Source organism: Trichosurus vulpecula, chromosome 8, assembly GCF_011100635.1.
Source record: "Trichosurus vulpecula isolate mTriVul1 chromosome 8, mTriVul1.pri, whole genome shotgun sequence".
NCBI lineage: Eukaryota > Metazoa > Chordata > Mammalia > Diprotodontia > Phalangeridae > Trichosurus > Trichosurus vulpecula.
The window spans coordinates 176,857,898-176,926,523 of record NC_050580.1 but is presented as its reverse complement, the minus strand read 5'-3'; the positions used below and the strand labels follow the sequence as shown (position 1 = coordinate 176,926,523).

At 49.5% G+C, this 68,626-nt stretch overlaps 4 protein-coding genes across 5 annotated transcripts; 1 reads left to right on the top strand and 3 right to left on the bottom strand.

Annotated features, from left to right (window-relative positions):
* Positions 1-4,110: 4,110 nt before the first annotated feature.
* ZFHX2 (zinc finger homeobox 2) lies at positions 4,111-18,901 on the bottom strand. Its single transcript, XM_036737145.1, has 9 exons — positions 16,858-18,901; positions 16,132-16,646; positions 15,419-15,659; positions 13,695-13,769; positions 12,873-12,931; positions 10,539-10,739; positions 9,962-10,088; positions 6,342-9,821; positions 4,111-6,013 (listed from the first exon to the last, which is right to left on the bottom strand). The coding sequence occupies exons 1-9, from the start codon at positions 18,899-18,901 to the stop codon at positions 5,064-5,066; spliced, it is 7,692 nt and encodes a 2,563-aa protein (XP_036593040.1). The 3' UTR covers positions 4,111-5,063.
* Positions 18,902-34,591: 15,690 nt separating this feature from the next.
* THTPA (thiamine triphosphatase) lies at positions 34,592-38,316 on the top strand. Of its 2 annotated transcripts, none has more exons than XM_036735791.1 (3): positions 34,592-34,933; positions 35,751-36,302; positions 38,162-38,316. In XM_036735791.1, the coding sequence occupies exons 2-3, from the start codon at positions 35,756-35,758 to the stop codon at positions 38,299-38,301; spliced, it is 687 nt and encodes a 228-aa protein (XP_036591686.1). In that variant the 5' UTR covers positions 34,592-34,933; positions 35,751-35,755; the 3' UTR covers positions 38,302-38,316. The 2 variants fall into 2 exon arrangements, with proteins under 2 accessions (XP_036591686.1, XP_036591687.1); XM_036735792.1 differs by having other exon boundaries at positions 34,750-34,933; positions 35,704-36,302.
* Positions 38,317-39,021: 705 nt separating this feature from the next.
* AP1G2 (adaptor related protein complex 1 subunit gamma 2) lies at positions 39,022-47,359 on the bottom strand. Its single transcript, XM_036735790.1, has 22 exons — positions 47,323-47,359; positions 46,566-46,789; positions 45,369-45,493; positions 45,055-45,196; positions 44,802-44,898; positions 44,442-44,518; positions 44,221-44,316; positions 43,745-43,825; positions 43,572-43,670; positions 43,289-43,344; positions 42,984-43,097; positions 42,662-42,802; positions 42,499-42,553; positions 42,253-42,375; positions 41,275-41,364; positions 41,051-41,178; positions 40,713-40,817; positions 40,238-40,361; positions 40,017-40,152; positions 39,675-39,838; positions 39,420-39,518; positions 39,022-39,326 (listed from the first exon to the last, which is right to left on the bottom strand). Exons 2-22 carry the CDS (start codon positions 46,767-46,769, stop codon positions 39,225-39,227), a joined length of 2,358 nt encoding a protein of 785 aa, XP_036591685.1. The 5' UTR covers positions 46,770-46,789; positions 47,323-47,359; the 3' UTR covers positions 39,022-39,224.
* Positions 47,360-48,094: 735 nt separating this feature from the next.
* Positions 48,095-58,016, bottom strand: JPH4 (junctophilin 4). Its single transcript, XM_036734264.1, has 6 exons — positions 57,727-58,016; positions 56,577-57,142; positions 55,369-56,140; positions 52,345-52,463; positions 51,262-51,794; positions 48,095-49,982 (listed from the first exon to the last, which is right to left on the bottom strand). The coding sequence occupies exons 2-6, from the start codon at positions 56,953-56,955 to the stop codon at positions 49,899-49,901; spliced, it is 1,887 nt and encodes a 628-aa protein (XP_036590159.1). The 5' UTR covers positions 56,956-57,142; positions 57,727-58,016; the 3' UTR covers positions 48,095-49,898.
* Positions 58,017-68,626: the final 10,610 nt, after the last annotated feature.

Here is a 68,626-nt window from a genome sequence, read left to right as displayed (position 1 = left end):
GGTTGTGGAAGTCTTTAGGAATGTAAGAGAGGATTTAATTATATTTGATCTCAGTAATAGGAAGCTACTGGAGTTCACTAAGTAGGAGTGACACATCTCAGACCTGCTTTAGGAGGCGCCTTGGCAGCTGAGTAGAGAAAGGACTGGGATGGGGGGACATTTGAGGTAGGTCAGCCACCCAGAAGGCTATCACAGTAGTCCAGGCAAGTCAAGATGAAGACCTGAAGTGTCTATCATGGTGGCTGTGTGATTAGAGATAAGGGGACATAAGACATGTGAAAATGTGAAGGGCAAAAGGACATGACTGGACAACAGACTGGATATGAGGGGTGTGAGTGAATGAGGAGGTAAGGATGATACCAAGGTTTTAAGCCTGAGAAATAGGGATGATGGTGGTGCTCTGGACAGGAATAGGGAGGTTGGCAAGGAAGTGAGGTTTGGGGGGAAGATAATGAGCTCTATTTGGAAATATTGATTTTGAGATGCTTATATGACACAGTATTCCAGATTTCCGAAAGACTGGGATTCAGGAGAAAGATTAGGACTGGATATGTAGATCTGGGAGTCATTTGTTTAGATGTGATAGTTGAACCCATGAGAGCTGATAAGATCACCAAGAGAGAGTATAGAGGGAGAAAAGAAAAGGGTAAAGGAGAGCTTTGGGAGATAGCCCTGGTGACTACGGTGACCTGGAAGATCTAACACAGGAGACTGAGGAACAACCAGACAGGAGGAAAAACCAGGGGAAAGCAGTGTCATGAAAACAGAGAAAGTATCTGAAAGAGATTGATTGATGGTGTCAGAGGCTGCTGAGAGGTCAAGAAGAATGAGGATTGAGAAAAGCTATTAGATTTGGCAATTGAGAGATCACCACTAACTCTAGAGAGAGTAGATTCTATTGAATGAAGTTGGAAGTAGTTTCCGTTGATTTCAGAGGGTTTAGAATTGAATGAGAAGAGAGATAGTTAAGGTACCTCTCAGACCCCTATTTGGTCTTTAACAAGTTCTCTCTCAATTCCGAGGTCTCCTCCAGATAACTCAGTCACACTCAAAGAACAAGACCCAAATTCTCCTTACCCACTAGAGTTCCTTACTCCACCCTTGCTGGCTAGGTTGATATCTCAAATTCAGTCACCCCTTTCCTGGCTTTTAATACATTATTTCTATGATTGAGTCACTCCCATCATCGTTTGTTGGGAGTGAATGTGTCTCTGAGTGTTTGCATCAGAATACGAAGTGTAGGTCTATGTCTCTGGGGTTGTCTGTGTGGTAATGAAAGTGTGTGTGTGTGTGTGTGTGTGTGTAGTTCTTGCTTCTGAGCTCATAGAGTCCTTTGTACGTACATGGTTCTTTCATTCTCCATTTGAGTTTCTTGAATGCTACCAGTGCACACAAACTGCTTCCCTAACTTCAGGCATAATTTATATACCTCTAGGTGAACCTCTAGCTAGAGACAAATAAGAATGTCCATGATTATAGGAAAGAATCTTGGTATGTGAATTGGGAGAAATAGAAATCAGACTGGATTACCAGAGACATACAAGACTTGAAATTGAGAGCAACCAAGGACTAAGAGGAGGTGGTTAAGGCACATAGAAAAGGGGTTGGGGTGGGCTGTTGGTTTCCTGGAGAGCAGCATTGTGTGTCTGAGTGGTTCTCTTTATTCAAGTGGGCACATCTCTAGATTTTGGATGGGTGTAGCTCTCAAGTGTTGTGAGGAGCAGAGAACATACTTCTTAGTTCCTTTTATCCTCAACCTCGAATACTGTAGCTCACTTTGCCCTTAAAATACCTCCTGCCATTTCCTTGTCTAGTTTGATGCACAGTTGGCCTGGTGGAGGGAAATTAGTCGAGATCACTGCCACTCTCTCAGGCACCATTCCTAGCTACAACATCTAAAGCAGAACTGAAGTCTGGGTGCCCTTCCAGGACCCTGGCCCCTTTGTGGTCAGATGTTTGAATCTACTAAATGGCAGTCAGGTAGAGAAGCAAACTCCAGATTGGTTTCTAGGTAGATCTTCGTACAAAGCACAAAGATTCCAAGGTGGATGAGTCTGGAAACCAGATGAGGGCTGAGTCTGAATGGGAAAGTCACGCTGGCATCACTACAGGGGCCGTGGACCTCAAACAGACTACCTCTGCCTTCCAGCATCTTAGGAAAGGGGCCCGACGCTGTCGTCTGCACAACAGGCCAGCCTGCTGGAGCTGGATCAGAGGACGTCTGGTTTGAAAAGGGGATTGGTTGGAAGTGGTACCAGTTTGAAAGTGGATAGAACAACAGTCCCTTTGATTTACTCAGTTCAGTGGGGTTAGGCTTTTTTTTGGCACCAGGGGTCTAGATGAGTGTGATTGGCCAGCCCATACCAACTGGTGACTATACTTGTATCCCCTGTGTTTTCCAGGTCAGTGTATCTGTGTTTGCATGCACGTACACACGAGTCTTATGTGATGGGTAAAGATTTTTGTCCCAACTCCAGCCAGCCTGCCTCTCCAGTTGGAAGGCTCTAAGATATGTGAGGGACCCACAAGCGGTTTCAAATAACTCCACACCTCATCACTCCATACCAGGCAATTGCCAGGTTTGGTTTTGTTTTGAAAATGTTTCCTCTTATTTTTTTTTCCTGTGTTTTTGTTTTCAACCTTTATACACAAGTCACATTCCCATAAAGCACAGAGTTAAAAAGCCTCTTTCCTCATACACATGCTGCTAAGAAAATAGTTTTATACATGGAATTTCAGTGGGGGAGAGAGGGGGTTGGGAGGGGAGCAAGAGGGAGGCAGAGAAAGATGTTAGCAAGAGCAGCGTGGACCAGTTGGAGGTGGGTCACTTCTCTTGCTACCTAAATTGGTAGCTGGTATTTTTTGGCATCATCAGAGTAATTCTGCCCCTCCAATTCCATTTGGGTTCTGGTGACTGACTCTGGGGCAGGAAGTGAAACTCAAGAAATATCACTGGGTTATTGAGAGGATAGCACTTTGTAAATTATAGAGCACTCTACAAACAGATTGTGTGGTGATTCTAGGGCTAAGCTAGGTTTTCTGTCCTCTCTCTTCCCACCCTTTCAGTCTATCTTCTACATAGCCACAACCCTGATGTTTAGCATGGGAAATTTAATTGACTGGAAAACGTAAACTCCAGGATGGATTTAACTGGGGGGAAGAGTTGAATGGTTAAGTGGGAGGTAGAGAAGAAAGGGAAGGTGTTAAAACAGAGGACAAGAAAAGGGGCAGGGATTGAGGAGGGATAGAAGAAAATCAGGAGGCCCAAAAAGTTTGTAGGTGAGAGCTTTTCCTTTACCAAGACCTACCACCTGCTTCTTTGTCTCTCACCACCATGTTAGCTTATAAAAATGATCAATTTTAAGGAGAGGAGCTCCTGTTTTGTGCTTAAGCCATCATTTATTCTCCTAAGAGGCCCCTCCATGGGCGAACAGGTCCCTGTGGTCTCATGGGCATAGTCTAACACCTCTAAGTTCCCCTCAACAGCGGAACAGCTGCTGAGCGATGGAAGATACAGGCTGTGGTGTGAAGTGAGGAGTGCAAAGACCTGGAGACATTGTGTGAAAGAGAAAGGAAGATGATGGAGAATGAGGGACTTTAGGGAGTGGGGATTATGAGGGAGGTATCAAAAGTAGGAATAGGAGTTGAGGTTTAGGAGGAAGTAAAATGGTTGGAGGAAAGGACAGCTAGGATTCACAAACCAATTTGTCACATCCATCCACATTTTTCTGGACAGGGTTTCCAAGAGTCCCTCTTCTATCTCTGAGAAAGAGCTTTTTTTACGCATGTCAGGATTTTACCTTTCCTCTTACAGTGTCTCTAACAGGGGAGGGGAAAAGATAGGGTGACATTATTCTCAGTCCCATGAGGCGCTTAACAACCATTTCTGGGGCCAAAAACCATTTGTTCTTCCAAGGAAATGGGGATATTTGAAAAACAACCCTTAACACAAGAGAATTTTTAAAATCTAAAGAACCAAAACATTGACACAAATAGGAAAAAACCAATTTGTTTGGTGGAAGGGTTTTCTGTTGGGTTTTTTCTGTGTTTTTCAAGTTTATTATTTTTCTTTAGTTCATTCCTCTGGTCTCTCCATCTCTCTCTCTCGTGCGTACGCTCTCTCTTGCTCTCTCTTTTTTGGTTGTGTGTGTGTCTCAGTTTTTTAAAAGAACTTTGGATTTGCCGTTGGTGGGCGGCACCGGGTCCCAGGGGCTGAGCCCAATGGTGGCAGGCCTGGGACCAGGGGCTGGCCCAAGGCTGCTGAGAGGATCTCTGTGTTTAAAGCCTTTGAGAATAAGTTACTGCAGTTCTGGGGTATAGGAAGGAGAGGGGCACAGGGGTTCCTGGCAGCGGCTTCCTCAAGAGTCCGGGCTACCTAGGTTCCCCTGATGGAGAGGGAGGGGAGATGGGGGAGTAGGGGACCCCTCTCCCTGCCCCACCTCTTGTTTGGTTAGAGTTCCAAGGCTCCCGACCCATCCTGGGCCCCAACAACGGGGGCTGGCCAGTTGGGAACTTGGAAAGAGTTTGTGACCGGTGTTGCACTCTGGACGAAGGAGGCGGGAGAGGGGAAAGGAGAGTGGTATTTTTTTTCCTTCCCCCTTCGTCCTCTTGGGTTTTCTTTTTTCTCTCTTCTTTTTGGCGTTTCTCAGTCAGTAGCACAGTACGGGAGGACTTGAGTTGGACAGGTGCATGTGGCTGGGGACATAGAGGGGAAGAGGCAGGAGGCCTTTGGAGACCATGAGAATGTTGGGGAAGGAAGGTATGTGTGTGTATACATGTGGGGAGGCAGGCTGTGTAAGTGTACATGTAATAATGCGGTTGGATAAGGGTATGTTTGTAGGGAGTCTAGGAGCCAGGTTATGTGTCTGTGTTGGGGGAGGAGGCAGGACACTGCTGGAGGTGGGGTGTGTGAAGCCCACTGAAGGTTGAAGTCTGGAGACTCCCCCAGGATGGGCAGAGCCGTGGGGTATGGGTGGGGGGTTTGAGCTCCCACCGGGAACCCCGTGGGGTACGCAGGAAGAGCTGAAGAGCCCTTCTCTCTTCCCCTGTCTTGGTTTCTCTGTTTATAAAGCTAGAAGTGTAGAGGTAGAAGTAGTTTTTGGGTTGGAGTCCGTGTGAGGTAATCTTGCTTCCTCTTTGGCAAAAGCCGTGGCGTTGGTGACCGGCTGGCCTCCTGGGGGTGGAGGAGGGGCCGCCTTGCGCCGGTGCGCTGAGGAGCGCAGATGTGCTGCCAGGGCCTCCCGCCCACTCAGCAGCACCTCACACGCCAGGCAGTGGTAGGTACAGATGGGTACTCGGAGAGGGGGGGGCACACCAGCCCCGGGACCCCTTCCAAAGAAGCAGAAGGACCTCTGGTGGGCAGCAGCAGGTGCCTCTCCCTCAAATGCCATCTTGCACTGGCGGCACAGGTAGCGGTGGGTCACATCCACGGTGGAAATGCCAGTGGTACCTGCTAGCAATTCATCGGCTTCCCCAGGCTCACCCTCACTGGGGAGGTGCAGCTCTGGTGGCTTCAGGGGAGCTGTGGCCGCAGGCTCAGGGGGCTGGGGTGGTGGCTGGAGGAGGGCATTGGGGAGCAGCCCAATAAGGGTCTGAGGTATCACGGGGTTCATGGGGAATAGCCCCTTTTTCATACCATAGAGCTGCTGGAAGTAAGCCCCTTGGAGCTGTGGACCGAAGACAGCTGGGGGGGCAGCCCCCCCTGCTGTCGGCAGGGGGAAGGGCAGAAACTGGCCCCCTAGCAGGGTGGGTACTGTGGCCTTCAGTGCCTTGAGGTTCTTGAGGGCGTCAGTAGAGGAAGTGGTGACCCCAGTGGCAGCACACTTACGCTCATCAGGGATGTCGTCCCCTGCAGGTTCAGCGAGAGGCCCTGGAGCAGGGTCCACTGCAGTGGAGTTGGTTTGATCTGTTCTCTGAGGTAAGGGGCGAGCTGGACTGGGCTGGACAACTGTAGTAGCCGGCAAAACAGAGGCGGCAGCAGCAAGGCTGATGAGGCCCGAAGAAGCCGCGGGGCCTGGGAAGAAGAGAAGGGGTTAAGCAGGGAGGCAGGCAGGCCAGCAATGAAGGACCCCCCTACTGGGGGTGTCTCTTCCCCACCAGAACCCCAGTCCTCCATTGGCCCCTATAGGGGCCTCTGTGCCCTACCACCCCCGCCATGGAACCAGTGAGTTACAGTTCCCTTCTGCCCCAGAAATGGGATCAAGGGCAGAGTACAAAACAGGGTAGAGGTAGGAAGGAAAGCCCAAAGGGAAAGGGAGAAGACAGACTGAGGAGGAGGAGGACACCTAGGTAGGGGACCGAGGTTTCTGAAAAAGGGAGTCATCCCCTTCCTCCCCACTTACCTGAACTGAAGGGGGCTAAGCTGCTCAGTGGGGGTTGAGCCAGAGCAGGACCAGACAGGAGCACAGGGGCCAGTCGAGGCAGGGTGCTGGCAGCCCCTAGGGGGAGTGTGGCAGTCGTGGTGGGTGGAGTGGTCTTAGGGACCAGGGGAGCCTCAGGGGCTGGAGCCAAGTCATAGCACTTGCTTTCACTCTTGAGCTGGGCTCGGACAGCCTCCTTAAGCTTGGCCAGATGCTGCCGGGAGAACAGATGGCCCCGGCAGGAGACATAGAAATCATACTTGACATCACAGTAGGGACAGTCAGTTCGGGGAGCTCCCATGGGGCCTTCGCCGCTGCTGCCTCCCCCATTGCCACCCACTCCTTGTAATTTGGCCTTCTTTTCCTTGGCACGGGCATTCTGGAACCACACCTGGATGACTCTCTTTGGAAGCCCAATCTCTTCTCCAAGCACTTCACACTCCTGCATGGTTGGAGTGCGGTAGGCCTCATAGCAGGCCTTCATGATCTTCAGCTGCAGGCTGCTCATCTGGGTCCGGTAGCGCCGCTGTCCTAGCCCATCAGGGGTCCCAGCCCCACCTCCGGCCCCACCACCACCCCCTCCCCCGGCACCAGGTGACTCTGGCTCAGCCAGGCTAGATGCGGATGAGTCACTCAAATCGCCGCCTGATGGGCTGCAGACCTCACTTTCTGGAGATGCCTTGAGTGGTTCCTCTGGAGCCTCTTCCTCAGGAGGTGGGGGAGGCGGTGGGGTTGTTGGGGTAGCATCTGATGGGGTGGCACTAGCCTCCTTAGCTTCTTTGCCAGGTGGTATAAAAGATGCCGGGCCAGCAGTGGGAGAGGCTGTTGCATAGGGGATGGTGGGTGCTTCTCGTTTGGAGACTTCTCTTCCTACTCCATCTTCCACTTTGCCCATTAAGAGGCCAAATTTTGTGAAGGGGACAGGGGTGGGTGGAGCAGGGGTCTTGATGGCTGGGCTGGATACACTTCCAGGAGTGCTTCGAAACTGACCCTTCCGCTCCCTGGCTCTGGTATTCTGGAACCAAACTTGCACCACACGCTTCTTGAGCCCCACCTCCTCAGAGATACAGTCCAGCATCTTGCGGGTCGGGTTGGAGTCCTGCATATACCAGCGGTACAAAATCTCCAGCTGTTCTGGCAGGATGGTGGTGCGGAGACGTTTGTCTCGAGGGGGCTCACCCTCCCCAGGCCCCCCAGCCTCACTGCCTGTTGGTGACAGGCTCCCTTCTTCATGTTTGCGTTTAAGAGGAGGCCCTGAGGCTGGTGGGGGCCCCGGCACTAGGGGGCCACGCTCACCAAACACTAACAGGGGCAGGTCCACGAGGTGTGGAGGGGCACCAGGTGCCACTGGTGACACAAAGTGGAGTCTTTGGTGGCTGCTCAAGAGGTCCTGGCTGGCAAAAGAAGCAGCACACTGGTCACAGGTGTGGGCTGGGCAGGGGGAGGCTGGGGCCGTCCCTTCTGTCTCTCTTTCTGCTGGCTTGGTGGTCTCTGCCTGGCATAGGTCTTCCTCTGGAGATCCTGGTGCTGGAGCCTCCAGGCCAGCTGGGGGTTCTGGTGCCTGCTCTTCCTCTGGCTCTTCTTCCTCAGCTGCTTCCTCTTCCTCTTCTTCCCCCTCTTCCTCCTCTTCTGGTGGCCGGTCATCATAGCATTTCTTGAGGTGCCGAACCAGCTCAAAGATACAAGAGAAGGTGGCGTGGCAGCGCTTGCAGGCTGAGGATCCTGCCCCTGCTCCCATGGCTGTCACTGGACCCCCATCCCCTGCATGCTTTCGGGCTTTCTGCCGAGCATTCTGGAACCACACCACCACCACACGACTGGCCAGGCCCAAGAGCCCTGCCAGCCGCTCTACCTCCCCATCTTTGGGATAGGCACTGGTCTCAAAGAAGGACTGCAGAGCCTGGGACTGGAATTCAGTGAATTTTGTGCGGGAGAAGCGGCGGCCTGCAGTAGCAGGTGGGGGAAGGGGACTCTTCCCACAGTCTTCCTCCTCTTGGGGCCAGCGTCCTCCTGGACGGAGGTGCTCCTCAGTGGGCTGGCTGCCCCCAGCCTCAGGTTCGGGCACCAGAAAGGGTGGGCAGAGCGGAGGAGCAGATGGGTCCACAGGACCATCCGAAAGCTTGGGAGGCTCTGCTGGAGGTGGATACAGGCTGTCATAGCTCTTTCGGAACTGAGCAGCATAGCGGCTAAGGGCTTCGAAGGGCAGGAAGCGACGATGGACATGTTCCTCATGGGTCTTAAGGATAAGCATGTTGGAGAAGAGCTTCCCGCAGGCTCCACAAGCCAGCTTGTCCCCACTCCCCAGGGCCTCAGGAGGAGGTGGGGTTGGGGGTGGTGGTGCTGGCTGCTTCCCCTCGTTGTACTGGATCACAAGCTCAAAGCCGAAGTTTTCCAGCAGGGCTTTGGCTGCCGTCCGGGCTGCCTCATTGGGAGGCTGACAGGGTGGGGAGGAAGGCCCTGCCTCGCTTCTCTCCTCAGCCACCGGGGGCCGCTCTCGTTCCCGCTCAGCTGGCTCAGCCTTGGGGGGAGGTGGTGGGGGTGGTGGGGTGGTGGGTGGCAGTGATAGCACAGGGGTGGGCCCTGCCAGAGCCAACTTGGGCCCCACCTTGAGGTCATGCAGGTAGAAGGGCAGGAGCAGCTGCTGTTGCTGGAGCTTGAGCAAAGACTCGGGTACAAGGGGGAACGGTGGCAGCACTGGGGGAGTGAAAAGAGGGGCTGGGAAACGGTGTAGGTCTAAGGGTGGTGGTGGTGGGGACAGAAAGGGCAGCCCAGAAACCAAGCTGCTGGGCTCAGATGCCTTCTTCTCTGTGCCCCCCACCCCATCAGACTCAGCCTCCTTGGACTCTTCCTGACTCCTCTCTGGTCCCTCAGCCTTGGCATCAGCCTTGGCTCCCCGGGACCGAGTCTGGTGCAGCACGGACCGCATGTGAATCTCCAGGGTAGAGCTCTGGTTGTAGGAAACTCGGCAGACTGTGCACTTGAAGGGTTTGTCTGTGGCAGTGGCAGCCGTTGGGGGTGCACCACCCTCCCCTCTGGCTGGGGCCAAGGGGTCAATGGCAGCTTTCTTCATCTTATGCAGATGGGAGACGGAGTTGTAATGTACCAAGAGGATGTTCTTCTGCGTGAAGGATTCCTTACATACTGTGCACTTGTAGGGCCGGGCAGGATCCAAGAACTTATCTAGAGCAAAGTTGGTGGTCTTACGGTAGGACAGGGGATGTCGGGCATCAGCAGGGGCTGGCTCTGCTGGGCGAGACTCCCCTGTGGGTCCATCTTCCTCTTCAATTGTGGGCATTGTGGGGGATCCTTCTTCAGTCTGGGGGTCAGGCTGAGGGAGTGGGGAAGGGGCTGGGGAAGGGGGCTTTTCAGGGCTTGTCAGAGGTTTGTCAGGGGCCTCAGCTGGAGGTGGAGGAGGCTCTGGTAGAGGGTCTGGATTGACTTCTGCGATCAGGTTGGGACCTTCTCCTAAGGAAGGAGAGGAGGAGATTAGAGGGAGGAAACTACACTAGTCCCCAGTTCTAGTCCCCTTAATCTTATCTCCTCAGTTCATATAGCCTTGACCTCCTCCCCCTACCAACTATCCCCTGAACTTTTTCCCTTACCCACTGCTGAATCTCCACCGGACACTGGTTCAGTTCCAGGAGCTGGGGGTTCAGGGCTATCCCCTATGGGACTGAGACTGGTCCCAGGCAGCACTTTGGTCAAAAAGGTCATTCCCACAGTTGTGGCCTAAAAAGGAAAAAGTCCGGACAGTTCCAGCCCTTCCACCCCAGTTACAGTGAGCTGATGCTTCCTTCCCACTACCCGAGGGCCAGGCTCCCATTTAGTGCTTGCCCGGCTCCTGCCTTGGCCTGGGCCCTTCATCTGGTTTGTCCTCTACCCCCAATGTAGAACTGGCCTCAAAATCTGTGGTCAGTCACGGCACATGGTGATTTTTCATTTCAGTGGTAGGGCGAAGTACTATACAAGCAGAGGAGGGGGAAAATGTGGCCCTGAGGCCGGGAAAAGGGAAGGATGAGCCTGCTAATCAACTACTTACTACAGAGGGAAAGGTGAGGCATGCTATTACCCTCCCCACCCCAGCACCTCAGAATGCATCTCTTTTCCCTTTCTGCATGGCAGTGTTAGTGGTGGAAAAGAAAGCACTGGATTCCCGGGGGGTTCTTGCCTGGCACTCACCACCAGAAGTAGTTTTTCAACACATTCAGGTACTACATTGTGCAGGTGGCTAAGGTGGAAGTGAAGACCAGAACGTCCCACCAGCTGCTCCTGGCACAGTGGGCACCGGTACTTGGGCTGCACAGCGTGCTGGGATATGGTGTGGGCCTGTACCTGCTCGTTGGCGGGGCTGATGAAGCTGCAGTATGGACAGCAGTACACCTGGGTGGAGGGATAGGTGAGTGGAAAGGGCATAAGGAAGGAGAGAATACACTGCTGGGCTCCTTGCTCTGTGAAAAAGCTAACCTGAAGGCCGGAGTTTTCATGCTTTGAGAATACCTAGGCTAACGAACCTAGAACCTCAGAGCCTTTTGGGGTTCTTGGACTTTTTTTAAATCACTGAGAGAGCTTTATGAGCTTATGAGAAAACTTTACGGGAAGGCATCACAGAAGAACTTCACCCCCCAGCTCTCCTGGGGCTCAGGGAGCTGGCACCTCCCTGTTCCTTCCCTGGGGGCAGGGACTGAGGCCTGCTTTAAGCTGCACACTCTCCTTCCCTCTTTGTTTGCCCTCTCTTCCTGTTACTCCTCCGTACTCCACTTTCCTGTTGCTCTCACTCCTCTGCTTTCCACCTCCCTCTGCCCCCCAGCAAGGCCCCTTCCCCCTGGCCTGACAGTCCCACTTCATTTGGATTTCTCCCCCTCTCCCAGCCCACGCCTACACCTTCCTCTCCTCTTCCCTTCCTGGGTCTGGCCTCCCTCCTTGTAGGCCCTAGGGGCACTTTCCCAACCCAGAAGCATGGCCTGCCCCTGCCCACTGTCCTATCGGCACTTGCTGCAGCCAGAGCTGTACTAGGAAGGAGGCCGTACCTGCCTGTTTCGGAGCCCACTCATCCTCCCTCTGTATCGGCTCAGCTCCCACTCTTTCTTTTCCTTCTTCCTTTTTTTTTTTTCTTTGTAAACAAACACCACAGCTCCCCCAGTGGCCAGTGGGCCAGGCCTGGCCTCCTCCCTCTGGCTCCAGTCCCCCCTTCCATCCACTCCTCCCCCTCTGAAGGGGCGGGGAAAGGGGAGTGGAGATGGAAGTACAGTTTATATGATGAAGCTGGAGACTCCTCTCTCATTTTCTGTCATCAGAGTGCCTAGCACTGTACTAGGCAGTGTGTCTCTAGTCTGAATTGGGCCTGTGCTCCCAAAGCCTGGGCCTGCTTCTACTCAAGCAGCTCGGAACTCCTCACTTGGGTTATTTACTTTTTGGTGACTGGGAAGTAGGAAAGGCACAAGTGGGTGGAGAGGCCTTGAGTCGACCCCTCACTCTCCCTGCACCCAACCCCAGCACAGATTAAGAAGACCAGGGACTGGATCTGCTAGACATAGCAGAAGTGACCAAAATGTTGCATCGGCTGTTGCCACCTTTGCTGTAGGATAGAGCAGTCACCACTGTAGGGGGCCTGCCTGTTCTGGGGGACTAGAGAGCTCTTTAAAATTTGGAGTTGTCCGGATTCAAAGTGGGGAAATGGCAGCTTTGTTCCTCATGTTCTCTCCTTTACTTTTGGAATCAAGAGAAGCCATATTAAAGAGAGAGCCCCTAAAGCCTCCTGATGCCTGTGCTCCTGGGCTAAAAAGTGCTGCCTATTTTCTGCCTATGCTAGGCCTTTTGGATACTCAGTTCTTTTCTGCCCTAGGGAGTGATCTAAGCTGGGGGTGCCTCCATTCCCTGGGGCTCCTCCTGCCTCTCCCTCCCCGGGAAGTAGAGAAGTGACAGAAGGAAGTAGAGGGAAGTGATGCCAAGACAATAACCCGAAGAGAAACTGTAGCCTTCAGGGCCCCAAGACTGTGATGCCAGGACTCTTCCCTGGAGGCTGGGACTCCCTTTCTCTCAGCCTCTGACAGCTCTTTTCCCCTTCATTCCCCCTCCCCCCTGCTTTTTTCTCCCATTCTCCCTCTTCCCCCACCTCCTCCTGAATCCCAGGTCAGCTTCTCATAGGCTTTCTCCCTCAAGCTCTCTCCACCTTTTCCCTCTCATCTAGCTTTACTCTTTCACATCTAAGGCCATTATAACTCTTTAGATTTTTCTCTGGCTGTGGCTGAATAAAAGCAGTTGATCTTCTGCTGTATGTGAGAGGATTTTGTAAACTAAAGTCTTATGTAAATGTTAGCAAGTATTATTGTCTGTGAACATATGAAGGGAAATAAAACCACTGATTTAAAGAGTGTGAGTCTTTTCTTGGCCTATAATTCCTTTTCTGTAGAACTCCGTACAGATTAGGATTCCTCCTTCTGCCTTTTCAATCATATCATTCCCTAATAAAGCCACCTTCCACGCCAGACCCTTCCCAATCATCCCAGTTCTGACCACAGTCTGGTTGGCATTGTCCCCCGAAGGACCACTCCTATTTTCTGTCTCTTCAGAAGCTGAGGATTGAAGGAAAAGAGGTTCAGAATGAGTGTGGGAAACCCAGTTTCTTTTATTTGTCTTTTTTTCATATCCTCCCACCACCTTCAGGATTAGTGTAGTATAGAAGGGAAGGGTAGGGGGAAGAGAATAAGCATTTATATAGCACTTAGGTGCCAGGGACTGTCTCATTTAATTTCTCATAGAGAAACACTTCTGTATACTCCCTGACACTCACTCACACTCTCTCTCTCTCTTTCTCTCTCTCTCTCTCTCTCTCTCTCTCTCTCTCTCACACACACACACACACACACACACACACACACACACACACACACACACACACACCCCAGCACATATAGTAGAACCTCTCTTAGCACTGCCTCCTTCCTTAGAAATGGCGGTCACGGAGGCTGCTGGGATGTCTCCAGTAGAGACATCCTTGTGTTTGTGAAAGTAGACTAGAGATGCCAAATAAAACGAGTTAGGGGCCATAGAGAACATGTTTCTTCTGCTCAGACCAAATGTGGATTCAGGATCCAAAGGGGAGAGATTGCCAGACTGAAAGGGTACCATGACATGGCCTTCTCTTGTTCAGTCCAAACCCAGTTTCCCTCCCCTGAGCTAACTTCTTGTCTCCTCCCTTTGAAAGTGGTCTTCCCCTTCAAAGTCCAGAAGCCTCCTCCGGAGGTGTCAGAAGCTATCTAGCTTTGAGATTGTCCTGGTTGTGGGGCCAGTGGGAGGAGGGGTGATTTGGGAGAGGGGAGGCTTTGAGCAACTCACCTAGTGGTAGGGCCTTGTTCTGAAGGTTTTTCTCTGCAGTGGGTGGCTCCATCTGGGCAGTAATAGGACCTTTCCCTGTACAGGGGTAGGAGAAAACCAGCTTAATGGGATAGCAAGGGTCAAGTGAGGAAAGGGGAGGGAAAGGAAAAGAGGAATAACCTGGACAAGCTTGGGACAAACTGACAGGCAAATGGTGTCAAAGTGGTTAGGAAAGAGGAAGAATTACATGAATTTTATAAAGCAGGAAAAGTGTGAGGACCAGGAGGAAAGGTACTGAGGGATGAAGGAGAATCACAGAACTTTGGAGTGGGAAAATCACTTAATCCAATCCCCTCCTTTTATGGATAAGAAAACCGAAGACAAGAAAGGTGACTCTAGACTAGTAGAAGGAGGATAAAAAAGGACATATGGATTCAGCACCTGCCCCTGACACTTACTAATTGTGTAATTACAGGTAAGTCTCCTTCCTTGCCGGTCCCTATTTGCTCACATACAAGAACCCACCCTATCTCCCTCGTAGGCACTAGCTCTGCACACCCTTACACATTATCTAAATGGCAGCTGCTGTGATTCCCCAAGGCCACGAGACTCCTCAGTAGCAGAGCCAGGCCTGGAGTTTAACAGCCTCCTGACTCTTCCCCATTCCACTCTGTACCTCCTTCTGTAAGGATGCAGTGGGGAGAACAATGGATTGGGCAAAGAGTCGTGGAAAGGCTGAGGTTCTGAGACGGGGTGATTTCAGGAAGTAGCGGATAGAAAACACAAAGCAGGGGCTGCTGGGCTTGGAGACGAGATTACCACGAGAGGAAGAATTGACAGACGTGTAGGAATTTATTTTCGTTGGCGGCCTAATTAAAGTGTTAAAGTTCCTTAACTCCATTCAGCCCTGCGCCAAGATCGTTAGCTATTGATCCGAGCCCCTCCGGCACTTAACTCCAGCCAGCATATTGGCAATTCAATTAGCACCAGTCAATGCAGCCTGTTCCCTGGTCCCTGCTGCCACTGCCCTTGCCCATCTTTGTCTCTGGAGAGCCCAGCACCCATGGCCCTCCTGATCCCCTCTTCCCTTCATGTAGTTTGTGCTATCTGTGCCCCCATCTTTAACTGTCAGTCCATCCTATGTGAGGATGAGGACACAGTAGGTCACCACTCAAGGCCCTGAGCTTGGCCAAAGGGCAGGGGGAGACTGTGGAAAGCTTGTATGTAAGCCTCTTCCTTTACCAGGATTGGGTGGGATCAGAGGCCCAATGTATGTCCTTTCCTACAGTTCGAATTACACCCAGTAAACCACGAAACTTTTTCCACCCCTCCCCCAACTCCTTCCCTAGTACTGCTAGGAAACTGGCTTCCTGTCACCAGTAAGAAAGTGTTTCTCCCGAAATTTCTTAACTCTTGGCCCTCTACTCAGCAACTCTGCAGCACCCCCCTCCCTCTATATCCTGTGCCCACTTTGTCAGCATTCTCTGCTTCCGAGTCTCTGTTCTTTGGATGTTCCTGTAGCTCCCATTCTCTTCCCTCTGAGCCTTTCCTGCCTCCTTTGGTCTTCTTGCTTCCTCCTGTTGCACAATCCTCCATCCTCTTTGCCATATTACACACCCGTTTCCCTCGCCTTGCTTCTCTGTCACCTCCATAAAAGCACTTGGTCCCTATCCTAAATAGCCAGTGCCCCACCCTTTCTCTTCCTCTGTTCACAGCCCCTGCTCCCCATCCCCACTCCTCCTTACCAGGAGTTCTGGGCTGGCCATGGCTGAAGCACAGGATGCTCTGAAGAGCTGAGATTCCTTCCTCAGCTACACGTCCACTCTGCAGCAGCTGAAGTCGTCGCTGGGCCTGGGCGTCTCGGTGGGCAGGTGCCCGAAGGTGTTGCAACAGAGCCAATCGGGAAGGCGTCTCCCATGCACACAGAAGACATCGGTAAAGTCCCAGTTCCGCCCCTGCCTCTGCCCCTTCCATCTCCAGCAGGAACTGGAAGAAAAGGAGGAGACAGCTCAGGCCTGGGAGATAAGACCAAATCCTAGTGTCCTCCCTTGCCTGCCCTCAAAGGAAGACCCCTCTCTAGCTCCAATCCCCATCTAGGCCCTCCCAAGACCTCTCTGGTGCCAACTTTCCCCTTCCCTGGATTCTGCTCTTGCATTTTTACCACCTTTATCTTTCCCTTCTCTCTCCTATCCATATCTCCACCCTTCCTCAATTCCACTGCTTTCTGGCCTCTCACCCCAGGTCCTCATTTGAATGTTTACCTTCTTGTATCCCTAGCTTTTTTTCCCCTTCTTTTCTTCTGTTATCCTCTCTGCCTCTCCCTCTGTCTGATAATTTTCTCCTACCCTGCACCTCTTCATCTTCTATCCACTTAGCTTCATCCCCTCTCTTCCCTTATTCCATGCCCTGGGCTTGCCATTGTATGGTTCCCTCTCCCTCCCCTTCCCCTACTGCTAACCTTATAGACTTGGCTGTTCTCCTCATGTGTGCCACTCCGGGCATGGAGCTGCATTTTCTCTTTGCTGTTAGACTCAAAGTCACAAAGGTTACAGCGAAGGTGTAGAGGAGAGACTGGCCCATAGGGAGCACCTTCCCCCAGAGGGGGGACTGGTGCAGGAGTACCCCCGCTGCCCTCCCTCAGGTGGGCCACCAGCTGGTATTTCTGGGCATGCTTGTCGGTCTTGAGGTGCAGCTGGAAGTTGGCCTTAAGCTGAGTACCATAGCAGCAAAGTTTGCAGCGATGGGTGTCTCCGGCCACTTCCTTCCACTCGGCTTCGGGGAGGCTTCGGCCCAGGGTGCAGTGGTACAGTAGCAGCTCTAGGCTGTCTGTGCTGAAAGCCTGGCACACCAGGCATCGGAACACTTTTAGTGACGGGTCGTCATCTGGTGGGGGTGAGGTGGGCAGGCCATCCATGGCGGGCCCCAAAAGCTGGCTTGGGGGAAGGCGGGGTTCCGGGGAAAGGCTGCCAGGGGCTAGAGAACAGGGAGAGGCAGGTAGGTCAGGGGAAGCAATGGCCTTGTACTGGGGTGAGGTTAATATGAGCATGAAGGTGACAACAGAAAAGGGGAGGATGACACTGGGAAGAGAAGAAGGGGCAGGGAGGTTCCTAGGGGAAAAGGACGGAAGTGGCTAGAGAGTAGGAAAAGAGAGATAGGGAAAAGGGACAAAAAGAGGGAATCTTACCAGGAGTGGGGAATTTCCGGGCAGGTGGCCCCAGGTGATGAAAGCCATTGAGGAGTAGCTGGGCCTCCAAGGGCTTGTCTGGCCTCAGCCCTGGGCCAGGCAAAGGGGCCGGTGGCTGGCCCAGTCCCTGTGTCCCATAGTACTGGAACAGCTCAGGGGGGTTGGCAGGGGTCGCTCCGGGAGGTGGGGGTGGGCCTGGTCCCACTAACCCAGGAGGCAGCCCCAGAGGCAGCCCCTGATGCAGCAGCAGAACATTCTGCATGTGCTTCTCTGAGGTCATATGGATGCGAAGATTCCTAGAGATGTTGGTTTCATAGCTGCACACCTTACACTGCCAGGAAGACTTGGCCTTGGGCTCCTTTTCCCCAGTTGGGGCTGGAAGTGCTGCCTCAGTGGGACTCCCCTGACCTCCCGGGCCAGCCTGAAAACCTTGGAGGTTGGCCAGGTGCTTATCAGACTGCATGTGGATGCTGAGGTTCCCCTTTGTGGTGGTGGAGTAGTTGCAGACCTCGCATCGATAGGGCTTATAGCCACAGTTATAGCTCTCACCCCTCGCAAGGCGGGGGTGTGCCCCTCCGGCACTGCAGTAGCTGCAGTGACTGTTGTTCTCTGGGTGTTTCTCCCTCATGTGAACATCAAGGGTCTGCTGGTACTTATAGTGCCAGTTGCACTTGGGACACTTGAGTGTCTTGCAGGAGTTTCGAGAGTGCAGTAGGGACATGTGGCTGGAGAGACTGAGACCCTGGAAGGCTGGTGGGGCTGGGGCATAGTCATCAGCCAGCCGGTAGGGCCGGGGTGGGTCATTGGGATCTTCAGGTGAGTCAGCCCGGGCTGGGAGAGCACCCCCATCTTTGGGGGAGGGTGAACTTTGGTTGAGTGGGGGGCAAAGTCCCCCATCCTCCTCTTGCCCCTCAGGGAACCAATCTGGCCCTGCCTCGCCTGCCGCCACTGGCGATTCTTTGGCTTGGGTTGGGTTGGGGTCCCAGGCAGTTGGGGTGGCAGGTGGGGAAGGTGGGCTGGGGACCATGTCTTCCTCAAGGGGCAGTGGAGGGCCCTGGTTTCCTGCCTCAGTGGGGCTGTCCCCATCCTGGGCTACATTCACCATTCCATCCACTGCTCCACTGCTGAGGGGTGTGGTGGGCAGGGGGCCAGGGGAGATTTTTGGTTCCAGAAAACTGACAAGCACTGTAGACCCCTCCTTCCCCTCTTGTATTACAGCTGGGCAGCCTGGCAGGCTCTGGTGCTGAACTGGGGCCAGCTTCACCCCATGAGACTGAGCATGAGCCACAAAAGCCTTGGGCCCACTGAAGCCCAGGCGGCACAGCAAGCAGAGCCAGAAGAGCTCCCTGTGGTCTCCGTCCCCACTCCCTATGGGGCCATCTTTGGGATCTCTGGGTGGGAGTGGGGCCGGCCGGTAGCTCCGGAAGGCTCCATCCCCTCCCTCGCAGGCGGCCGGAGGTGGCGCTGAGGTATTATGGGGCAGAATTTGGTCAGAAGAGCTAAAGCCTTGGATTCGGTCAAAACCGTGTTGGACGTGGAGGACAGTGAGGTGAGTGGACGCTGGGCAGACTCGGAGGGGCAGGCTGGACTCTTCCTCAGTCCCTGACTCACTCCAGGGGAAGCCCTTTGGTAACAGGAGCTCACTGTTGCCAGAGAGAGGCAGTTCGGCCAAGAGATAGGCGGCACCATCTTCAGTGAAGAGCAAGTGGTCACTCAGGTCCTGGGGAGCGGGCCCTGCTTCTTCCTGCTGTATTTCCTCCTCCTCTTCCTCCTCTGCTCCAAGCTCCTTTGGTGGGACTAGGCCACAGCCTGGTTCCAGTGGATGCTCCCTGGTCTCCTTTGGTGGGACTAGGCCACAGCCTGGCTCAAGCTGGTGCCCCCCAGGCTCTGAGGGCCTCATGCTGTCAGTGGTGGCAGCAGTGGGGGGATCTTTGGTGGCAGGTTCGAAGGATGTGCCAGAGGAAGGGTCCTGAGGCGGGGACGGGGCATTATGACCAGGGGTAGAGGTGTTGCTAGCAGTGGAAAGTGAGTTAAGGGTGGCCATGGCAGACGGAGGAGCACTTGGGGGTCATCTCAGCGTGACAGCCAGCACCCTGAAATAAAGATGAGAGGTTTTGGTGAGGGATAGGATGTGGATAGAAAAGATGAGAAAACAAGGAAGTGAGATGAATGGGGGAAGACACATATCTATGTGTATCTAGATCTTATTTTTAAGGAAGAGCCTCAACATATTTCACATTATCAGAGGTCATTTCCCCAAGCTGGACCTCCTACAACATACCTAGGGTTGGCAACCTGTGGTCTACTTGCCACAGATGGAACATAGGCTCATTTCCATTGGTACCCAGGTACCCAGGGCTTGTGAGAGCTACTATAGGTCTTGAGAATTAATGGCAGAAACTTACCCGATTCTAAGTCAAAAGCTTATCAGCTCCAGGCTCTAGCTACCTCTGACCTCTAGGAAAAAAAAGGGGGTTGGGTGTCTTTTCTTGGCACTTATAAAAGTGACCATCTGAGATTTCTACTATCTTGGGGGCTGACCCTCCCCCCGCACCCGTCTCCCAGCCCAGGACCAAGGAAAGAGAGTGCCACTGAGCCACCTGGGACCAGATCAGCCAAGTCCTGGTCTAGCGCTCCTTATACCTTGTCACAAGTTCACCAACAGGGCAAATTTCTTTTCCCATTACCAACATATCAAGCTTCCCCTTATGTTCTCAACATTTCAAAAGTTCTATCTTAACTTTTTCCAACTCTAGATCACTGGTGATTCCAAACTCCTGAACCTTCAGTATCCACAGGGAAGCCAGAGAGACCTCAAGCCAGACATATTTCAGAATGAAGAAGAAAGATGGTAAGAAAAGGTTTATTTGCCAGGGGATGCTAGAACTACAAAAGTTCTTTACTTCCTTAGACAACTTCTAACCTTGGGGATGAGATTTTAGGTATGGTCCCTTTTGGACCCCACCCCCCACCATGCTTTTGGGGAGGGAAGGGGGGTATTCTCTCCTGTTCCTGGTAGAGGGGAGGCAGCCAGGTGTGACATCAGGGACATTAAGGAGTCTGAATAGGACTGGATTAGCATGCTAATGAATATGCAAATAAGCACCTGGGAAAGGTAGGGTATGGGGAGGGGAGGAGGTAAAGGCAGGAAGGGAAAAAGAAGACCATGGACAGAGGGCAGGACTGTTCCCAAGGTGACTTGTAGAGTGGGTGGAGCCCACCAAACTGGAGAAGAGTTTTTCTTTTATGGAACTCCTCAAGGATAGGGCGTCAAAGTGCATTTGCCAACGCTAGTCAGTCCACCATACCCTGGGCTTCCTCAGTTTCATCTAGCACACAGGTACAGGAGACAACAGTCTTACTCCTGACTTGTTCCCAGTACTATCCAGTGGGAAATATTGATCTTAGCCCACAAACCCTATCGATGTTCTCAAAGCTCTTAGCGAGGACTCTCAGGATTAGAAAAGGGAGCAGCGGGCTCCCCGTCATGGCTAAGGGAGTCCTACTCTCTTGGCCTGGTGTCTGGGTGAGAGGGAGGCCAAAGGGGCAAAGGGTGGTTGGTAGACAAGCTGTTTAAAATTGCAAATCTCTTCTCAATCCCTCCTCCTCCCCTGGAAATAATTTCAATTGCAAATTCGTCTCTGCCTCAGTGCATCCCTCCCCCCCTTCACCTTCCTAGTCCCCTTCTCCTCCCCCTCTCCTCTTCCCTGGGGTTCGCTCCTCATCTGCATCATCTTCCAACCAAGCTCAGGAAGAGCCATGATTTTCATCTCTTACTTTCCCCCTCTTCCTTCTCTATGCCACCCTACCCCAACCTCCGATATATTTTTGGAGGAAATGCATAAACAGAGAGGTGGCGGACCTCAGACTCACTCTCCTTGATATCATTCCATGCTCTGTCTGTCTTATTGGAATTCTTCCCTTACATTCTGTCTACCTATTCCTGGGTCTAAGGGCTTCTTCTCCACTCTAGGGCATATCTTGGATTGCACAGGCAGGGACAAGGTAACTCTTTGAAGGCCTCGGCACTGTCTCTGTTGGAGTGGTGGGATCGAGAGTGCAGAAATAACAGAAAAATGAGGAAGCCTTAGGGAGTATGTCCAGGAGTTGGTGGATGGGAGTGTCCTGGGTGAAGGGAATGGGTGGAAGAGAGGAGTGAGTGCCTTTGGTGGACCAATGGGAGAGAGAGGGGCAAAGGAAGACTGAGAAGGCAGTGGCAGTGGTATGATTAGAGAAGAGATTGATGTGAAGGGGCGCCACAGACGGCAGAGAGAGTCAATAAAACCAGAGGATCACATTAGAGGCGACAGAGAGAGCTTTAAATTACACGGCTGCTGCCACAGAGGGGGATGGGAGGAGGGAGACCTGGAGCGGAGGGAAGGATGGAGAGAATTGAGGGAGCAGTGGATATCTGATCTACTTAGATGAATCTCCAGTTCCTCAAAGTCTCTCAGTCTCCAGAGCTTTCTCAAAGCCCCTCATTTTACCCATATCCTTCCAAGTCCCCTAGTCACTCTCTTTTTTTCCACCAGGGAGAAAGAAAGATATGGGGATAGAAGGAATCCTCTTAGAAAGTATCTTTTTCAATTTCTTCCTATTTGTGGGTTCCTTGTCATTCCTTAGGAAAGAAAGCTAGGTATGGAAGTCCAGAGACATGGGCAAGGAGTATATAATTTCCCTACTGGGGTCTCTTTCCCATCCCACCTCTCACAGTCACTAGCAGCAAATGCCTTTCTTTAGAAGGAAGCAAGAGGCAAATGGCACCTTTCCCAGTAAATAGAAAATAATTTGCAATTCCTGATGACTTATTCTGGAAACAGGGACACAACACAATGAGAATCAGGCAGAGATACTCACTGATCTAGGGAGAAAAAGAAATAGCCACTGAAACCATAAAATACAGACAGACCCAGGACATCACAGAGTCATACATATGTAGCCACTGAGACAGATATTAGGACTCAGAGGTTCACTGAGATAAACAGACATTATGAATAAGTAAGACTTGGATGCTAGGAGATACAGAAACAGACAGATGACAATTTGGAGCTACCTACTCAACACTGATGCTGAAAACCAGAGAGTCAAGCCAGCTGAAAGACAGTATGTCGAGAGGCAAAGGAGGACCCAGAAACAATAAAGGGAGGAAGAACAGCCGCGATGGGAGGAAGAGATGCCAAGGAGCTAGGAAAAAGCCTGACCCCAGAACAGGCTGAGATCCGCCCCCCAGACACAAGGAGCTTCTACCGCCCCGCCCGCTACCCTCATGGGGTGTCTAATGGCTCCCCTTGGGAATAATCCTCCAAGCCCAACCCTCTCTTAGGAAAAGAGATGGGACTGTTCCCTAGTGGCCACAAAGAGAACTTCATACCGGAGGGGATGCAGATCCCCTGCTCTCCATTTCTGACAGGTCCTTTCCAAATCCAGAGCTCTGGCCATTACTTTCATTAACTCCTGAAGAAGATCTGCCTCGTTTGCTTAACATTTACCTACAAAAATTTTCTCAAACTCTTAACTGGCATTTGTTCTACCACCTCTGCCTTTTTCTCATCCACTGTTCTCATCCTCTTCCTTCATCTTCCCACACACTCTTTCTTTCCTGCTAAGCAGCGGACACCCAAAAAAGAGAGAAGCTAGGAAACGTGTGGAGAAAGGTCTGTGCGTTGGGCAGGGGCGTTCCAAGCTCCTAGATCGTAAACCCTTAGAGGGTGAGGATTCCCTCTTCTCCTCTTCCCTCAATGAGGCAGTTTGATAGAGTGGAAAGGACGCTGGATTTGGTACCAAAAGAACCAGCGATCCATAACTCTGCTCCTCACCACCCTCAGGACCCTTTAAGACACATCACTTCATCTCCTTATGGCCTCAGTTTCCTCATTTGTAAAATGAGGGGATGAATCAGATTCTCTCTAAGGGCCTCGATGCTGTGATTTTACATTTGCTCCATCCTTGCATAGAACTGATGTTCAATTATGTCTGACACCTTGTGACCCCATTTGGGATTTTCTTGGCAAATATACTGGAGTGCTTTGCCATTTCCTTCTGCATCTTGTTTTACAGATGAGGAAACTGAGGCAAGCAGGGTTAAGTGACTCGTCCAGGGTCACAGAGCCAGTAAGTGTCTGAGGCCAGATTTGAACATAGCAAGATGAGTCTTCCTGACTCTAGGCCTGGCACTCTATCTGCTGTGCCATCTAGCTGCCCCTTTCATGGCATACTACAGTGTTTGTGTACCTAGAACGTCTAACAGCCTATAAGCCTCTTTACTTTCCCTGCCTGGAGGATGCCCCTTTAACATCAGGATCTTGCATCGGTAAGAATCAAATGTGCTTTGTAAAGAGAGCCAAATTTGGAGATTTGGATTCTACTGGAATCCTTATTCTCTCACTACCTGTATGACCTGAACAAAAGACTCAACTCTCTGAGCCTCAGTTTCTTCATCTGTAAAATATAGGGGAGTGGGTTTGAATTTAATGACTTCTGGGGTCCTTTCCAGTTCACATCCTAACAGGGGACATAAAGTCAAAGTAAATGGAAGGTCATCTCAAAAAGGAAAGCGTTAGTGGCTGAGAGAAAACCGGCATTTATTTAGAGCCAGAAGGGACCTTAGAGGTTATCTACCCCCACCCTTTCATTTTACAGGAGAGGAAACTGAGGTTCATGGACATAATGTGACTAGCCCAAGTCTGTATTGGTATTATGTGAGAGTTTGGATTTGAACCTATATTCGAAGTCTAAAATCAGAGCTATTTCCACTGTACTCCAGGAGTCCCTGAGGCCTAGTTCAAAACTGCCATGGTCTCTCTCTCCCTCAAAACCTGTCTTTACTTTCTGTAACGCTCATCTTTCTCTTATTCCTTCACCAGTTTTTCTCCCTGGATTCCCTCTCCCCAGCCACAACCACCTGAGTCACTTCATGCTTCTTTTCCATTAAAAAGCCTGAGACAGGTATGATCAGGGAAGGAAAGAAAAAAAATAGCCAAAGACAGAAAGGGAAAGAGGGAAAGGGGGGGAGGCAGGGGAAGGAACTCACTTCCTGATATGCATATGTAAATATTTAATCTCAAAAGGCCTCTTTGCCAGGGCCAAAAATAGGGCAGGTGGCCAAGTTCCCTGTAAAGGGAAACTATGCATAAGTCTTTGTGTCTTATACTTTGCAAAACACTTGGGTGGTGGTGGTAGAAGTGAGGGCCTGAAGGTGGAATAGGAAAAGGAGACACTAGGAAGTTGGAGATGGGAGGGAAATAAGATCAGAGGCTAGGGACGGAAACCCATTAGTTTGTTGAGATGCATCCATGTTTATTGGCTTTTCTGTGTCTACACTGAGGAATAATACAAACCTGTGTTCCTCCCCACATTTGGAAAGTGTGTATGCTCAGGTAAAATGTGATTTTTCCATGCTTCTGGCCATGTATAATTGTATCCATTTTGCCTGGTGACTACACATATGTCAAGACCTGTTAGGGTAGTTTGTGTGTCTATGTGAATAGACATAAGAGATCATATTGGGGGTGTATGGAGCTGAGGCTTCAGGACTTTTCTACATGTCACAGTCATCAATACTTTCATTAATCCAGCCCTGGATTATGTACCCTTGTGCATTTGAGCACTAGAGTGTGGGAAAACTGACATGTTGGAATGTGCCCTTGAACAAATTCAGGAACACATCTGCATACTGCTATGCTTTGGAATATATACAGTGTAATTTAAATAACTTAAGTCAGAAAGGTACTCTATGCATTTCTCCTACTTATTTTCGAGAATATTTGTGTACACTATGGACACATATACATGTTATGGTACCGTGTGCCTAGGAAGATATTATGTTATTAATTTCCTTGGTATCTCTGAGTCCAAGTGTGGCACCGTTATAGTGCTGATGCATTTTTCTTCTAGTTTGAAGGTGCTAGAAGCATTCAAACCAGATAAATTCTTTCTCAGGATGAAGGTGTTTCAGAGTCTGTATATGATTTGTTGTATTTGAGTAAATCTGTGGGTCTGAGTATGTATGGATGGCTGTGTATATATCTGTATCCAGTTTGAGAGATCCCATGAGTGTGTGTGTCCACCTGGGTGGGAATTTCACTTACTCATATGACTGCACCCCAATTATGTGTACATCTTTGCCAGAGGTTTACATCCATGTGTGTTGCCTATCACAGAGCACTTGGACATCACGCTGTGATTGTGTGTCATGTATCAGTGTTCCTGACAGCTCGTGGATTTGGGAATGTACATGTCCTTGTATTTCTCTGTCTTGTCCTTGTGTTGTCAAGATGCAACTTAGACCATGTGTGTGGCTGTGTGCCTGTGTACAGCCTGGTATGGGTGTGTTTGGGGTGGATGTAATTACTGGGATCGGCCCAGCCCTAATGAGTGTGATCTCGTTACACTCTCGCAGCGAGGCCTCTAATGGAGCTCACCTCATTTCACAGCCATTAGAGATGGAGATGGAGCCCCGCCCCCTGGGCTCAGCCAGCCACTCCTCCCCAGGCCACATTCTTTCCCTCTGGCTCGCCATTTCTCAGTTCCCTCTTTCTTTCTCCTTCCATTTCTCTGCTGCTCTTTTCCTTTCTGCTTTGCTCCACAATGCTGTCTGTGCCCCCTCCCCCTTTCCTTCCCTAGATACCTCTTCCTTCCTTTTCCTCCAGGTGCTTCTCCTTCGTCTTCTCCATCTCCTGACCCCTTCCCCTCACTGCCCATTTCCCCTTTCCTTTATCCATGTCCATCCTTCCCCTTTCTTTTCCTCCATTCCTCTCCCCCTCCTCCCTCTTTTGCTTAGTCTGGCCAGAGGACAAATCTCAAGGGGAAACTAGCAAAGACAAACAAGGAGCAGTGACTTCATTATCGTCATTAATTTGCCACTTCAGTTCCTCCCACAAGGGTCAAACCCAGCAAGGCTTGAACCTGGGATTGACACAGGGAGGAGGGGGTGCAGACAGCCGACCGGGGAGCTGGTCCCTGGTCTCTGACCCTCCCCTTCCTATCCCTTCCCTCCTCCCTTCCCAGGAGGTACCAACATCCCCAATCTATCTGATCCCTCTCCTTCCTGATTCTTACTCCTTTCTTTTCCATCACAATTGGGCCATTTCTTTTGGCCCTACCTCATTCTTATATTACATGCTTTCTCAGTTCTTACCACTCCCTGTCTCTGCCACGTTCAGTCTGTTTCTCCTCCCTTCCATCTCAGCCTTATCTCACAAGATTGTTGTTTCACATGATGTATGTGAAAGAGCTTTGTAAACAATAAAACACAATACAAATATATGATTATTCCAATTCTTAATCCCTCTCTCATCCTTTGTCTGCCATACTCATTTTTCTCTCCCTTCTTTCTCCTTTTCAAATCTTCAGCCCACTCCCTCTTCCTCGAAATGCAGGATTTTTGCTTTTGCAATAACTGTTAGGCAATCCTTATAGGAACATGGTGGAAGAGGGGAGGTCAGAGGATGCCATAGGGTTCTTTTGGTCACTAGCAACCCAGACAGAATCAGAGCTAGACAAAGATAAACAACACTAGAGAGAGAAAGGCAGACACAAGCAAATCCCAGTGCTAGAGAGAGCCTGTGATGGAGAGACCCAATACAAATATATATATATATATATGTATATATATATATATATGTATGTATATAAAAAATCCAATGAGAGTCTGTACTACAGAGAAATAGAATCAGTGAGGCCAGACAGAGACTGACAGGCCAGTGTCAAAGGTGCAGGGGTTTGGACATCAGAATCAAGATGAAGGAGGACCAACTGGGAAGAATGAGAAGAGAGGAATTTGAGGGTAGAAAATGACAGTCAACCTAATTCTCCTGGGATACCCAATCTAGCTCTTCCCACCCTAACCCCTGTTCCTTGTTATTCTGAAGCCAAATGAAGGGGGGTCTGACCTATAACATTTTAGCTTAGTTTTTGCCCCAAGGGAAGCTCAGGAGTGGGGTTGTGATTTTTTAAAAAGGGAATAGATAAACTTCCTATGTAAGCAATACAGCACTGACACACAAATTCTACTTCATTGTATACCATGGGCATAAACATGCTACACATAGCCTTGTTACACACATATGTATGTAATATTCCACATCATGTTTACGGAAAATAGCTCTGTCACATCCCCTGGCAAATAGCTCTTACATACGTATGCAATATGCACATAGGACAATAGCTGCATAAAGCCTACATAGTACTTGTTCACAGACATAAACATAGGCTTTGTTATTCACATAATTCTACATGTGTCAATGTAGAGGAAGGCTCCCTTTCCTTCGATCTTTTCTTACTCATGGAAGTTGGAGAAGACAAGGTAGACATTACTTGATTTTTAGGGGGATGGAGTTGAGCTGCCCTTTTATCCGCTACTGTGCCCTATCATGGCTAATGGGCTGAGAAGGGAGGAAGCATGTGGGAAAGGGGAGAGAATTTCTGAATCTTAACTCCACCCCTCTTTTGCCAGGAAAGGTGAGGGTCAAGAATGAAGAAAGATAGGATAGCAGATTTCCAGGCTTCTCTAGGGAGGCAGGGGGCTCAGGGCAAGTGGGTGGTGGGATGGCTCAGCTTAATATGAGGAGCCAGAGAAGAAAGATGGAAAAATCAATGAAATGAGTTTCTAACGGTGAGGTAAAGGACCGCCGTGTCGACAGCCTGTCGCCTGCTGCAAAATATGAGCTGCCCAAGTCCACAGTGGTAGCTGACAGCATATGCAGCCTCCACGATCCCTCAGCCACTGTCCCCGTGGCTTGCTTTCTTGCCATCTAGCTGTTTCTCTCTGACCATAATACTCCTAGCTTGCCGAAGTCCTCTCCAGGGTTTCTTAATGCTGTCTTTCCTAGAATTCCGCCCCCACTCAGCTGTCTTCCTCATTCTTCACAACTAGACTGGGCTGCTATTCCTTTCTTGGTACATCTCTTCCCTCTCTCTCTTTTCTGTTCTCTGGATCTCTTTTGGTGGATTCTGCTGAGTATGTATTGTTCTGTAATTTCTCCCCTTCTATTCCTAGATACCTTTGGCTCCATCACCAATGGAGAACTAGACATCTATCCACATCCATCTCCCACACTTATCCTTTATAGGAGACAAATATCTTTAACACAAGTGATCTGTGCCACATTCTGCCTTTTGATTTCCTCTGGAAATGCTGACTTTCCTATCATTCACCTGATTGGGGGTGGGGAGATTAAAGTGGACTTGCAATTAATTTATGAACCCTTTATTTGTAACCAACTGTGTACATGAAGGCATCTGTCTAGTAGACTATGATTTTGTGATTTGCGGGGGAGATGTGTTGAGGATGTTGTTTCTAGTTCCCATATATTGACTTTCCTTGGAAACTAGTATCACTCAACCAGGGACCCAACTAATTAACCTCCCTTTTCTATTCTTCTGTTTCTACCTCTCTTCACTCTTGGCAAATCTCCCAAAATCTCTTCAGAGGCTCTGCTATCTCTGTTTGATCCAGAGAAAGCCCTAAAAGGCCCTGATCCTCTTCTATCATTCCTCCTACATACACTCTTTCCCTCTCCTCTTAATTCAGTTCTAGCTCTCATTTACATAGAATTTTACCCTTTTCCAATCCTCTCCTTGTCCTCTATCTTCCAGCCTCTTGGTCTTGACAGAGATTTGTGAAGGGAATGGGGGAAAGTGAAGCTCTTCTAGGCCCTTGTCTTTCCCATTTCTAGCCTTACTAATGACTTACTCCACTCCAGTCTCTGTTCTTCTTTCTCCCTGTTACCAAATTACACTGTTTCCTGACATTTCAGAATTCCTTCCTCCTCTCCATGTCAGATCTCCAACTCAAGCCAATCCTCCAATCCTCTCTTTTCAATTCTTGTGAGCTACCTCTTTTCTGCATTCCCAGTGACCTCCTCTAGTTCCAAATCTGAGTCCTCCTTCTCTGAATTTCCTCAGCATTTCCCTTTCCTCCTCTGCTTGCCCATACCTGATTACCTTCTATTCACCAATTCCTCACTACTCATTGCTCTTGTTTTCTCCAAACCTCAGCACAGCACTGGAATTCAATAAAACAGGGCCTTGTTCTGAGTTCAAAGAACAGCCCTTAGTAAAGTGAGGTCAGACACCAAGCTATCAGATTTGGAAGTCCTACAGATCACACTCAGATCCAATCCCCAGACTTCAGACACAGCTACCCAGCAAAGCAGCGTTTCCTGTATGGTTCTCAAGGTAACACCAGCTGTCTGTGACATCACAGAGGGGGAACCCTGTCAAGTTACCAAGGCAACACCAGCAATTTATGACATCAGAGGCTTGAGGTCTCTAGTTCTTAGAGGGCTAAGAAAATTTGAGTTTCTGACGCCTAAAGTAACTGGGAATCCTGCTTTCCCATCATCTTTCTTTACTGATGCTGTCCTGAATTTGGAATGTAATTCAAAGGTTTCTGCTGTTGTAATGGAAGATGAGCACCTCGAATGCCTTCTTATTCCACACTGTTTGTTTGCTCTCTTTGCATCTTGTCTTGTTCTCCGTCTCTCTCAGCCCCCTTCTACTCAATCATTTTCCCAAACAGCCTTTCCTACATCTGTCTCTTTGCACGGATCATGCTTTGGACATGGCACATACTCAGTAATCCAGAAGCACTTGTTTCCTAGAATAGATCATTTTCTCTTGACTTTTCTCCCTCCCTCTAACATCTCTCTGATCCTTTCTGTCATGCTTCCTTTTTCTAGGCATCTTTATTCTTTGTACTATTCTCTGGTGCATAGGAAGGCTGCATGGAATAGAGGATGATGAATTCTGAGTTCAAATCCCACTTCCCACAATCACGAGCTGTGAGACCGTGGACAATAATTCACTTAACCTCTCTGAGCCTTAGTTTCTTCATCTGTAAAATGGGGGTATTATCTTTAGTACCAACTTCTCAAAGGTTGTAGTGAGCATCAAATGAGATAATGTACATACAGCATATTGAAAAGAGACGTCAGCTATCATCACCACCATCATCATTTTTTTTCTAGTTCATTTTGTTCATCTCCTTTTCTCTACGTTTCATTCTGCTTTTCCTGTTGACCGCTCTAATGTATCTTTGTTTTTAATCCTTTCCTTTTTACTCTCTGGATATCTTAATGTTCCATTCTGTCACTCCTTCCCCACTCTGCGTATCTTTTACTCTCTCCATGTTCTTCAAGCAATATGTTTCCTTACCCAAGTGTTTCTCCCTTTGTCCCCCCCCCTTCCCTTCTTTTTCTTTATCTGTCAGTTTATGAAAGCTCCCTCATTCAGTTTATCTCCAGTTCTCTTTCTTGCCTTATCCAGCTTCTGACGGGCCTTGAAAACAGTGATGGACTGAAACCAAAGCAAACTCCCAAGCCTCTGTGGCCTGTTTTCTTTCCCTTAGGTTGAACTTGCTTGTCTCTTGGGCCTTTGCACAGGCTAGCTTCCACCTCACTAATGAATACTGTGCCTAGTAAAGAATTGGTGCTCAAGCCAAATATGGTAACAGCAGCAATGAAAGAATGTTCTTTGGGCCCAGGGAGAAGATGAACAGGAATGTGAGGAAAAGGCCACTGAAATGTATCATGACTCACAGACACACAGGAGGAAAAGAGGCGGTGCGACAAGAGGGGGATTCAGACTCCTGCAGGCTAGCACCCCACCAATACAAAGTTGACAGCTGAAACGATGACCCTGGCAAAATGTAGGCGCTTAGAGATCCTCAGAATCCAATTACGACTTTCCTTAGCCTGTTTATTTCCCTTCTCTCTATCATCTGACCCTCCCTTTACAAAATCATAGCACTCTTATCACCTTCTGCTACTGGGATTAAAAATGTTAGGAGGGAACTGAGATGAGAGAGGAAAGGAATGAGGAACTAGGGAGAATGGGTGGAAAAAGAAGGTAGGCTGACAGAAACAAAGGTGGAGAAGGATCAGGGGATAACCAAGGAGGGAGAATAAGTCAGAAAAAGGGAATGAAACAAAAGTAGAGGAATAGAAAGTGATTAGAATAAGCAAGAGTAAGCTGAAGTGGGGAGAAAAGTGAAGAAGTTTAGGGGGAGGTAGAAAGGGCAAGATGATGACAAATGAGAATAGGAGACGGGGTACTGAGAAGAGAAAACGAGACATGAAAAGGCAAAAGCCAACAACACAATAAAGTAGAGGACCTTTCCTCCTGTGCCCTCTCCACTCCTGCCCTGTGAAGGCTGTGGAGGTGGTAGAGGAGACACCCAGGCAAATGCTGTTAAGGATGGGTACGCTGGCAACAGGGAGCACCTGCTATACACTGCTTCCTCTGTCCCCTTTCTTCCCAGTCTCCCGATTCCATTTCAAAAGCAAGTTATCACATCCACGGTTGACCAAGTGCCAGTGATAGGAGTGGAGAAAGGGACCTAGTGAATCGGGTAACATTTTCAGGGACAGCAACACACAGACCTAGGAGGGCAGAAACAATCAGACCTGGCAGGAGTGACACGAGACGGCGAGGAGGGACACGGCGTGACCTGGCCATCGTTTAGATATGGGGTTAAAAGAGACAGGGACAGATCGAGGGAACAGGAGGTGAGAGGTGGGCTACAAGGTGAAGAGACACGGAAACCTAGGAGGACACGCGCGCGCGCGCGCGCACACACACACACACACACACACACACACCCCAACAGGGACACACAGAAAAAGGAAAATGCAGTTGCAGGGGCAGAGAGAAACAAGGACAAATACGGAGAAAAAAACAGGAGCGCAGAGAGAGAAGCAGAGACAAATGGCAGGAGACGGGAAGCCACCGGGCAGACCTCCTTCACCTTGACCATGCCGCTGCCCACCCCCCTCCCCTCCAGGACCCTTCCAAATATCTATATATCCAACTTCAGATCCGGAAACGACAGCAGCCCGACCCCACCGTCCTGCGGCAGCCCCGGCCGCCCCTCCTCCCCGCGCTGCCCACGTCGGGGAAGCCCCATCCCTCTTGCCCCCTGACAGCTCGCGCCCCCGGCCCCCAGCTAGGCCGTCGTTCGGGGGCTGCCGGGCATTCATTCCTCCGGGGGTCTCCTCCCCGCCAGGCTCTGCTTTCTCGACATCTCCCTCTCTCCAGCTGTGCCTCCTCTCCCAGCCCTCCGTCCCTCTCTCCCTCCTCCTCGCCCGCCGCCGCCGCCCGCTTCCCCCGCCGGAGCGGCCCCCGCGGCCCCCCGCTCTCCCCGCGAGGGCGGGCTCGCCCGCTCGCTGCCCGTCCTCCCCGTCCCTCTGCTCCCGGCCGGCCGTCGGTCGGTCTCCGCGCGCCTCTCTCCCTTCGGTCTCGCGCTGCCGGGGAGCAGGGCAGGAAGGAGGAGAGCGAGCGAGAGCGCGAGCGAGCGAGCACGAGAGCGAGAGGGAAAAAAACCCCGGCAGCATCGGAAATCGATGCACTTACACCTCAGCTGGAAGCAGAGACGGCAGTCGAATCGCGGCCGCGGAGAGCGCGAGGCGGGGAGGGGGAGAGGGAGGGGGCGGCTCTGGCAAGACACTTCTCCGGTGTTGAGTCCTCTTTTTTTCCCTCCTCCTCCTCCTCCCTCCCTCCAGGGCTCGCTCCGGGGCGCCGGGGGCAGAAAGGGGGGAAATAAATAAATAAACAAACAAACAAATAAATAAATAAACGCACGGCGGTGAGGGAAGGGAAACAAAATAATCAATGCTATTTGGCTGCGGCTGAAGTGTTTTCCCGGCTTCGTGTGGGGGTTTCCATTGATTCACCCTGGGCACTCGCTCCCTGCCTCCTCCTCCTCCTCGCCCTCCTCCTCCTCCTCCTCCTCCTCCTCCTCCACTCCCTCACTCCTCCGCCTCATTCACTGGCTAGAGCCGTGGCGTCCCAACACAATGGAATAATCAATACCCAGGCGCCTGGGGTTGCCCCACTGAGCAGGTGCAGCCGTCCTCTTGCCGCGGCATGATGGGAGATGTAGTTCGAATCGCCCCCACCCCGAGCAGGGACGTCACTGTAGTACCCGGCGCTGGGGGCTGGCGGTGGAAACATCTGCAAACTGGGGGTGGGAGGGGGAGGGCTTCCTTATGGGGCCGCTGCTGCCGCAGCTCTGCTCCCCCAGCCCCGTACCCTATTACCGTGCCATCACAGTCTCCCCCATATCCAGAGGCCAGTCCCAAGTCAAGTACCTGAGGGGCGCAGATTCCTTACTCGCTCTGTCCCTCTTCTCTTGCCTACAGAAACCATAAATACCTCATCAGCTTCTGCTTTCTTCTACGTCCCTAGAGCTCCCTTCCCCCTCCCTCCTTCCTGCAGTCTTATAACTGCCTATAATTATAACAATATTGGTAACATTATACAGCACTTTACATACATGCATTCATTTTTTCACCAAATAGCCCTAAAAGTGGGTATTAGTCCCATTTGACGGATGCGGGAACCACAATTCAAAGAAGTTGAGTGATTTGCTCCCAAATTATATGGCTAAAACTCTAAATACAGCATTCATAACCCAACCGCCTTTCTTATCCCAGTCTGACCAATGCCTGCTTTTTAGGGTATAAGTGCCTAAATGACCCTTCTCTCATGCTCCTCTCTAGTCACTTGAGCACTGAGAGCTAAGAATCGATTCTTTATATCTCACCATTAGCCCCAATTGTCTATATGGATTCCTAGGTCCTCTGTTCCCCTCAGTAGAAAACACAAAAGTTCATGAGGTCATGATTATGTGGGAGTGATATTCAAACACAGGGAAAACATTATATCCTCTTTGCCGGACAACAGCAACTGAAGAGGAAGCAGATCTAATAACCAGAGTTTTGGGTTAGGTCTGTGGCCAGAGAGTCAGAATATCTTGTTTTTCCCTCCATGCTTAAGAATCACCGTGGCTGGCAAGGGAGGCACAGCCAAAACTGGGCTGGAGAAGGGAGAGAAGTGTTCCTGCCCAAGTCTTCCCCCTTGGTACCCTAGCTGGCCATTTGTGCTGACCTGGACATGGAGCAAGAACTGGGGGAGGCAAAGACTGGCTACTGTCCATCCCAGGCATTTCCCACCCTTCATACCCTTTGGAAGCCCATTTCCAGCCCAAATACAGGTAGGCTGGAAAAATCACATGTCCTCAATAAGGTGCCATCCCATCCACCATCCCAGTGGGCCAGAAATATGAATGCTCAAAACTGCACTAAGACTTTTGGGACACCTTGTACAATTAAGTCATGCTGCCTCTCCATTATTTTAACCAGGCCACACCATCTGACTCTAGACCAGCATTTCCTCTAGTCTCTGCTCAAACCAAACCACACTTTTTGGAATCAGAAGGCCCGGATTCGAGTCACTTTGCCATTTGGTAGCTGTGCAACCTGGGTCTCAGTTTCCTCATCTGTCAAACCTGGTACTACCAAGTTCAGAGACCTCGGTGTGAGGATCGTGTGAGAAAGAACATACATAAAACACTTCTGACATCCTTAAAGCGCCATAGACTGCAAGTTATGATGCTGATGACGATGATTGTGCCCTTTAATTTCAAATCCACTTGCAATCGGAAATCCGGGGGTGCGGGGAGAGGTCAATCTTTTATTCTCCAAACCTGTCATGCCCGGAGCAGCGCCTGGGTGGGGGGGGATGTGGCGGGTGGAGAGGGGAGGGGCCCTGCTATGTTTCTTAGCCGCGGGGTCTAAGAGGTTGTCTGTGGGAGTCAGGACCTAGCCTCCCCTCTTTCCCTATCGCGCCGCCCCCCATCTCTTCCCAAGGCTAGTCCTCCTTCCCTCTCCCACTGCCAGCACCCTGCCCAGTATTAAGTCGGAGCCCCACTGGCCCTAATTGCAGCTTTCCCGTCACCATGGTGACAGGGAGGTTGGCTAGTGTAGGCGAGGTAGGGGGGAAGGGGGGAGAGAAGGGCAGAGGGAGCGTCTCTGCCGAACTACAACTCCCACAATGCTCCCGGCTCAACTGCTCCTCGGCTCCGCCTGAGGCCCAGTGACCCCAGCCCGCCCCGGGACCCGAGAGGGGACGAGGGGTGGAGCGCGGGAGCTTTGGCCTCACTCCTTCGGCCCACAGCCTGGGACTCGGCCCCCCCTCGCAAGCCCGCAGGCCTACCAGACCCGGCCTGCAATCTACACCATCCCAGCCAGGAACTAATATGGCCGCTGGAGCCGGGTCCAGGGCCGGAGGCGCGAGGGTGAGGCCGGGGCTCGAGGCCCAGGAGGCCGGAGGGTGGGGTGGTGGTTGGCTCCCGTCATGCATCGCGGGGAAGTTCTGTCCTGCCCCCTCTGGGCCTGCGGGGCGGGCGGAGTGCGGGGGGAGATGGCAGGGGGAGACCCGGGGAGTGACAGCAATAAATCGGAGCCCTGTGGAGAGGGGTGGGGCTGGTGCCAGGAGAGGATTCCCGCCCCCATCGGGTTTGGTTTTCTTTGAACCTGTTTTCTCATCTGTAAAATGGGGATTTTTCGACTAGTTAGAACACACAATTGTGAGGAATGCGCTTTTTTGGTTCTTTAAAGCAGTATATAAATGTCAATTACCACCTGGCAGAAAGGATTTAATTTAGACTTATAAAACACCTATTAGCCTGCTCTGTGCTAGCAACGGCTAGGGCACCCGAATACAAAGCCCCCGGCATCAAGGGTTTCCATCCTATTACTTGAGAAACAACTTTGTGCTTTAGCTTGAGGAATAATTTAGTTTTATGAGTGTGGAAAGTGCTTTTAAAAACTAGGCCTTCCTTAAATCGAGGTTGGGAGAGGGGAGGGTTGGTGGGTGCCTACATACGTAATTAAGAAGCTATGATTTTGTTGGTGTGGGACCCCTCTCTCCCCATTGTCCTTGAGTCACACCCGAGGTTCAGAGATTAACCAGAATAGGAATTCAGATCTTCCTGCTGCGCCCCACCCCCCACCTTCAGGATCTTTGAACCATACTGGGCTGCCTCTTTGCCTTTCTCCCTTACAGATAGTCGAAGCTAAATTAATGTTTATGAATTGACTCATTGGCCACAGGCAGCATGACGCATCCTTGGATTGAGGTGGAACAGAAGTTTGTCCCAAGACCGGGAATTGAGGATCGGTTGAAGGAGCTGGGTGGCACTCAGGCGAGCCAGGTTTCTTTCCGTGATAGCTACTATGACACCCCGGAGCTGACTCTTATGAAGGCTGATCACTGGCTCCGGCATCGTGAAGGGAGTGGATGGGAGCTCAAGTGTCCTGGAGCAGGAGGCAACGCTGGCTCCCACACGAAGTACGTGGAGCTCACAGCAGAGGCTGCCATAGTGGCCCGGTTGTGTGAGAGGTTGGGGACTGCAGGGCTGGGCACTGAGAGTGTATCAGAGACGCTAGGACGGCTGAAGCTGCAGGAAGTAGCCAGTTTTGTAACAGAGCGGAGCATCTGGAAGCTGGCACTCTCTGGAGCTGGTGATGAAGAAGAGCCACTTACAGTAGACCTGGACACAGCGGACTTTGGCTATGCAGTAGGCGAAGTGGAGGCCCTGGTTCGAGAAGAGGCTGAGGTACCGAAAGCCCTGGAGAAGATCCACAGTCTCAGCTCCTTGCTTGGTGAGGAGGCACTCAACTTTGTTTCTCCTTTATCCCCTACCAAGATTGGACTGACCTATTAGGCAGCAAGGTGGGGCAGGTGCTCTGGCACTGCTTCTGTTAACAGGGTAAAATTGTGTCCGAATTCCCATCCTGTCTAAAACAGGCTTGTCTAATCCTTCCCCTCTCCATTTATTAGTAGCTCTGGCTGGATCAGTATTTCATCTCACACATTCTGTCCATGTCATGTGCATGTGTCCCATCCTGATGGTGTCCAGCCCCCATCCTGCCCCTCTGTGATTCCACCTTTATTTCCCAACCTTACTCATTTCTGTTCTTCAGTCTCACTTCTCCATTCCAGAGTACATGGCCATCATCGCCATCTATCCAGTTGCTGCCTCCACTTCTAGCTACTTTTTTTTTTAACTCAGTGCTGATTTCTTTATCATTTCCCAAATTATATTTCACAGAACCATGTGACATGAGTAGTATTTTCTTGGTAATGTCCATACTAGTAAAATTTACCCTTAAAAAGTGTGTATCGTTATGTTTACATGGCAACTTCTGGGTATGAAAATTGGCTTATTTTGGTCTACAATTTCACCAACTTCTTCATTTATTCTCGGGGGCTGAGTTCAGCCCTGAAAGTGCCATTTCAAGCCCAGAGTTCTGTGGCCAAATTGGTTTAAGAATGTGGATCTAGGCCATCTCCTTTACTTTAGACAAGAAAATGAGGCCCAGAGATGCTCAAGGTCACATTGGTATAGAGCCAGATAAAGCCCAGGCTGTGCCTTTTCACTCAAGCATGGTGTAGCAGAAATGCCCCAGCTTGGGAAGAACACCTGGATCCCTTAAGGAAAGTGGTGTGATGTGGTGGGAAGGGCATTCCAAAGGTGTTTGGGAAATGCTAGACTGTATTTCTATCTGTATTATCTTTGTAGCTGTAAGGGAGACCTGGGCATGTTATATTTATGATAAAGAATTAGGGTCCCCCCCATCCCTCTTGGGAAGAGGGCTAGTAAGAAGGCATTAGAGGCCCTTTTGCCAAGGATCCCTCTCTTTCTTGTTTAACTTAAGCTATTTTTCTACACAAGGATCTCTGTCCATCTCTAGGGGATCACAAGTTATGTAGCCTACTGTGTCCTACACCAGTCTAGAAAACATGCTTGGCACCCTGTTCCTTTTGTTCATTTGAATGGATATGAGCCATTTGTACAACTATGGGGGATACAAAGAAGCATACATAGTCTCTGTTCTCAGTTTGTGTCTAATAGTACCATAAGTCTTCCTTGCTATGTGTAGTGTGAGCCTGTTCCAGGCGAGTATGGAATTATGGATATCCCTGTCCATAGCTATAGCTCTACCTTTCTGGTGGGCTATCTTTCTTCATTCCTTGGTTTACATCTGTGTGTATTTGTGGCCCTGCTTCATTACCAAGCCAATGAGCTCTGGCCTTCTCTAGAAGGGCTTTAATCTTTATCAGGGGACAGAAGCAATAACTGAAATGAGCCAGTTGCTATAAGGCCTTTCTCATCTCCCATTGGATAGCACAAAGATTATATTTACCTTCATGTATTTTTGCGTGCCTCTGGCAGCTGGGGCAACAACTGCAGTCCAGAATAACCTGACTCCAAAGATGAGGGAAGGGGAAGCCCAGGAGTTGAAGGGGGCTATTTTATGTGTGTCACGGAGTGCTTAGAAGGCAAGGGAGGTAGAAGGTTGAGGTTAGAGCTCAGGGCTTATGCTGTCTAGAAAAACGCTTCAGGGCATGCTGATGGTGTGGCTTAGGAAATGGAGCAGGCTGAGAACTGTTTGATTCTTCATGCTTTCCTAAGTAGCTATAAGACTTGCTTACCTTTCTCCACCTTTTTTGCTTATAGGTGTTTCACAGCAGGAGCAAACACCTGGCAAGCTGATTGTATACCTGAAGCGCTTCAGGCCTCAGGACTACCAGCGCCTATTGGAAGTGGCCACAGGGAAAAATGATGAACAACAGGGGTCTGCAGCCATAGAGAATTAAACAGCTACAACATGAGTAGGTGTCATTTGTTTGGGGGCTGGGATGTGGAGAAAGAATGTTAGGGCTAACAAGGCCCATCCTTAAATTCCCCAGCCTTCTTCTTGCTCTCTCCCTCTCCATCCTTCTGCCGTCTCCACTTCCTTTGCCTTCTCTCTCTCCTACCCCACCACCTCCTCCCTGCTCACCTCCTTTCCTTCATCCGTCAGATGCAATCTGTGGGCTGCCCCTCTCCCCCAGCCGCTAAGCAGCCTCCATTGATTTCCGCTCGTGTTTATAGGATTTCCACTTAGCCGTGATCAGTAGTTAAGCACAGGAAAATCCCTCGCCGGCCCCCCCTTGGTCGATGCCATTGATTCTGCCAGCGGCTCCTAACCGCCTTACAGCTGAGTTAGAGATGAGGGCAAGCAGTAGGGATTTCCCCGGCTGGGGTGGGGGGAGTGTTGGGGAGGGGAATGAAGTGGGAGGCTCTGACAGAAAAACCAATATTCTGATGTCACTGGTAGTTGTATCCTCCTTTGACCCGCTATGGTAGATTGGGTCTTGTGTGAGTTTTTTAGATAAATTTCTGTGCTGTAGTGGGGCACAAAGAAAATTCTCTGTTTATAGACTGTTCCCCAAGGCTCAGGGTAGAAACCTTGTTCTTGAGAGGCTCTATTACTTGCTCTCTGTTGTTTCCAAGGGCTCTGTCCCCAGAATGGACCTAGACATGGCTTTCTTGCCCCAAATTTATTGTAATTCTTCATTGCCGGGGGAGATCCGAGCCCCCCATGCCCCAGTCTGTCTCTGCAGTAGAGAATCATGGAGGCATAGTGCCACCTACTGGTAACCCTTGGGAACAGTGACTTCAAACCCCACAGGCTCAGTCTGGGGCTCTTTGGAGAGGCTGGGCCTTCTTCCTGCTCAGGCTAAGGAAGCACATCCCATCACTGCCATGTGTCTGGAGGGAAGTCCTTCACCTCAAAGATCTCCTGCACTGACTCTCCGAAGTGGCTGTACGTGAGTCGCAGTCTCATCCGCAAAGGGGCCTAGGAAGTAGAAAACAAAGGGGACAGTAGCTGGCTCTTTTTGCTCCTCATTCTCCATGGCTGTCCTTAACCATAGGGGTTCCTGGCTCTCACCTTATTGGGATTGAGGACTCTGAGGACCTGTGTGATGGGAGGACCTCCCTGAGCTGGCACTGTGTCCCCACTGGGTATCTGCAGCTGCAGCTGGAAACTCTGGCATGGGGTTGGGGGGAAAGTAAGGTAAGGTAGAGTTTTCAGTTTCAGGCAATCGTGCCTGTCTCCCCACATACCACTTTCCCCCCAGCTCTACTCCTTTCCCACTTCCTATAAGCTCTTAATTCTCCTACTAAAACTTGGTGTAGTATTAACCTTGGGCACAGCGGCCTGACACACAAAGTGGGTGACATCACTCTTGGAGGTGTTGCTGGCAGTTGCAGTGATCAGAAGCAGGGCAGGTGTCTCAGGGGGACGAACGAAAGACAGATTGATCTGTAGTCCTTCTCGGTCAAACACCTTTAGACCTGGGATGGGTGCTAGAGTAGGGTTATAGAGAAGAGCTCAGTCTTAGGAGTCTGAAATGGCCATGCAGAGTAAAGAAGTAGAAGAGAGGGAGAGAAAGTTCTGGAAACTCCAGATAAACCCTGCTACATAGCCATGTAGGATCGCATACCTCCATGTCATGTCAGTATTCCCCTTGCGCCAGTAACTTACCTAGGGAGGGGGTATTGGAAGGAAGATCCAATAGGTGTAATAAGGAACCTCCTGGGGTTAGATCTAAAGCAGGAGATAGTTGGGCATCCCTGCGGGCACTATCCAGGAGATCCAAGAGGTCTAAGAGATTTGAAGTCTGGGGGAGACCAAAGAAAATGATCAGGATGAGATGGGGGAATAGGCTGAAATTCTCCTGGCTCTACTACTTCCAGTCTCCTCACCGGGGGTTCGGTGGGGGACTGGACCTCTCTGTTTGGACTCCAAGGCTCTTCTTTGCCTTCTCCTGGCTCATCATCTTGGGGTCCACCATGCTCCACAAGAGGCATCTTTTCCAATATTGCCGATCTGAAGGGGACATAACCCGAGCATCCTGGCTCCCAGGACTGTCCCTGCCTAATGCCTTTCTTTCGGATTAATGATACATAAGGAGGAACTAGTGGAGAGAGTAGCTAGCTCAGTGAAAATAGTCATGGCTGCTGGAAAAACAATGAGAATGCTTGTTTTACTCTGGGAATGTCAGTGCTGTTTTTGCATTCAAAGAACTGTTGTCTGGGAGGGCTGAGAAAACCCAAGTTTTTCAGGCAGAGGACGAGAGGGGCATTGGCAAGGGCTCTCTGGGTGCTGAGAAGGCATTTTCATTGCTGCTGGGGATGTTGGGAGCATGGCAGGGGGAACTCGGGGGCCAGATTGTCGCACCTCATATGGTCATACTTCCGGAACAGAGCATTGTATTCCACAGCCCTCTGTTGTAGCTCTATATCCAAGCAGCTTCCATAGATGGATACGACTTGTCGGATGCGGCTGGAACATATGGTGGGCAGTGTGGAGAAGAGGGATGGGGTAGTAGTTAGTGTGGCTACAAGTCTAGTCATCACCCACCCTGCCCTTGTGCTTCTGCCCCAGAAATGAGAGGGGAGGGAAAGGGACTTAGGGAGGCTTAAGATTCTGTGCCAAACAACTTCAAGGAAAGTGAGGCATGAAGAAGGGCTGCACACAGTGAAGCCGAAGAGGAATGCTGGAGGCCCCTTTCTCACTTGTTGTCTCCTTGGAGCCTGGTGCTGAGTTTCATAAGGGCGGTGAGGGCGTAACCTCGGGTAGCTGGCAAGGACAGGTGGGACTGCAACACCTTCTCTAGTAGCATTAGCACTTCCTCTTCTTGAACCTAAATGAGAGAACGGAAGAGATCACCAGAGGGATGGCTCTTGTCCTTTACCCCAATGAGCACTTCTCACTTTCCTTCATCTCTGTTCAGCTTCACCTGCAGGGGCTCGGTCTCCTCACAGCTCCCGGACAGCAGAAGGTCTCCATACTCCCCAATGCACCAGGCGGCTACTTGGACCAGGGGTTGCTGCGTGGAGAGAGGACAGGGCCAGGTCACCATCTGGGTTCCTCTCCCTCTCCTGGCCCTCAGCCCTTGGCCCTATGGTTGGTACTCTGGGGCTCAGGGATCTTTTGAAGAGGGAAAGTAAAAGAAGGGGACTTAGGGCAAATGGTAATTGGGGCCTTTAGGGCCGGCCATAAGTTCTGGCACATTGGAGTGGCAGCCCTTTCCCTTGAACGCTCACTGGCCTCTAGTGGTCAAGAGGGAGAGCTGCAATGTCTAAATGAATAGAGGGCCATGGGCCATAGGGAGGGTGGTGTCCTGTCCACTCACAAGGGTAAATGCAGCTTCTTCTCTTGAGGAGGTGGATAAGGATAAAGTTGCTGGAGGGGGCTGGCAGGGGTACGGTGGAAAAGGCAGTGGACTGGAGTCAAAAGACTCTGGTTCAAATCATGGGCTCTGGGGAAAATCCCTTAACCTCTGGCCTTCCCTTTTCTCATCTGGAAAATGAGGAGATTGGACTAAATGATCTCTAAGACCCCCTCCCTTCAAGCTTTACATCCTGCTCTTTGAAGGGACAAAGATATTTAAGGAGTCCGTTGGGCCTTTGCCGTCTGCCTTTACCACAGCACCCCGTAAATCCCCAGGCCTTACAGTCTAGCTTGCTGATGACCCTTCTGTATGTGTTATCTTTCCCTGATGGTGAGTTCCTTCAGACCTAGGGCTGTCTGGATTTTCTGTTTGTATTTCCAGTGCTTGCAAGGCACTTAATAAAGGCTTTTTCACTCATTTATTTATTCACCCACTGAGGGTATGGAGAGAAGATGGGGCAAGGGAATGCATGCTCAGTGATGGACCAAGGAAATAACTGGGTTGTCTTAGGGAAGGGGCTAGGGTGAGGAAAGGGGGGCTTACCTGGGAAATGTCTGCAGCCAGGGCACTGTAGAGCCGGCGTACAGAGTAAGTGTGAAGCTCCTCTGCTCCTCCAATCAACTGAGTTAAGTTGGCCACTGCATCATCTCTCACGTGGGCACCTGCCTGCCAGAGGGTGAATAGGGGAAGACAAGTCAGCGAGTTAGCCCAGTCCCTAAACTTTTTCCTTTGGGGTTACCTCTTGCCCCCAACCCTTTCCTCCCCACCCCTCCAGTCCAGTGTTCTCACCGTGGTCAGCACTTGCATTATGGTGTCTATATGCCAGCGCTTTGTTGGGGCAAATCTAGGGGGCAAAGAACAGAACAGGGTTATCCTCTTCATTGCCTACCCAAGGAGAGGAGTATTGGGGGGCGCCTTCTCCTGCATCCCCCATGACCTGAGCACTGCTCACCTCTCTGCAGCCAGCAGGATGCCTGATGCACAGTCTGCCCGAAGATCCACAGGGCAGGATTCCAGGAAACCTTGCAGCTCCTGGGTCATGCACCGAATGTTAGAACTATTCACCAGAGCCAAGCTCAGTTCTAGTGCCCGCCTAGCAGAATAAACAGGGAATGTTAAACAAATCAGGGCTCCCTAATTCCTCCTTCTATTACTAGCTATTTCCTGACCTCCATCTCCCTTTCCTAGCCTCATCCCAGTCTCCCCAGATGCAACCTCTCCCTTGGTCACAAGGTTCTACTCTGCCTAATCTTCCTTTCCCAAGCTCCACTCACCGACTAAGGGAGGCATCGGGCTCCCTTAGACACTCTACTACGGTGGGCCGATGCCTCTGCACAGCATTATGATCCGACTGCACCAGTCGCAGCAGTGAGGTCAAGGCCACATACCTGAGGGGTGAGGGAGTAGGAGGGAACAACTGTCCCATATTCCTGGAACTGACTCCCATCAATCACTTCCATAGACACCATCCCTTTGGGACAGGGGCACAGCGGTGAGGGGTAGGTACTAATGGGCAACATGGCTGAAGGGAAGCTGAGAGATAGGTAGAGGACAAGCCCGAGGTGATCAGGGGTTTTACCTGATGTTCTTGTCACTGTTGAGCAGGAAACGGCCAAGGATGTTGACAGCAAGAACCTGGGGCAAGGGGGCAGTGAGGGAGAGGGTGATGCTACTGCCTGAGACATGGGGATACATGGCATGGGGGAACTGGAGAGTGCGAGTAGGGACCAGAAAAAGGTAAAGTGACTTCTGGGGGACAGTATCTGTCTGGAATTGCATGGTGGTATCTCCAGAAGGCTAGGGGTGGGGAGTAGAAGGAGGAGCAGGCATGACAGTAGCAAGAGGGGAATACCGGATAGTACCCGAAGGCCAGAGGCAGAACGGATGTCCACAATGGTGAGTACCGTCTCATATAAGACGGCGTTGCCGGCATTACGGCTTGTGTCTGTGTTGGTGGCCACCTGAGTGGGTAAATCTGAAGTCAGTACCATCCCTAACCCAGGTTTCCAACTACCCCAACTCTCACCAAACTGACCTGGGCCAGCATATCATTCATGGCCTCACTGCTCTCCTCATGGTTTCTGCCTAGGATCCGAAGTAGTCTCAATATCTGAACCTTGTGGTAGAGGAATCAAAGGACATAGGTGAGTAAAAGGGGCCTACAGGGTGGAGAGTCAAAAGGATTATGTGGAATTTAGCACTGAAGAGAACACAATGAGGTACACAGTCACTTCCTCCAAGGGTCACAAGGACCCTGGGAAGACCAGATGGGACCTTCATCCCTTTAAAGTAAACCTAATCTACTTTCAAGGCCCTAGAATTGCTTGTCATTCTGGGGAGCCAGGAAGGATTGAGGCTGCTGTAAGCCTCACTTGCCTACTGCCCCAGTGCTTACAACATGGCCAGAACCACACTCTTTTTAGAGTAGTAGTTAGGAGTTAGGTTCTCTTTCTTGTGTCCAGATAATAGGGAGAGAGGAGAGGGACTATGATGCCAGGGTCAGGTCCATACCTGCAGGAAAGGGTCACTGACCCCAGCTACACTATGCTCTGCTGAATATCCAGACATCACCAGAGTCCGAAGAATCTGTACCAGTTGGGGTACCACCTGGGGATGAGAACAGAGTTTCACATAGGGACACAAGAATCCTGTATCCCCCTAATCAAACCCCCATCCTATCACTACTTTGTACTTTTCTCCCTTACGAGTCTCCTGATTCTTTCCTGACCCACCTGTCGGAAATGTGTGAGGGCAGCAGGGCTTCGCTCACATAGCTCTGTGATCAGTGTGATTGTTCCCATCAGGATACCTGGTTTCAAGGAGGAGGAGAGAGGGGGAGGAAGGAAATTAAGTCAAATAGAGTCAAGAGGAAATCCTATTCCAAACCCATCCTGCTAACCTGTTTCACTCAGGGAATGATGACCCTCACCTTTCACTTCTGTACCCTGGGCCATGTCACACAAATTGTTCTTCTATGACCCATATCCAGAGTTGAAAAAGGAGACAGAACAGTAGGAAGGAAGGGTGGCAGGTTCAGATGATCCTATTAACAGCGAGGATGAGAGGAGCTCCCTGAGCTAGGGAGTTCTTACCATGGTGGCGTTCATGCAGCAGCTGGGCACAGGGTGGGAGAAAGATGTCAGAGAGCTCAGGGACCTTCCGGATCATGTGCACTGCAGCCAGCACTGCCTGGGGGAATGGGGGAGGCAAGAGGGACACATAGGCCAGAAGAAGCCATTATAAGGGCACAACAACATCAAGCCGAGATTGCGAAGCAGGAAGGATTAAAGAGTTCCAAGGAAGAATTCCTTGAAGGTAAATGAAGGTCCTTCCATCCCTACTTACCTTCTTTCTAATGTAAGGATCGGGCTTCAACAGCAGCCTCTCCACTTCATTGGCTAGGTCCCGGCACATCTCTGCTGAGCCCATGGTGCTTAGGGTACAGAGTGCCAACCCCTGCACTGGCTGGGTCCCTTGGCTCAGGTCACTGCAGGGGTTGCCAAGATTGGGGGATGTCCTAGGAACTGAGTTCTTCCCTCCCCCAGCAGGAAGCAGGTTTGTTAGATGTCTTCCCCTCTGTCTTTTAGGGCCCACCTTCCCTGCCTAGGTTTTGAGAATCCTCCAAACTCCCCAATATACGTAGTTTCCCCCAACCTCACTTTTTAATGCTGTTGGTTATGAGCAGGTGGGCATCCTGCCTCTCATCCAGCAGCAGCATTGCCCCCAGGTAGCCCACCCTTTTGTCTGTGAATCGGGGTGATGCGATCAGCTTCAGGCACTCCATCTACGGGAAGACAGGAGAGGCCGCAGGCCAGAAGGAAGAGTGAGAGGGACCAGAGATAGTGAAACCTCTCCCCATTTCCCTCCCTAGTCCAAATTAACCCTCTGGGGGTGACTATTAAATACAGAGAAAGTGGAATGGCGCCAAAATGGGGCAGGAAATGGAAATGATCCCCTTACTTTCAAAGTGAGTTTCACTCTTAGGTTCTGGGATCTAGGCCTGGAAGAGGCCTTTAAAAACCATCTCATTTACTTTGCTTGGGATAGTTAGACACCACGTATGTATGATATACATAGAAGACAATTTACTGGTGTGTGTATGTATATATGTGAAAGGAGGAGGTTCTTGAGATCCTCGAGGAGATAGGCTGTGGGGATCTCATTTCAAGTGCTCAATTAATTGTTAGTTGAATCAATGTAGAAAAATAGGCGGTCCTAGGAATGAGTCTTAGCTAATGGCCTATCCCTCCTGAGAGTGTGGGGGCAGGGAAGGAGGGAGTCCCTGGGAAGGTTTGAGCTGAGGGTTGATCCTGTTTGGCATGGCTGCCACCCTGCCTATAGTGAAGCTGTGAGTAAAAAGGAGTCCCTGGGAAATCTTGGGGTCAGGGCAGCAGGAGACAGCTGGAGTTAAGTACTCCAAATTACGGGGGATTTTGGAGGGGGCTTTTTAATTTTTCTTTCCACAAATAGTTTTTTTTTTTAACCTAACTAGCTGAAAGATGAGCAGGAAATATGATTCTGAAGGTAAGGTAAGCTGCCTTCATTTCATCTACTATAGCAAGACAGTTCAACACTAATGGTTTTTAAATCAGTGGTTTCAGTTGGAAATATATTAGGTTGTAGAATTGTATATAGAGCTGGTTTATTAACTTTCATGTGAAAGATAAACTGGGACTACTGGTCTACTACCGATTTACATCAGATGAGGGGGTCACCTGACGGCAATGGCTATGCTTCTGATTCGGGTGTGAGCCTGTGTGTGGTGGGGAGTCCCTGGGAAGGAAGCGCTCCCGCTGTGCACAGCGGGGCGTCCCTGGGAGAGCTCCTGCTAGGGGCCCGCTGCCCGGGCCAGGTACCTGTCCAAAGTGGGCGGGATAGCCCAGCATGTGGACGTAGAGGAGCTTGGCGAGCTGGCGGTGGCGCTGGGGGGCATCGCCCTCGCGGAAGGCGGCCCGGATGTGGGCGCACTCCTTCTGGATGACCTCTCGCTCCTGGGCCTGAGTCTTAGCCCCGCGGATCTCCTGGATCAGCTCCTGCAGCTTCAGGGAGGGCAGCACCATCCTGGCAGGGCGGGGCAGGGCTGCGGGGCCCGCGGGAGCTCAGCAATGGCGGGCGGACCTTGGCGGGGGGGCGCCTCAGCCCCGCCCACGCCCCGCCCACCTGGCTCCACCGCCCACCGCCCCAAGACTCATAGGCAACCAGGGCCAGAGCCTCCCCACCCCGTCTACCTGTGGGCCTCTGGCTCCACCCCACTTGCAGGCTTCCCTCACTACGCATGCGCCCTACCTCGTCTCCCTTCCCTGTTCCCCCTAGACCTGCGCACCCCACGAGCCCCTCCCTTCTCCCAATTGCGCATGTGCTGAGCCTCGCCCTATTTCCCCCCCCCCCCCCCCCCGCCCCGCCCCGCCCCGCCTCGCCTTTCTGCCCCTCAGCCCCAGCTCCAGACACCTGGTCTTCCGCGCTTCCCACCTCCCCCCACTTTCCGCACACTCAGTGCCTCGCTCTTCCTGCAGCCCCCAGTGCCTCCCTCCTCCAAGAAGCTCGTGGTCTCCCGCGGCTCAGCCTAGAGTGTCCGCGCGCGTGCGCGCAAGCACAAGCGGCCACCGACCTCACCCTAGCCTCGGTCTCGGCAGCGCTCCGCTTCTGTGCGGGCTTCCTGGTCCCGAGCGGTCAGGGGCGGCTCCCTACCTGGGCCTGCCCCTCTCCCGCCCCACCTCATCCTCATCCCCATCCCGGCCCGTCCCGGCCTTCGACTCTCCTTAACTAGGGGCCACTGAGTACCAAAGCGGAGTCGGGATGACCCGAGTTCAGATCCTGCCTCAAAAAACCCCCACACGACTCGTTGGCTGTGTGACCCTGGGCAAGTCACCTAACCGCTGCCTGCGTCAGTGTCTTCATCTGTCAAATGGAGATATTCGCACCCAACTCCGAAGGTGGTTGTGAGGAGCAAATGAGATAGGCAGTATTGGTTCAGTGCTTTGCAATCTTGGGTTACAGAAATTATAAATTTATAGAAACAGAAGAGCACAAATGTTATCGGTAGGACCCCGCCCCTTCAGCTCTCTTGCGCCCTACCCCCCGGTTTTGTATTTCATGCGCTTGGCTGTGAAGCTAGCAGATGGGACAGAGAGGGAAAACTCAAAGGTTGTGATGGGAGCAAGGCATACTGCAGGCCTGGGGGTCCCCAGCCACCCTCCGCTGACTTGTGGGTTCGATTCCCCCACCCCCAATTTTCCCTCTGTAATATCTTACTCTTAGGGCACTAGAATGGACCAAGGGAGGGGAAAGGCGGTTTTAGGGTCAAAAGGTCTGAATTCCTCACACCTCAAAGGAGATGACTGCCCCCCCTTTTTTTAAACTTTTTTATTAATATATTTTTTGTTAAATTTATTTTTTTTCCTGCAAGACTTGGTGTGAGCCGAGATGTTTGACTTCGATCCCAAATCCACAAAGTAGAAATTTGAAGTAAAGTCTTAGAGGGGAAGGAAGTGGGCCAGGTGGAAAATAACCTGGCCAGAAAAAAAGAAGAGGGGGTGGGGGGCATTCCCAGGCATGGGCATTCTTTGGGGAAGGGAGATAATGGGCAGCTTGCCTCTGCCTCATGCAGGGGAAGGGAGAGGCCTTCAGCGATGATGGTCAGATCCTGGGGACCTCACATCAACCCCCTTGCTAAGGTTCCCTGTCATCTGGGGGAACGGCCAATAACAGAGACTGTTCTCTACCCCTCTTTCTCAGGAACTTTTGACTTCCACATTTCACTCTGCTCCATATGCATGAGGGCTCCTCTTCCCCAGTTCCTCTTCCCTTTTAAGAGATTTTGACCCCACAGAGATAGATCCCCATTTTGATCCTCAGAGAGGAAACCTGATGTAATAGACAGCAAGTGGGACCCTGGGCACGTCACTGAAGCACTCAGTGCTCTAGGCAACTCTCCAAGGATATAACTTGCAGAGAAGGCCAACCTGCATTGGTAAGAGGGAGTTTCCCCATCCGGGAGTTCCCTAAACCAGTGAAACCACAGGTCTGGTTCCTATCCCTGTCTTTTGACACTTAACCCTGTCCTCAGACCTTAATTGGGATTCCTGGGAGTGGCTCAATTTTGCTGCCTTTTGAGCCCCCTATCTTCTATCCATTTCCATCTTCCAGAAGTCCTCCCCATGCCATCCTACTTCCTCTCCCACCCCCAATGGTAATGGAGCACTGGCAGAGGTTCCCCTAACCCCATACAGTAGGAATGCCTCCCTTGGCCCCTCTAGAACATTATCAAGGCCACAAACAAGTCCAGACCATGTGGAGGTGGTGGTGGGGAATTATGGGGGGGGAGGGTGGAGAGAAAGGGAGTATGTGAAGGTTTGGGAGGAGGGGGATGGATTTTCAGGTATTTTGGTTCTGCTAATTGTCCACCACTCCTGGGGCAAGGAGTGGGGGAAGAACAAGAGTCACCCTGCTCTCCCCTTCAAATCTCTGCCCAAGGGGAAGACAAAGTTAGGCAGGAACCAAGTTCAGTGCCTAGAAATTGGATAACTTGCCACAGGGTAAGAGATGCCCCCATTACACTCCATCTCTATTCATTAGTCCTGCTGGTCCCCAAAGAAACATAATTTCCTTGGGGGGTGGGGTATGGAGGTGGTAGTTACCCCCTTCTGGAACTGGAGGCATGCTAACAATCTCCAGGCTGGAAGTCTGGGGTGGAGAGGCAGAAACATAGGGGGTGACTTCATAGCAGCATTGCTGGTGCCCCACTCCTGCAGTCAGTCACCCCTTCTCCAGGTCCCCCTCCACCTTGCCAGTGGGAGACGTCTCATATACCTCAACCTCATACCCACCCTTGCCCTCAGCGTCCACCCCATCTCTTCCCTATAGAAGTTTTGATCCCTAGGAAAGCTAGGAGGGTGTGGGTGGTGATGGTCTGACTTAGATTTGTATGTCTCAGAGTAACTCTGAGAGAGAAGAGCCCTTCATTTGTAAACAATCTAGAGAAAGAGAAAAAAAGAGAGACATAAAGTCAGAATAAGGGAGAAGAGGGAGGAAGCAAGAGAAAGAAAAGGGAGCAGAAAGTAATAAATGGGAACAGAAAAGGAAGGAGAAAAGAGAAAGGTAGAGAAAGGAAGCTAGGAGATGGTTGAGAGAGAAAAAAGCAGGTCCAAAGAGAAGAGGTGGGAACCAGAGCCATAGACTAGGGAGAGACCTCAGGTGAGGAGCTGGGAGAACAGGAATGCCAGGCTCAGGTCCAGCAGTGCCACGGCTCCCACCACCAAGGGGTTAGCAGCTCCCTGCAAAAGGAAAAGGGAGAGTGTCACATTCCTTAGAGGTCACAGCGAGGACCTTTTCAAACACCTAGCGATCCCATTGGGGATTTGTCATTTAGCACGATGGGGCTGGGTCTGAGAAGGGCAAAGCTAATGCTGCGAAAGCCTCTTTGCTTCCAAGAGAGACCAGAACTGCGGGAAGCCTTAACTCTGGGCTCTGCTCAATATCCTTCCTCTCTTTGCCAGGTGACAGACCGCTTCTCCAGCACCCCTGTGCCTGTGCCTGATTCCCTCATTTCTCACCTGGCTACATTACTTTGAGACAGTTTTGATTTCTCTATCATGCCCCAGGAAGCTCATTGTTGGGATAACTTCCTTATCCTGTAGGATCATCATTACCCTCTACCTGATTGGAGGGTGGGGCCATGAACTGCAAACCTTCATTTCAAGATCTCTCCTTTCTTACCTGGCTGCATTACTCTGGGCCTCCTCTGACTTAAGATTCATTCTACCATGCCTCAGAGTTGGGTACCTGCTCCCCCCACCTTTAGTTTCTTTTTGTTTTTTGTCTTCACCCATTAGACCGAAAACTCTATGAGGGCAAGAACTGTCTTTCTTTTTTTGTATTTGTATCCCCATTGCTTGGCACAGTGCCTGGCACATAGTAAGTATTTAATAAATGTTTACTGACTTTTGACTGTCCTGTGGTCATAGTGGCAGGTAGTACATGTGATGACTACTATGGAAGTCAAATACAGAAAGAAAGAGGATGTGGTTTCTAGGAGGTGAAAAATGACCAGGGTCCATCCATTTAGGAGTCCTAGGAAAAAACCCTTCCCTTCAGTCTCTTCTGCTTCTTTCTGGGGAGGAGGAAGAACACGGTAGGGAGGGAATTTTCTCTATTATTTCTGGGTCAACAAATTGGAAGGGGTATCAGGAGAGATGGGAAGATACAGAAGGAGGGCTGAGAAGTTTGGACAACTCTGCTGAGAACTTCATTGTGTCTCCTTGGGCAAGTCACTTGACCCCCCCCCCCACTTTTGAAGAACAGTACCTAAGCTCTGGAAAGTACCTTAGAGATCCTTTCTAGTTCAAATCCTTCTGCAGCAAATATATGAAGATATTGAAAAATTGGGAGATTAAAATGGTAAGAAATTGAGAAGCTGAGGTTGACTCTAGCCCACAAAGATCAAGGGAAGAAAGGCTAAACAAGAGGGACAAGGGATATGAGACTCAAAGTGAAGACTAGGAAGAGTTGGGGCGGGGTAGAGGCTGAAGGTCTGGGGTAAAGAGAATAACTTACTCGTTGGGCAGGTTCTTCGGTGGCACCAGGCTCCTCTAGTGCCTCTGTCAGGTTCTCTGCCTCCAGAGCCCTTCCAGATGTGCCCCTCAGTATGGGAGTGACCGTGGGCTCGAGCCCTGGGTCTAGAGGAGGCTCTGAGTGGGTCAAGGACTCCTCATCCTCTCCCTCTTCTTCTCGAAGGCTTCCCGAGCTGTCACTGGAGCCTCCAAGGAGAGGGGAACCATCGCCAACCCCTGGCCCCTGCAACCCAGCCTCATCCTCAGCCTCATAGCCAGCTAGCTCCTCTCCAGGTCCTCCTGGGCCTCCCCACTCCTCTGGCCAAGATTTGGGGCCAGAGAGGTGGCCTCCATCATCTCTAGAGGGTAAAGGACTGCGGTGGGTAGGGTGTCTCCAAGGCTGGCAGGGTGAGGCAGGACTGCTAGGAGGCTCTGGAGTGCCCTCAGAAGGGGTCAGTCCATTCTCATAAACTCCAGGGCTGTCGCAGTCAGGCAGCTCTGTGTCAGTGCCTTCGGAGTCCTGCCTGGGTCTTCGGCCTATGGCAAAGGTGGACAAAGAATGAGGTCACAAATCTATGCTTGGGGCTAGAGAATGTTACAGCCCTTGATTCCTGGGCATAACCTCATAATCTTTCAAATGAGGTATTTGTAAAGCTCTTAGCACAGTGCCTGACACATGCTAGGCACTATAGAAATGTTTATTCCCTTCCCCTTTCTTGAGTTCTCCAAACTTCCCTGACATCGCCCCCTAGATTCCTTGGTCCTACCTCATGTACATTTAACCTCATTCTCTAATTCCCCTGATTTCACCGTATCCCCCAAACCTATTGATTCTTTTGTCTCATGTGATCCTCTCTCTCTCTCCTGACCCTGATTCACACTCCATTGGCTGACCTCATTTAGGACTCTAAATAATCACCTCTAACTTCCTTCCAGGGATCCTTATTCCCCTTTTCCATTTTCCTCTCTCCTCTCCCTAGCAGTGTCCCTCCATAGGAACCTCACCCTTTGTCCCTGGGTTGTCAAGGCCATGCCAGGGCTTCAGGGCACCCCTACCACCACCGTCCCAGGGCCCTTCACATCTCACCTGGTGCATCCAACATGGGTTGCAGGTCCTGGGCTATCAGTTTAGCCATTCGAGCAGCTTCCACAGCTTTCTCTGCTGTGTTGCTTGCTGCCACTGCCTTCAAGAGAGCATCTGCTGCCCTGCCAGGACCAGGGACAGGGTCTTAGTGGACCCACCTACTACTGCGTGGCTTCCAACTGACCCCCTCCTACCTCATGATCCAATTTCATACCATGAGTCCTTGGTGGTGACACTCAGTTTATAGCACATCCGTCTACCATTTTCCTATTCCTAGTCTGTAACTGGTCAATCACACCTCCTCAGCCTCTGTTACGATCCTTTCTTTCTTGTACATCTCTGACCATTCCATCCTAGAGGAGATTCCTTGCCTTCAACTTGCAGTGCAGAACTTACTTTGATCTTCTTATACCTGACGTCTGATAGTTTTTAACACACTTTCTTGTTATTATCACACTTCTCTCTCAATTCCTTTCTCTAGTAACACTTTATCATCTCTAGCCTCTTGGACCAATCCTTGGTCCTCAAAGGACTCCTCCCTATCCATTAGTCCATCCCTTTATATCCTCCCTCCCTCCCCCGCTCCCCACCCCCCCGCTTATGAAATCCCTCCATATATTATCACATTCTTCTCTAAAATCACTGCTCTGTGCTGGGGAACCGTTTCTTCTGCTTCCATCACCCAACCTCCCCTCCCCACCCCGAGCTATTATCACCCTTTCTCAAATGGTGTCATCACACCCTTCTCTATTATCACACCCCCTCTGTGCCTTCCACAACGACCTCTCCCTCTTCTATCATCATGCCTTTCCTTGTGCATCGTTATGGATCCATCCTCCCCTCAGCGTCACTCAGTCTTCCCCTTCAGAACATCATGAAGACTTTTGGAAGCAAGTTTGTCCTTTTCCTGCAGTTTTTAACACTGCCCACGCCACCCCCACTCCCCACTGTCCATACTGCACAAATTCACCATTTCTTCTCTCCGTGTCTTCACTATGACACGATTGTTACAAGTTCTCCTCTTTTAGCATAATCTCTCTCTTGTATCACATCCCTCCCCAGTTCCAAAAAGCATACTTTCCCAGCTTTCTGCTATTACCACATTTTTTAGCAGACTAAGATCTACCTTTCTTTATCACTCTATCACACTGTCTCTTTTTATTATACCCTCTCTTTGTTTTTTTGCCCTCTATGAACTCTGCTGTCCCTTTCCTTCCTAGGCATGCAGCATCATGTATCAACCCTCCCCCATTTATTTTATCACAGCTCCTTTCTGTTATCGTATGTCTTTTCTCTGTATTCCCCACCCCTCCTCACTTTCATGTGCACCCCTCCCCCATGCTCTGTTATCACAGCATTGCCATAGGTTGTTCTGATTGCTATCTCTTCTTTGTTGGGTTTAGGAGATTTGGGGTGGTTAGGTGAGTGTGTAGTGTGTTCGATGGTAGAGCTCTAGGAGTCAGGCTCTTAGCCTGTGTATTCAGGCCCAGGCTTCTGGGGCTACCTGGGAGAAGATCTACTGCTGAGGTTCCCTTGTTTCCATGGAATCCAACAGCCAATCAGGGCTGCCAGTCCTGTTGCTGGGGAGACCAGCCAGCCTCCTCCCACTGCCTTGCTAGCCATATCCACAGAACAGTTGTTCCTGTGCCATTCAATCCCCCTATCCAGCCTGGGGCCTTCTCTGAGATTGGGAAGGAGCCAAAGCTCAAGCTATTGGCTCTGTTAGTAGAGAGACCCTGGTACAAACACAGGTGCACAACGACAGGTACTTATAGGCATGTACCCTCACATGCAGATGTATACGCACATTTGCGCACATAGTTTTACATCCACACTAATATTCTTATTCACCTATGCAACATATACACACCCTATTCAGTATGCCCTTTTAAAAAGAAAACCTAATATACAAAAGTCAGAATATTTGAATCAGAAAAATTAAGGAATGAGAATTCTCAAAAATTGACAAAATCCAAAAAGAATTTTTTGCTTTCATATAAGATTCTCTACAGGTTCTTTTAAACAGCAAGATCTCTTGGAAGGCTGAAAATGTGATTTGATTTGATTTATAAGAAGTCATTTTGCACATAATTTTTCAGGAACCCCATCTAAAAGACAGGTACAACAGATAATTCTGGGCCACACCTTCACAGATGAGTATGCCAGCTTTGGTCTTAAGGCCCAGGTCTGAAATGATGTCAGACTTGTCAAGCTGGAATGTGATTAGAAATGGAAATTACTAACCAAACTCTGGGCCTATCCTTCTTTAGGCCCATGCTGCTTCTAGTCTCAGAGGCCTTGTTGGGGGAAGAGAAAAAAGAACTTGGAAAATGTCAGCAATCTATGACATTTTTGAATCTGCTACCACGCTGGTCTATACTTGTGTATGTGTTATATATACACACATGAATGTGTATATGTATATGTGTGTACATATATATACACACACATACAGATATTTACAGGCATTCATAATTACACATATACCCAACACCCATAGAGATGCACCGTCCCACACAAACATGCACCCATACACACTGACACCCCCACCCCCACTCCCACCCAAAGGCTCAAACTCAAACAAAAATCACAGGATTATAGGATCACAGGCTTTGAAACTAGAGGAGGCCTTAGAGATCATCTAATTCAGCCTCCTCATATTATAGATGAGGAAATTGTAGCCCTGAGAGATAACTCCCTCAAGTTCATACAGTTAGAATTTAAATCTGGGCTCTCTGAACACAGGCGTGCACACGCAAACAAATCACACATCGATATCCTACTCAGCTTATATAATTTTTCCTACCACTCCTTTCAGTCAACTGCATCTTTTTTCCCCCTCCTAACCTCAGCCTTTCTTTCTTTACCTGCTCCTCCATACCCCCTACCCCCACCCTAAATGCCTCTGTCTTGGTTTCAGGCTCCATACCTTCCCAGGGTCCTGCCAGGCTTCATGATCTTAGCTCATGTTTGTTTCCTGGACCCACCCCCTCCTCCATGGTTGCTTCCCATTTTTTTGGGCCCTACCTGGCAGCAGCAATCTCCTGGCGCTGGCGGGCTACACTCACTGCCCGATGGGCACCTTCTACTGCGCGGTCCACCTTTTCCTTGACTTTACCCCTCCTCAGGGCCAGGGGTAGGAGGCTACGGACCCGTCCACCTCGAACCAACCGGTTGCGTTTATACTTGCCCTCTTCTCGAGAGCCATCAGGGCGGGTGGTGCGGCCATAGCCGTGCCTCCGATTGCCAAGCCACTCGCCCTCATAGCGCAGCCCATTGGAACGCTGGCTCACACCGTAGCCGCTGCGCCGGTCAGCCCTCCATTCTCCCGCATACACTTCAGTGGCAGATCCTTCAATGAGTGCCGGAGGGACAGGGGCTGGAGGTTCACTGGCCTCAGAGCCTGGAGGCCCTGTGCTGCCCACCTCGCTGCTCACCTCGCTCCTCAAAGATCCCCGCTTGCTGCCCAATGAGCTTCGGCGCCCACCTGCCCGAAGCCCACTTAGCAATAGGGAGCGACGGAAGAAGCCCCCAGCTACTGGAGTTCGTTTTCGGGAGGAGGCCCCATCGGGGTCACCTGGGCCTGCCAGCACAAATCCCCCCCTGGAGCCGGAGGCTGGGCTACCCCCCTCATCACCAGGTAGGGGAAGGGGTATGGGTGGTGTTGGGGGGTCACTGTGGCCTGAGTCCAGTGAGGTGCGGCGTGGTGACCGCAGCAGGGCTGCTTGTTGGAAGGGTACACTCTGGCGAACCCCATAGCCGTGGCGCTTGCCAGCTTGCCACTGGCCCTGATAGGTGCCTGAGGAGAGAACAAAGTGAAGATGAGAGGGGGAGCAGACTTCTTTGTCCCCCACACCCAACCCCCAGCCCTTCCCTCTACCCAGTGCCTTCTTCCCTCGTACCCAAGTCACTGGTACACAAACAGTAAAAGTAAGATGATGCAGGGGACAGTTAGGGTGGAGACAGACCTGCTTAGAGGGGCAGGTGATTAATGGATGAACTAAGACTAGATAGGAAAGTGATCAGACACAGTGGATAGATGGGGGTGTGTGGGGGGTACTCTATGGAGACACAGGGATAGCAAGAGATATACAGAGACTGACAATATGTGAAGTCAGCTATAGACCATGGAGGCATGATGAACTTGGCGAAATGGGTGATGTGAATGAAGATGGAGATGGGCAAGGTATACAGGAGAGGCAGAGAGTTGAGTGGCCCCGCTCATGCCCTGGCACCTCCATCAGAGTAGGTCTCAGTGCCGTAGCCATCCTGGAAACCATCCTTCCAGAGCCCAGCATAGCGCAGTCCTGAGGCACTCTCCCATACACCACTGGGCCCCTTCAGCCCACCCATCCACTCGCCACGATAGGTCCAGCGGCTCTTCTGCTCCACGCCCAGCCCATCGCGCTTTCCCTGCTGCCAGTGGCCTTGGTAGCTGTGCCCACCAGGCCCAGTAAAGACACCCAGGGACTCGAAGCCATGAGCCCAGCATCCACTGTACTCTCCCTGGGCCCCGGGCCCTGTGCACACGCCGTAGCCATGTGCTCGTCCAGCCTCCCAGCCCCCCACATAGCAGCCGCCATCATCAAAGTCGAACTTGCCCCCGGGGGACATGCATGTAGTTGGCGTGGCCTCAGCCTCCCCACAGCTCAGCACATCCTGGAGGGCCAGGGAACTGGGTGAGGGTGTTGGGGCCTGGATGCCTGGATGCCTGGTGGGCAAGGGACTGGGGGAGTCAGACTGGGGCCAGCTGGGAGTGCCCCAGGATGGGCAGACAGGGGTGGGCCCTCATCCTCAGTGGCTGGCAGAGAAAGAAAACAGAAAGGGAGAAAGAGACTGAGTGAACATTCCTCCATCCTTCCCCCCTTCCTGGTCTGGGTGGCATTGGTGTCTCCCCTCTTCATGCAATTTTTCCGAACAGTTCCACAAGGTTTTAGGGAAAACCAAGGGATATCCCAATCCATATACCATCCTTCTCTCTGAGAATTTTCCCTCCTAGGATAGGGACCCCAATCTCTATTTACCCCTTTCCCCATGCCATCCCTCCCCAACCCCTAGAATTTCCCACCCCATTTTGTAAGAAATTCTTTATTTCCAGCCTTACGGGGGTGGGTGAGGACAGCAGCTTGGAGGAAAGGTTGGGGAGCTCCCAGAGCCAATGCTCCACCCCCTCCCCAATTGCTGCTAGAACCCCATAGCTCTTTGGCTTCACTCTGAAGCTAGCCCAGGGGGGTGGTGCAGGTGGGGGAAGATTGCTGTCAACTGGCCAAGATGGGCAGGGGGTTTGGTGGGGCGGGCCAACTCAGAGCTAGGGGAGGCACTGCAGGGGAAAGGCAGGGGGTGGAGACAGGGGGACAGGCAAGGAGAGGGGCCAGTTCTACTCACCATGTGGACTGGGGCTCAGACTGCCCCCCAGGTGCAGCGTCCATGGCAGGAGATCCCCCCCACCACCCCACCCCGGCCAGCCCCCCTCCCCCTCTTTTCCGGAGAGGCTCCCCTAGCCCAGGCAATGATCCTAGCCCAGAGCAGCAGGACTGGCTCCCCTCTCTCCCCAGCCACAGAGGAGCAGGCTGGTGGGGGGGCGGGGTGGTGGCAGGGGGTGGGGGGGGAGAGATGGGAATTGTGTAGGGGGAAAAAAAATTGCCTCTGATGGAGACAGGGAATCAGAACTGGGCGGGAAGAGAGGGAGGGGGCAGTCGTAAGGGGGGGTATTATTTTTAGTTGTTTTTTTTTTTCCCTTCTTATGGTTGGGGGAAGAAAAAAAAAATCAAAATTCCGATCCCATCCCAGCACAAATCAATGTTTGCTCCATCACAGCATCACGGGGAAGGCAGGGCCAGGGCCAGGCAAATTTAAAGGGGCAGGAAAAGGAGAAGAGAGGGTTGGGGATAGTGTGAGATGCAGGGAGAAGGAGAGACTGTGGTGGGAGGGAGAGAAGGAGGAGGCAGAGATAGAAAGAGACAGACTCCCACCAATGCCACCAATGAGTGGGAGGAGGCAGAGAAAGGAAGGGAAAGAGAAGCACAGAGATACCCAGGGCTGGAGAGCAACCTAGGGAAAGGGATGTGGGATGAGGCAGAGAGGAGGGAAGAGGGGGAGGAAACTGAGAAGAAGATGGGGAAGCAGGAGAGAGACAGAAACCGGTGGGGGGCGGGAGGAACATGCAAGGGTGTGTGTGGGGGGAGAAGTACAAAGAGAGATGCAAGGAACGGGAGCTAAGAGAGGGAAAGAGGGCCAGACGGAGACAAGTGTGGAGCTGGTGAAGGATAGAGGGAGAAAGAAAGGAACAAACACAGAGATTGAAGGCGTGACTTGAAGATGGGGAGAGAAACAATACAGGGCAGGAGCAGAGAAGCAGAGACCACCTTTTAGGGAAACAGGACTGAATTGGGAGTGGTTGGTGACAGGGATTTTTTTCTTTTGACTTTCAGCTCTCCAGAATGCATAATGATGCATTGTTAGGAGGGGTGGGAGGAAAAAAATTTCAGCCCTTTGAGCCCCCTGCAAAGCCCATCCAGTAAGCTTCTGAATACGGATGCTTGGGTCTCCTCAGTGCATTTTAATGTTCCTCCTAAAGAGGAAAAGAAGGGGCGCTATTAGGCCTGGGTAGGAAAATGAAGGCAGAGGCCCTGACCGCCTTCAACTACCCTCCTCCTACCCTTTTCTGGGAAAAGGAAGTTAAGATCTGGGGTTCCTTGGCTACATAGAATCTTGCCTTCTCTAGGATTTGCTGCTACCCGCTTTGGTGGGTGGGGTGGGGTGGGGTGGGGTCCAGAAGAGCTGTCCAGAGGGAAAGGGCTTGTGGATTATCATGGAGACACTACTGGGAACCACTTCTTTACCCTCTTGACTTCTCTTTCTCCAGCCTCCCTCCCCAACAAAACAAAACAAAACAAAACAAAACAAAACAAAACCAAAAACCCCCAGACAAGTGCATACCTTATGTACGCAGTAACAGAAAGGCAGGGGCATATAGGAACCCCCCATGCAGACAAGGCCACACAATACCACCCCATTCTTCTCCTCTTCTTACCCACTTGCTAAAAACCACCCCTATAGGGGTTCAGGCGCACGCATATAGGAATATGTCTGTATATGAAGGGTATACACACTCACTTAGGTGTGGTCACAGACAGATAGACAGACCCACTCTGGCAGGCACATAGCAGATGTTGCCAACCCACACAGAAACATAATGATGCATTCCTATCTACTTATTTTCAGTTCTTCTGTCTAAACCTTCTCCACATGAGGTGAGGAGGGCAATATGTTCAATATGCAAGCAACATGTACAAATACAAATGCACTTGTGAATTTCTGGTTTCAGAGCCATAGAATTTTAGAGCTGGAAGGCACCCAACCCAGAGATGTCAAACATGGAGCTTACATGCAGCAACGCTTCTGAGGGCTGCCAGAACCAAATTAAAATATCACTGGGAAACATTTAACAAAAAATAATACAATAGAGCAATAGATAAGATAACTTTTTAAAAGTTTAAGGCAGCATGCTCTGCGCTGTTCCTTCTATATGGATTGGTGGACTAAATGCCGTTTGAAGTTGTTACTACTTCAGGTAATACCCTCTTATTTTATAGATGGGGAAACTGAAGTTCAGGGGGTGGGGGGAGTGTCACTCAGCTAGTTAGTGCAGAAATGAGTCTAGAGTTTAGTATTCTTGACTTCTAGGCCAGTGTTTTATCAATTATACCATGCTGTTACTCATATTCCTTTTTTTTAAATTAAATTTTATTTTATTTTCAAACAAAGGTCAGCCTTCTCTCCATCCCACTTCCTTCCCCACATCCCCATTAAGAAAGCAAGAAAAACAAAACCGTTGTTAAAGTACATATTGTCATTTCTTATTGGCTATGTTTAAAAAAAAAAATCTCAGTCTATGATCTGAGACCATCACCTCTGTCAGGAGATGGGGAACGTTTTTTGTCATGAGCCCTCAGAAGTTGTGGTTGGTTATTGCTGTTGGTTGGTATTATTGTCGGTTGTTGATCAGAGTTTCCAAGTTTTCTTTTATGTATTTGTGTTAATAAGCCAAGATCCACCTTCTTACCCCACCCCCGGCCAACTTCCCCTCCTTCCCCAATTGAGAACACAAGAAAAACAAAACCCATTACATATATGTATAGTCAATCAAAACAAATTTCCACATTGGCCACGTCTTAAAAAAAAAAACGTTTGTCTCATTCTGCATTCTGAGTCCTTCACCTCTCTATTAGGAGATCCGTGGCATGTTTTATCATTAGTCCTCTGGAATCCTAGTTGATAAGAACACTGAGGTGAGTTCAACAGAACACCGTTCTGTCACATTTATAACAAAACTTATTCAAGCATTCCCCAATTTGTGGGCACTCTCTTGAATTCCCATTCTTTGCCACCACAAAAAGAGGTAGAAATATTTTTGTACATCCTTAGAATTTGTTTTGCTTAAGACTAATCTTTCTCTTAATCTGCTATCCCTCTAATTCTCCTACCCTCCTTCTCCTCTTCCCTCCTGTATTACTGTGGAGAGAAATGCATTTCTGTATTCAACTCTGTGGATGTATTCTTCCTTATTTTCACCAGCTCAGGTGTTAGCCACTCTTCCTCATCTTCTCCTCTTTGCTTGCTTAGATGTTATTATGCGAGATAATTTTCCCTAACCTTCCTTTCTCTTCTTCCCTGCCCAATGCACATGTCCCTCTCTCCCTTCCTGCCCCTCCCCCATTCTTTTGGTCTCTCTTTCCATTTTTTCTTTTCTTAACGTCACACTTTTAACACAAGATATAACAGAACCACTCCTTGGCCTTGTCTAATTGGACTGCCTCTATGAACCCTGAAGAGGATTAGTGGGTATTTATGTATATATATATATATATATATATATATATATATATATATATATATACATATATATATATATGTATATATATACATACATACATATATATAAAATTTCTCTATATTTGAATATATGTATATAAAATTTATCCTTGATTAGCCTTTTATCGTTGTTCATTAATGTTTACCTTTTTATGTTTCTCTTCATCTTTGTTTTTGTACTTGCCCAAGTGTCTCCACAGTTCAGTCTTTTCATTAGGAATTATTGGAAGTCTTCTATTTCATTAAAGGTTCATTTCCTTCGCTATAGCTTTATACTCATCTGCAGCTCTGCTTGGTTTGAACTCTATGGAACAAGATGTCTGAGAGGTTACCCCCTTGCTGTCCTGTCTACCCCATCCCTAGCTTTCTAGCTTCCTTTTGTGTTTTGTCTTTTCCCATTAGATTTGTAGCAGAATGGAGCCTTACATGTAGAGAGAGGCCAGTATTTGTTGAGGGTCTGTGGCTGAGCGATTTGAAGGGACACAGAATAGATATCTCCAACCTCTTCTCCCCAGATCTTTCTCCAAAGGAGACATTCATTTCTGACAGGAGGGGAAGCAGGAGGTTGGAGCTAAGGCCACACTACTTTCTTCAGAGAGGGGGGGTACTGGGCAGAAGTAGATCTATCTGCTCACTTAAATATTATTAATGTAGAGGATATAATTGGATTTTATCTACCCTCAGATTGCTTTGTCATTTCTGGGGGGAAAGGGGACCCCAAGCTCTATATCCAAGGTTTGACCTCTTTCCCACCAAATACCAGATCCACAATGAACACACATAGAGAATAGCAAAGAAACTCATTTATCCAAATCAGAGCAAAACAGAGATCAGAGAAAGTATACATAAGAGAATATATACCAGACAAATCAGAGTGAAAGAATTTTCCCCTGCTGAGAATGGGGCAACTCAGCTTAACCAATAAAGAGGGTCCTGGATCTCACCCAAAAGGAAACTCCCCAAAGTTTCTAGTGTAACAAGCTGGAAATAGGGACATGTAAAGTCAATGGGGAATAAGATCTTCCCTGCCCATCAATAGGCCTCATGTGGAGCCCGTTAAGGGAAGCTTGCTTGCTTGTAGGAAGGCTTTTACACACCTTTTGTTAATTTCTAATTAGGCACCAAGCCTGTTAACTTAAAGAGCATATATTCTGAGAGGCAAGTTTTTGCTTTGGGGGCTCACTTATGAGAAAGATGTTGTGATTCCCTGGTCGAGACTCTGCATGGCCATATGTTCAGAGCTTCCTGACTCCTCAGAGGTAAAGGATCTCTTGATTCAGTGGTGGATGTAAAGCTTTAATTCAGGCAGTAGAGCCGTGTCTATTGGTCTTTATTTCTCTTTGTATTTTTTCTGTTTGATTAAAGAAGATCATTCACCCCTTTTAAGTTGCTTTCCTAGTAAAGCAAATAAAAGAACCTGCACTAGCAGCCATTCTGGATATGCCAGTGTGGTTGCTGTTACAGGACATGATGGAGACTGTCAGTTCCTCTCATGTCTTCCCAGAGTCTTTTCCTTTAGTAACCTGAAGTGGAGTTTGCATCTTCTGTCTTCTCTGTCAAAGCTGGAAGTCAGAAGCACCCAAAGCAACTCAATCCTTAGAGTCACTAGGTTAGAGTACTGAAGAAGACTGGTGCTCCGATAGTCCCAAAGGAACTAGCTCTGAGGAGTCCTGAAGGGGGACTCAAAGAGGTCTCATTTGGAGAGTCCCAAAAGAGACTGGTGAAGTCTGGAGCTCTCTTATCTCTCAGCTCCATCTTTCCTCTCACAGAGGTCAGGCTTTCATTTCCACCAATAAGAAGAGAGTCCCATACCAATAAACTTTGGGACTGGGGTTACAGGTTGTATCTCCAGGGCTTAGCACAGTGCCTGGCACACAGTAAGCACTTAAATGTTTATTGAATTGAATCAAATGGAACTGAATAGAATTTTTCTGCATAACTTGTTCTTGGTAGTAGCTGCTAAATGATGTTTGATCTTGACTGCGGCTCTTTCTGACTGTTTGCGGTATTTTTTTTCTTTGACCTAGTAGTTCTGAATTTTGACTAGGATGTTCCTAGGAATTTTTGTTTGGGGATTTCTTTCAAGAGGTGACTGGTAGATTCTACTTTTACTTTGCCCTCTGATTTTAAGATATTTGGGTAGTTTTCTTTTAAGTTCTCTTTAAATATGATGTCTAGGCTCTTTTACTGGTCCTAGCTTTCAAGAAGTTTGATGATTCTTAATTTTTTTTTCCTCCTCCATCTGTTTTCTGGGTTACTTGTTTTTTCTATGAGATACTTTACATTTTCTTCTATTTTTTCAGCCCTCTGATTTTGTTTTAAGATTTCTTATTGTCTCACAGAGTCATTGGCTTTTACTTGGTCCTTTGAATTTTTAGGGAGTTTGTTGCATCAGCAAGGCTTTGGGCATCTTGTGCCAAGCTGTTAACTCCCTTTTCAATTCTTTCTTCCATGGATCTCATTTCTTTTCCAATATTTTTCTTTAAGTTCTCTCATTCCAGCAAAAAAATGTTTTTAATTAAAAAAAACTCTTGCTTCAGCCCTTCCAGAAATTCTAATTGAGTTTATGACTATGCTGTATTTTTCTCTGAGGTATTGCTTGTAGATGTTTTGGAATCAGTCTTTTCTGCATTTGTGACTTGAACATCTTTGCCACAATAATAGTTCTTTATGGTAGGGTCCTTTTTTTGTTTGCTTATTCTTCCAGCCTAATTCCTGACTTCAGACTTGATGTTTGGGCTGAGTTCTGCATCACTTCTGGAGAGAAGGTCTGGGCTGGTGCTGTTGCAGCTTCCTTGGGAATATTGGATGTTGTGTTATTCCAGGATCTCAGAGACAGACTGGGGACCTGCAATCTTTCAGTGCTCCCACAGTGTCTGATCCAGGACAAAGTCTGTTTGCAGCTCTCCTGGTTTTTTTTTTTTTTTTTTTGCCACTTCCAGACTTGGATTTGGGTCTGAGCAAGAATAGGCTGCTGCTGGACTGTAACAACAATGCTACTTGCTGCTACTGTGACTTGTAAGGCCAATTATACCAGTACACAGGAGGGCTGCTAGCACAGGTTCTTTGATCTGCTTCTCTAAGGAAAGCAACTTTAAGGGGTTTACAATCTCACTTTAATTAAACATACATATATCGTTCACTTAATTCAGGGGAAAAGGTCAGCACCCTGAACTTCAGAGCACATAGAAGCAGAAATTACAAACAGGGAAAATATAAACAGAGCAAATAACACAAATCAACAGACAGGCTTCTAGCTGTCTGACCAAAGAATACATACATAGTTACCAAAGAGACAAGCACCAACATCTGGGTTTTCAAAGCCCGGGCGCTCCTTAACAGCTACCCAGAAGTCTCGTCCAGTCAAATCACACAACATTCTTCCAGTGAGTGAGCCCCCAAGCAAAACCTCTCCTCTTGCAGTTCTGAGGGTTCTCAATTCTCAGTTGTCAATTCTGAGTTCAGTGGCTATCCTCTGGGTATATATACTCTTTTTCAGGGTTAGAGGGTTTCATACCTCTCCGACCTAATTAGCAAAAGGGTGTGAGCCTTCTTACAAACAAAGGCAAGACTCAATCAAAGGCACTTAATTGCTTTAGTACTGAGAAGCACTCCAAAACAAAAGACAACAAAGAAGGCCCACTTTACTTGCCCTAACATGGACTCTGAACCTATCAACATTCTTATGTGGAGGTGGCTTTGGATTTCCAAAGAATTACAGATTTAGAGCTGAAAGGGAGCTTTGGAGTCATCTAGTCCAAACTCCTGATTTTATAGATAAGAAACTGAGGTTTAGGAGAGGTTGGGTTACTTGTCCAAGGTTACACAGATATTAATTTATAAAGCCAGGATTCTAACCAAAGTCCTCTGCCTCCGGAACCAAGACTTTGCTTGGTCTGATGTTGTCTGGCTATGCCTGCACAAATCCTGCAGACTCCACCAAACTTAAAATCCTTCAAATATGGCTCAGAAGTTATAGATATATTTGTCAGGAGCACTTTATCCTAAATGCAGGAGGCCTTGTAACCAGAAGGTTGGCTACAGGGTGACGAATTTTATTTTGGCCACACAACGCATGAATCTCTTTTCTTTCCCATTGAAAGGAGTATACACATTGATAAAGTTACATTCCCGCAAGTATTATTTATGGTATTATTTATCTTTTATAACGGAGCGTTTGTAAAACAAGTGAGTTGAACTAGACGATTTATAAATCCTTTATTCATAAATGTATGATCCTATCTATGACCATTGGACAATAACTGGACTATGAAGTGGACCCAGCATTTAGTAGCAGATGGATATTGAGCTGGATTACATTTGGGAAATTTTGAAAGTATTTTCAGTGATTTCAAAGTGCTTCCTGCCACAAAAGCCTAGCTCTGTAATACTAATATTTTCCTGTTGCTGCATGAACTGCAAATCATGAAATCCCACTATCTCAGAAGACTCAAAATTACAGGTAAGTCAAAGGGTGATGGTGGGTGTAGGCAACTAAGGGCACAGTAGTTTGAGCCCTGGAGATCTGAGTTAAGATCTGACCTCAGATACTAGCTGTGTGACCTGGGACAAATTACTTAATCTCTACTTACCTCAGTTTTCTGATCTGTCCAATGGGAATGATGACAGCGCTCACCGCCCAGGACTGTGAGGATAAAGTGAGATACTATTCCTAGCATACTATGCCAAAGCACTGTATAAATGCTATTTACTATCATTAAGCCATCTATAGTGTGTTATGAACAGTAAATTGCATGTGAGAAGTAGGGTAAAGAGGAAAAAGAGGTAGGTTGTTGGTGAATTGAGGATGAGGGACAACAAATGGATAGCCTCAAAGCACCTTTGAGATATGAAATAATCAATGGGAGTTCTGGGTTTTGGGGTGGTTCTTCTATGAAAGATTTATGGAAAGATATGGAGAAGAATCAGCTGGATGAGAAGGCACAGAGGGCTTGTAATCAAATAGGTAGAGGAAGTGCCCATATGGATGAAATCACCAATTCACACCAGTGAATAGCATAGCAGCTCTCCTTTATGTGGTAAAGTTTCTCATGGTTTGCATAGTACTTCCTCAATCAATCTGATGACATTTACAATGCTAGTTTTATTCTGCCCCTTTTTTGGATGAGAAGAATGAGGCTTGGAGGAGTTAAGCGATTTACCACAGCACCTAGTCACAGAACGCTTGTCTATGCAAAGACTTTAATCAATCAGCCAGGTCTTTTGACACTGAACTCAGTGTTATTTTCACTTCAGTTACTCTCCTGGGAGCAGGAAGGTCTCTGGTAAAAGATGAATACCAAGTATTTTTATGCTTTCTAGCCCCCAGCTTCTGGGTTCTTTTAGATGGCGACAGACAGACTTGCCAGCTCTGTAAGGGGGACTCTAAAAAGTCTGGGTGGGTTTTGTTGCTTCTCTACCCTTAGGAGACTGACTCTCTCCTTCTCTACTTCCCTCCAAAAATTCCCTCTTCTCCTTCCTTCCCTAGGTCCTGCTTTTAGGTACCCCAGGAGAAGAACTATCTAGGAATCAAGTGTACCTAGGAGAGTTCCTGGTAACTAACTCCCCAGGAATTAGCCTGGTGTTGAGAATAATGTCTCTCCTGGGGCTTGGCAGCTGCAAGGGATTGAAGATGTGTTCCCTTGGCTCTGCTTAGGACTAGTGAACCAGGAGCAGTGGGGAGAGAATGGTGGGAACCGCCCTGCACATCTCTGGGCTTATCTCAGGGGTGGCCACCAGATGTCAGAATGGGGCCAGAGATTTCAAAGGCCAGCTACCAAAGATGGAAAAGGCCTTAATGCAGAGTGTGCAGTCTGGCTGGAGCCAGCCACTGCATTTTCCAGGCCCTGCTTTTTTCCACAAAGACATGGAGTGCCTGAGCAATGCTTCCTCAATTCCCCTTAACTCCCAGAGCCAGAGAATAAATCTGACTGCCATGCCCAGGGCCTATTTTTATAGGCACAGCAATTGTAGATATATTTGTCAGGAGCACCTTAGCCTAAATTCAGAAAGGCTTGTCACTAGAAGGTTGGCAAAAGGGTAATGAATTTTTTTTGGCCACACAATTCATGAATCTCCTTTCTTTACCAGTGAAAGGAGCACACGCAGTGATAGTTATGTTCTTTCAAGTATTCTTTATGGCATTGTTTACCTTTTTTAATAGAGTATATATTTATAATACAATAACACTGCCACCTCCATTATTATCCTGGAGCCTAAAGAGAAGGGATAGGAGAGCGCCCAAACCCCAGAGTCTTATCCACTTGTTTAGCACCATTCCCCTTCCTCTGTCTATCCACAGTGGAAAAACAAAGTGGATGAAAAACACATTCCCCACACTATAAAATATAGTTAGGTAGTCCATTGAGTTAGTCCATGAATATTTTTCTGTCTTTATAGGCCATGGACATGGGAGTCAGATTTATTGAGGAAACTAGGAGAGACTCTTATGTGTCAGATACTGTGCTAAGTGTGTTTGTGTGTGTGGGGGGGTGGGGAATGCAAAGAAAGGCATAAGACAATCCATGCCCTCAAGGAAATCACAATCTAATTGGGGAAGACAAGGCATAAAAAGAGGTTGAAAAGGTTGGGGAGGCTTGCCTTGATCAGGGTCATGATGAAGTACTGTAGCCAGGAAGAGAAATGATCTGAGGAGGTAAGAATTTCAAAGGTGATTTCATGTTGCAAAAGTATGAGTTTCCAGAGATGATGAAGTCTCCTTTGGCAGACTAGAGAAGCCTAGGGACTCTTCAGAATAATGTTTTGAAATGCATGAAATAAAATACATAGGATTATAAAGGAAATCAATTATATTGAAATACAGTTAGCAAATTAATTAAAAAAAACCTTCACAGACTGTGGATTAAGAACTCTTGTTCTACAGTAAATCAGGCCTGGGAAGTAAAAGAAAGAAGACATGGGATCTAAGGAGAACTGTATTTGCTTAGGGCTCTGCTTTCCATTCTCTCTTGGTTATATTATTATCATTGCAAAGAGTTTTTTAATTTTCCCTTTTCTAATCCATGCTACTATATTATATTAGGTTGCCCAACTAATGTTTTCCAAACTCTCATTCCCTCATATCTGGCTCAAGGACCTGATAGCTTCCATTTACAAAATTGAAGATCAACTTTAAGATTTATGACACAATTCTACACATGTATTATCTCATCAGATCTCTGTAACGGTCTTGTGAGATAAATTGTGGAAGGATTATTATCCCTATTTTAGATATGAGAAAATTTAAGTGATTTTTCCAAGGTCAGTTAGAAAAGTGACAAGAGCTGGCCCCCGAACCTGTGTCTTCTGTCTCCCAAGTCCATCATCTTCCTGCTATACAACCACACTTGTCTTTTTTTTAAAAATCCAATTTTATTTTCAGATCCAAATTCTCTCCCTCCTTCTCCTCTTC

What these genes read in the sequence shown, in the direction of transcription:
- THTPA (XM_036735791.1), top strand. Translation starts at nt 35,756, where the DNA reads ATGACGCATCCTTGGATTGAGGTGGAACAGAAGTTTGTCCCAAGACCG. An exon ending in CAGTCTCAGCTCCTTGCTTG is followed by an intron (nt 36,303 to 38,161) that starts GTGAGGAGGCAC and finishes TTTTGCTTATAG; the next exon opens with GTGTTTCACAGCAGGAGCAA.
- JPH4 (XM_036734264.1), bottom strand. Translation starts at nt 56,955, where the DNA reads ATGTCCCCCGGGGGCAAGTTCGACTTTGATGATGGCGGCTGCTATGTG. An exon ending in TGAGACCTACTCTGATGGAG is followed by an intron (nt 56,141 to 56,576) that starts GTGCCAGGGCAT and finishes TTCTCTCCTCAG; the next exon opens with GCACCTATCAGGGCCAGTGG. An exon ending in CCGAAGAACCTGCCCAACGA is followed by an intron (nt 49,983 to 51,261) that starts GTAAGTTATTCT and finishes TTCCTTTTGCAG; the next exon opens with GGAGCTGCTAACCCCTTGGT.
- ZFHX2 (XM_036737145.1), bottom strand. Translation starts at nt 18,901, where the DNA reads ATGGCCACCCTTAACTCACTTTCCACTGCTAGCAACACCTCTACCCCT. An exon ending in TTGAAAAACTACTTCTGGTG is followed by an intron (nt 10,089 to 10,538) that starts GTGAGTGCCAGG and finishes TTTCCTTTTTAG; the next exon opens with GCCACAACTGTGGGAATGAC. An exon ending in CTTAGCCCCCTTCAGTTCAG is followed by an intron (nt 6,014 to 6,341) that starts GTAAGTGGGGAG and finishes TCTTCTTCCCAG; the next exon opens with GCCCCGCGGCTTCTTCGGGC.
- AP1G2 (XM_036735790.1), bottom strand. Translation starts at nt 46,769, where the DNA reads ATGGTGCTGCCCTCCCTGAAGCTGCAGGAGCTGATCCAGGAGATCCGC. An exon ending in ATCCTGCTGGCTGCAGAGAG is followed by an intron (nt 42,554 to 42,661) that starts GTGAGCAGTGCT and finishes TTTGCCCCCTAG; the next exon opens with ATTTGCCCCAACAAAGCGCT. An exon ending in AGGCTCCAAGGAGACAACAA is followed by an intron (nt 40,818 to 41,050) that starts GTGAGAAAGGGG and finishes CATATGTTCCAG; the next exon opens with CCGCATCCGACAAGTCGTAT.